This window comes from Camelus ferus, chromosome 18, assembly GCF_009834535.1.
Source record: "Camelus ferus isolate YT-003-E chromosome 18, BCGSAC_Cfer_1.0, whole genome shotgun sequence".
Classification (NCBI taxonomy): Eukaryota; Metazoa; Chordata; class Mammalia; order Artiodactyla; family Camelidae; genus Camelus; species Camelus ferus.
The window spans coordinates 26,412,540-26,484,628 of NC_045713.1; the positions used below are offsets into that span (position 1 = coordinate 26,412,540).

The 72,089-nt window shown below is 40.9% G+C and overlaps 1 protein-coding gene across 1 annotated transcript; it reads right to left on the reverse strand.

Annotated features, from left to right (window-relative positions):
• Nucleotides 1–7,219: 7,219 nt before the first annotated feature.
• On the reverse strand, nt 7,220–55,974 carry LOC106731034 (ryanodine receptor 2-like). The gene is given in 15 exon segments (XM_032460762.1): nt 7,220–7,350; nt 8,627–8,716; nt 21,776–21,847; nt 32,858–32,962; nt 34,486–34,814; nt 35,243–35,329; nt 35,874–36,066; nt 39,512–39,753; nt 41,208–41,301; nt 41,304–41,340; nt 41,653–41,771; nt 47,692–47,787; nt 52,809–52,952; nt 53,056–53,150; nt 54,760–55,974. Coding segments are annotated over 10 exon segments (1,395 nt in total). The 5' UTR covers nt 55,113–55,974; the 3' UTR covers nt 7,220–7,350; nt 8,627–8,716; nt 21,776–21,847; nt 32,858–32,962; nt 34,486–34,814; nt 35,243–35,307.
• Nucleotides 55,975–72,089: the final 16,115 nt, after the last annotated feature.

Below are 72,089 nucleotides of genomic sequence, written 5' to 3' on the forward strand. Positions count from 1 at the left end.
TTTTTGCTATCAAGTAATGTCATGGAAATTATATATCTGTGACAAAGACAAAATTCTAAACTGTCAAAACTTTGCTGCATTGTGCTAAAATTATATAAATTCAACACAGAAAAACTGGCTACTACTTACTGATTAGAAGCCCACTTTGCTGTTGTTCAGCACATTATAGTAATTTTTAGGGTGTTAGTAGGTACCTCATTTATAATAACCAAAACACAAGTACAAAAACATAGCCAAAAAATTCATCAGGATCAGTGAAGAGCACCTAAGTTCCTGTACAATGACCTCTCCTGACATTTAGCAGCACAAAATCACAACGGTTTCTTTCACTTCCTACTAGAAGCCCTTGAAAATAAAGACAAAGTTGGGATCACTATTAAAGTGGATAAACAGTAATTATGCAGGTCAATGTAATTACTGTTTAACAGATACAGCTATCATTCAACATTTTTTAAAACATGGGGTCCACGGAAAAACAAATTATCAATTATACTCAAGAACTTACGTTCATCTTGATGTGTTCTCTCTGGAAGCTTGCTTTGCAGTCTCTAGGAGGTGAAAGGAACACTTCATATCTCTCATCCATCAATATCTGAATTAACATATTTTAAAGATAAAACCCAAGAAACAACAAAGTTATTAAGAGTGATCTGTCATTTAGATGAGACTTGCTCTGTATACAGAAAGCATCACTAGTTGCACTGGAACAGATTCAAAGTACCAAATTGTGCCCCACTTTCGCTTCCGTTGTGCCACCACAGTCAATCATGACATTCTTTAGGCAAAGCAATGAAGATTAGGATTGATCCAAACTTACAGTAAGGGAATAAAATTCATACTGGGTTATGAGAAAGAGGGATGGGTGGGAATAAAAAGGACATGACAGGTCTATCACGACACATAGTGCACAGCCTTGGGTGTGGCCTCTCCTCAACACGCAGCTGCAGGATCCCCTACTCTGCTGAATTCTGGATTCTTACACCCCCTTAAATGATGTTCCAAAGGCTTCTTAATACAAGCTGAAGCTGATCTTCATCTACCCCTTCTACCCAAATCTGCTCCTTTCCCTGAGGTTCCTCACAGGCTCATGTTAACCTGAAGTTCAGAGTCATCATTAATCCCCTCTCCTTCACCCCATACCACATTCAAATGATCAGTAAATTCTCAAATCCACCTCCTCTCACTCCACGACCACTGCCACGCCCAGCTCACGTCCTCACTGGTCACACCTGTACTACTGCAGTACCCCCCAAGTGCTCTCTGCTTCCGGTGTTCCCTCCTCCTTCTCCACCCTCCCCTCATAGATCCTCCTAGGGTCCACAGAGCAGTCTTTATGAAACATAGTATCACATCAGCTCGTTTAAAAACCTTCAGTTGATCCTGTGTGAAATCATTACCAGTCCTAATTCTTTATAGCATGTCTTACAAAATCTTTCCAAATCTGGACCTAACTTCTGTCTCTAGCCTCACCTGCCTATACGTGGACAGTTGTGCCCCCGTAGGGCTGCCGGTTCCTCTCCTACAAGCTCGTATTTCTTCACATCCCTGTGCCTTTGCAAATGGCCATCTCACTCCCTGAGAAGACCTCCCGCTTCTCCACTCCCTATCCACGCCACGAGTACTTTTACTTACCCTTTAAAATTAGGTTCATGATGTCATCTACACATAAATTACAAGGGAAAAAAGAGATGTTGGGGTAATGCAGAGACTAAAAGAGGGTAAGAGCCTACACAAATGCTCTGTGGAATAGTGTTCCTGGCCTGTTTCACAATCATACGGCTAGGAAAAAACAAGAAGCCAATAGGAACCATTTTTTTAAATTAAAACTAGGACACCCCTAATCTATTCCTAGCTAGGTGACAGTGTTTAAACACTGATACGTAACACTTCACACCCACGACGATGGCTACCATCAAGAAAACAGGAAACAACATGTGTTGGTGAGGATGTGGAGAAGCTGAAACCCTGGTGCACTGCCGGTGAGAATGTAAAGTGATGCAGCCATTATGCAAAATGGTACGGTGGTCCCTGAGACAATTAAAAATAGAATTACCATTTAACCCAGCAATATCATTTCTCAGTATGTATCCCGAAAAATTGAAAGTAAGGACTCAAAAAGTATTTGCACACTCATGTTCGTAGCAGCATTATTCACACGAGTCAGAAGGTGGGAGCAACCCAAGTGTCCACGGATGGATGAATGCAAAAACTAAATGTGGTGTATACATAAAATGGAGTGTTACTTAGCTTTAAAAAATGAATGAAATTCTGTTATGTGCCACAACACGGATAAATCTTGAAGATCTTATGGTTTAAGTGCAATAAGCTAGAAACAAAGAGGACAAATACTGGGGAGGGTATAGCCCAGTGGTAGAGCGTACGCCTAGTGTACACAAGGTCCTGGGTTCAATCTCCAGGACCTTCTCTAAAAATAAACAAACCTAATTACCTATCACCACCAAAAAAAAAAAAAAAAAAGACAAATACAAATACTGTTCAATTCCTCTTACATGAAGTATCTAGAGTAATCAAATGCATAGAGTCTAAAGTAGAATGGTGGTTGCCAGGGGCAGGGAAGAATGGGAGTAATTACCTAATGAGTTTGGGAAGTTCAAAAAGATCTGGAGATGAAAGGTGGTGATGGGTGCAGAACAATGTGAATGTACTTAATGCCACTGAAATGGTAATAAATTTTGTTATTTTACAACAATTGAAAAGAAAAAAATTTTTGAAAAACTGATAGGACAAACTGTTGGCGAGAATGCGGAGCAACCACAACTCTCATACATCACTGATGGAACGTGAAATGCCACAATCACTTTGGGAAAATGCCTGCTAATTGCTTACAAAACTGAACCGATGCCTACCCTGCGATATCCCAGCCCCACTCCTTGGCAGTGACTGCAGGGGAAGGAGAGCATTTCCGTACAAGCGTGGTCACAGCAACTGTACTCGGAATAATCAGAAGCTGGAACTAGCCCGGGTGTCAGTCACCAGGAGAACGGCGAAGCGGTGCTGTCTTCCTACAGTTCAACAGTGCGCAGCAGTAACAGGCACAAGGACTGACACGTGCAGTGACAGAGATAAGCCTCAAAACCATTACGCTGAGTGAAAGGAGAATTCTACTAGAGTAGCTACTGAATGATTCCACTAATATGAATGAATAAAACAGGCAAAACTCATCCACAATGGGAAAAAACCCCGAAGTGTGGTTATCTCTGGGGGATGAAGTGGGGACTGACTGTGAAGGGACTTCCTGGGTTGAAGGTGATGTTCTCTATTTTGTTGGGGACTAGGGTTACACAGATGTATGCATTTGTTAAAACTCAATAAATGCCACAATTAAAACTTGTGCATTGCATATGTTTATTTTACCTCAAAAAAATGCCACAAAGAAAGCAACTCTAGTTAATGACACATGTGATACAAATACTTACAGATAAAATGTACCCTGTCTGCAACTTACTTTGAGACATAAGAAATTAAGATGGAATGATGAAAACTTACAGTTTCATACATCAAATAAAAAAAGATGGGACTGATAAAATGGATAGGGGGCTAGACAGAAACATGACAAAGCACACAGAGTAAAATCTTACCTCTAGCATTAAAAAAGGCACCATGAATATCTTTTCAAATAGGCAGTGACTTCTTGAAGCTGATACTTCTGAGTAATCTAGGAAAAAGGAAATGACAAACCTTCACAGATCTTTTTCATGGAGTCAGAAGATTCTATTAAGAATGAAAAAAAAAACCCTGGATAATAAAAAATGAATTCAAACCCTAGAAGTATGTTACTTTACAGTATAACATGCAAATATTTGACTTTCTAGTCTTGGAGTGGCCCATTTGGGACTCTAACTGAACCAAGGTCATTCATTTTTTTCTTTTTATTTTAAAAGTTGTTTGTGAACCTGAATTATGCATATCCACGACACAAAAGGTAACATGAACATGTAAACAATAATATACACCAGAAATTGACAAGTGTAACTACACACAAAATATTTAGAACAAAATGACAATGAAACCACTACACATTCGCTTGTGGGATCTCAATAAAAATTCATAAACTAAGTTTCTAGGGAGTAAATGAGAAGTAGCAATTAAGCTACGATAAAACAAAGAAAAGTAGTACAGAAGAGAATGTCACAGAATCAACAGAGAAACAACAGAGGTTCTTAAAAATCCCCAGTTAGTCTTTGGAAAGACTAATAAAGTAGAATAATACTTTACTAAGGAAAAAGAGAAGCACAAATAACACATTAACAGGTTAACAGATCAAAGAAGAAAAATATGTGATTATCTCAATAAATAAGAGAAAAATATCATTTGATAAAATGCAGCACAGCACCCATTCCTGACAAAAATAAAAACAATATAAAACACTCTAACCCAAACTGGGAATGGAACTTTTGTAATTTAATAAAAAAAAAAAAAAGCTATTAAAATCCTACAATAAAAGCCGTATTTAATATAAAATGGTAGACACATTCACTTTTAAATCAGGAACGACAGTGCACACTGTCATTGCCTCTTTTCAATAAAACCCCAGAGCTCCTAGACCTCTGACAGGAGACTGAAAAAGCGTAAGATTGGAAAGGAAAAAAACTACCATGGTTCTCACAAAATATTACGGTCATAATAAAAATCTAGACACTATTTGAATAAAAAATACTTCAGCCTCATTGCTAGATATAAAATAACATGCTAAACTTAGTAACATGCACCAAAAGTAATCAGTAAAAAATGTCATTTCAAAAAATTTTCTTTAGAATGTTAACAAGAAGTGTAAGCATCTGGGAACAAATTTAAGAAAATATGCAAGAGACAAGTAAGATGTTATATAAAGTGACAAAGCCTCACCAAAGAGCACAAAGGGCATTTTTAAAAGGCAACCATGGTCCTGGATGTGAAAATAATACCATTAAATGTCAATTCTCCTGGAATGAATCTATAAATTCAATGCATTTTTTCATCAAAATCCTAGAAAATGTATTATTTATAAAGGTATGTGACAATGTGATTCCTAAACTGGTATGAAACAGTAAGAGGCCAAGAACAGCCAAAGGGTTTCAAAGAAAAAGAATGCCAAGAGAAGAATTTTCTTTCAACTAGTAAATCTTATTCTAAAGCTGTTTTCATTAAAATCTGTGGTATTAGTATAAGGAAAGAAAAATAACCAAAAAAGAACAGAATCCTCAGAAACATCTACGTATATTTGGGAGTTTGGTGTATGGCATTAAAAATAAGGGAAGAAAAGACAAAATGACACATGGATCATCAGTCATCCACATGGAAAAAATATATAAATCCCTCTCTTGGTCTGTTTACAAAAATAAATTCCAGATAAACTGTAAAAAGCCAAACTAAAACTCATATAAGAGGATATCCTTTATGCCATTAAAGTAGGAATGGAAATAAAAGTCACACACCCAAAAACTTAACTTTAAAGGAAAATACTGATAATTAAAATGGAAATCACTGAAAACGGATTTAAAAAATATGCCACAACAGCATGGAAGGAGGCACCTCCAACATAAAAGAGCACTTAGCATCAGAAACCCAGAAATAACAGGAACTTCGAGAAATCAGTACAAAGGGCAAATCCTCACTAGGAAAATGGGCCAGTGATGTGAACAGATAGTTCAGGGACAAGAAAACCCAAAGTGTCATTGAACACATGGAAAGAGACGAAGTGTCACGAGTGATCAATGAGAACCATCAGAACTGGCAGAAATTAAGAGTCTAAAACAACAAGGCTACGTGTCATGCGCCATCAAATAAAAAAAGACATAAGACGTCTAAATATTAGGAACATGCAAAGATGTGGAAAAACAGCAAACTAAAAACATGGATGAGGAGAATGGAAACAAGTAAGGAATCAACTTGGCAAAAACCAGTGGAATTAAGCTACTCTACTGTCTAAAGAATCCCACTTCCAGGGATATTAAGGCACATTACATAGAGAAACCTCACCTGAGTACCTAGGAGATATGCACAAAGATGTCCCATGGAGCAGTTTGTAACGGCCAAGGACTGCAGACAATCGGAACGTCCACGAATAGGGAAATACATGAACTGTGGCGGGTCAGTCAGTAGACTGCTTTTATTTATTTATTTACTTTTTTTTATTGAAGTATAGTCAGTGTGCAATGTTGTGGTCAGTCAATAGACTACTGTATAAAGGTTAAAATGAATGAACTAGATCCATACATATAAAGATAGATAAAAGTTAATAAAAAAACAATTTGCATTTAGATACATACAGTATATCATTATACAAATTTTTAAAATATATAAAACTGTACCTTGTGTTCCTTAGGTAAATGCACATATAGGAAAAATAAAAAACATGGATGGGAAGGAGAAACTGTCCATCTTCACGTGGGTGATAAGCTCAGGGGGACATAACAGGTAATGGGTGCTTTATTTCTAAAACAAACAACGAAACAACAAAGATAGAAGCCAGTACAGCAGAGTGTTCACATTTATAAAATTGGGTTGGTGGGTATACATGTATCTGATGTTCTGTACATTTCTATACATTTGAAATAGTTCATAATTAAAAATGTTTAAGTGTGTGGGCAGTTCAGGAGGTGGATGTGGAAAACGCAGGTTACCGTTTCATGAGTACTGACAGCAGAGAAAAGGAGACCTGATGGAGGCTAAAAACAAATTTTAAACAGGGAATGTGCTACCTCTTCTCCTAGACTAGAGTTCACGTGTATATGCATAAACACACAGGTACGCGCGTGTGTGTGCGCACACATTCATTTTCATTTGGAAACAGAAGAATACAAGGAAAAGAGGATCCAGGCAATGCCTGCGCTAAGGCTCCTGGCTGCCATTCAGCCTGTAGGTCCCAGCACAGCAGGACCATGTAACATCAGTGCCTGCAAGTTAGAGTGTGTTTTGTTCTTAGTATTTTTATGGTATTCCTTTTCCTAATTTATCAAGTTGGCTATAATGGCTGTGAACCTTGACTGATAACAATAATGGACACGTGCTGTTTCAGATTTTACTGGAATAAACACAAGAAATTTATCACAGCAATGGAGCCCATGCACCATGGAGTCAGACTGGGTTTTAATCTCAGGTGCTAGCACATACCAGGTATAAACTTAAGCAGATAATTTGTGTCTCCCTTTGCTCATTTATACAATGGTGAATGATTAAGGGAAGTTGACTCTTGCCTCCTCTACACCACTGGTCTCACCTGAATGCTTTCTTCCAGGCGGCAGCATCTCTATAACCCGGTTGGGGCTGAACAGACACAACAGCTCAGTGAACGGCTCTGCGACACACGGAGACGTTTGCAGCAATTCTTGATTTACAAGGACATCTTCTCTAAAACAAAAAGCATTATGTAATCACATCTATAATTAAAGCTACAGGTAAAAAGTACGTTACCAAGACTGCTTTTTTGGCCGGGTAAAACTGCAAATTACATCAGAGACCTTCTAAATCACGGTATTTCTCATTTAAGTGGAAAAACAATCTTCAGTAACAATATTCAGTGGCGGCGCCTCTAAGGCATACTCACACTACAGGGTTAACTTTCTATAAATTGAATCTAATGCTATAGTTCCCTTGCGTAAAACACTTAGTAATTCTCCAGCACACATAGGATTCAGTATATTATTTCTTAGCTTTACATATTAAATTGCTCACTGTAAGCCCCCAAACCCTATCTTCCAGTCTCTATACTTCTAACTCCTCCCCCCGACATAGTTATAGCTTCATCTTCTGCTATCGCCCCCACGTCATCCTCTGAAAATGCATGACGCTTTGTGCCTTTAAGTCTCTGCACACCCAGGACCCTTTATCTAGAACTCCTGCCCAATTCTCTGCCTAGACAACTGATACCAATTATTTAGGCCCAGTTCGCGCTTATCTAGGAACTCCTGTCTGACTCTCTGACACAGTCTATCCCTCTCTCCTCTTGTTCCTGCAGCACTTTTTTACTATGTCTGGTGTAGAGCTTTTAACACTGTACTGTGCTTATACAAGTGCTTCTCTGCTCTGTATGGAAAAATTAAAGAAAACATTGTACACTTATCTGTGCCCCCCAGAGCCCACCATACTGTGGTGGTGGGGCACAGTATTGGGAAAATGAAGCGTGTCAGTGAATGAACTCCGTATCTCTCTTACGTCAGCTGCCTCCCACTCACTGCTGTGGATTTCATCTTGTGCACGTGACTCCTACTATTATTACTGCCATGTGGGGACCCTGGGTTGTGCTACGTGTCCCTGTCACTGTCCTGTTCCCTATCTCTACCACTCAGTGGCCATAAACTCTACCACTCAGTGGCCATAATGGTAGTGAGCAAAGCACTCTCCCAGCAATGCCGTGGTGGTGACGAGTGGAATACTAGCTGCATGATACATACAGTACTTCCAACTGAGCATCTCAGTATTCAACATTAATACAGCTATATTCCAATTAAGATTTTCCAAGAAAAATTCTAGTCATCATTAACACAATGTGAGGATGACAAAAGTCTGAATAAATTACATGAAACCCAAAGAGAATACCATTGCAGCTACTACAGCAGAAGATAAGGGGGGTGGGGCGGGGGGGGGCCTCTGTGGTTATGATGTCTAGGGTGAGTGCAAAATTTACCTGAAGTTTTTTAAGGACTGTTTCAAGCTGTTTATAAAAGTGAGTAGCAACCAGCTCTGCAGCTTTACCAGGCTTCAGGGACACAAGTTCCTGGAATGAAAGGCAAAGATAAAATGATCTTTAACATTAAATTTAAATAGAATTTCCACAGATTTTGTGAAGCATGATCACCTCCTTCAAAATTTTCATGGGCTTCTACACTGCCTTTCAGGAGACCTCAACACAGGGCCTCAATTTTAATTAAAGGCATACTGCAAATAAGCAAAATTTTAAAAAAGTACCATGTGGAAAACCTGATTTTGATATAAAAGGTAATTCAGAATCCTTAGAAAATGAAAGCACTAAACATTCAGGACTTAGGTGACGACACCTACAGGATGAAAAGGAAAAAACACCTCCCCAAACTCCCCTCAGGGAATTTCATCCTTGATCTTAGAGCCGAAACTTTAAAGAAATGAAAAAAAGGAATATAGCTGCGATTCCTCTGGCTAATAATTCTGAAATTTTACTTTTGATGCCTGGTGGATTTTGAAATCAGAAGTATCTTAAGAAAGGAACTTAAGGTCATAACTCTAAGAGGTTGACCGCTCTTAGGCAAGGCCTATTTCTGTTGAATCTAAGACCTCCAATCTGCCCTCTCCTTGAACCTTCCTCAGTACCACTGGCTCTTCTTTTCTTCTTGAAACTCTCTTGGTGCTTCGTTTCTGTGACCCTGTTACACCTTTTCAATTGCATGTTCTATTGCTAAAATGCAAAGATTGGCTACAGATCAACATATTATATTGCCAAGTAAAAATAAGTTATTATGACTGCAAAACTTATGATATATCTAGTAATTTTATGATAGTATTTGTAGATGAATAATAATTAGCTGATAAAAATAACTAGTTTATACCATTTTATACATCTCAAAACAGAGAAGGTAGTATCACAAAAAAGAAAATGTTACTACTGATCTTCAGACATTAAGAAGAAACTATTTATGAATTAATGTTGAGAATTTGAATGGGTAAATTCCTGGAAAAATATAATTTACTAAGCTGATGTAAGAAATGGAAAAGCTGTGCTAATTTTTAACCACTAAAGAAATTGAATAAATAGTCAAAAATCTTCCCATATAGAACACTCTAGGCCCAAATAGCTTCACTCTTAAGTCCTAGCAATCATTTAAGGAAAAACCATTCCCAACATTAAATCCATAAAGAACAGAAAAGAGGGAAACTTCCTCAGCTCACTGTAAAAGGCTAACAAAATTGATACCTAAACCCAACAGAAGATAAGAAAGAAAAGGAAAATCACAGATCAATCTTATCGTGAACACCGATACAAACATCCTAAATAAAAACAAAACACAAAATGTATAAAAAGGATAATATACTAGGATCAAGTTACGGTTATCCAGAGTTCAAGGGTGGTTTAACATCAATAAAATTTATAACGACAACATAATGCCATTTGCAGCAACATGGATGCTCCTGGAGAATGTCATTCTAAGTAAAGTAAGCCAGAAAGAGAAAGAAAAATACCATATGAGATCGCTCATATGTGGAATCTAAAAAACAAAAACAAAAACAAACAAAAACAAAGCATAAATACAGGACAGAAATAGACTCATAGAAAGAGAATACAGACTTGTGGTTGCCAGGGGGGTGGAGGGTGGGAAGGGATAGACTGGGATTTCAAAATTGTAGAATAGATAAACAAGATTACACTGTATAGCACAGGGAAATATACACAAAATGTTATGGTAACTCAGAGAAAAAAATGAGACAATGAGTGTGTATCTGTCCATGAATGACTGAAAAATTATGCCGAACACTGGAATTTGACACATTGTAAAATGATTATAAATCAATAAAAAATGTTTAAAAAATTCATAAGAAAATGTAAGGGAGAAAAGGTAATAAAATTTATTCTTGAGAAAAACTGTTAGCATACTAGAAATAAAAGACTTCCATAAAAACTATTTGGTAAATATTGCACACATGAGAAGTAAAAAATTTTTAATTATTAACAATAGCACTACTGTGCTAAAAAATATACAGTAAATCTAACAATCTAGAAGATGAAAAATCTCTAGAGAAAATTTAAAAACTTTATAGAAAGACAACTGAATAAAGGGTTATGCCAAATGGTCACTAAATAGAAGACTCATGATGTAAAGATGTCAGTTTAAACTGACATTGAATGACAGATTCAGTGCAACCCCTATTAGAATCAGAAGGTTAAAAACGTTTTGGGGTGGAATTAGACAAGTTGATTCTAAAGTGTATTTGGAAGTATCAAAGGTCAAGAATAGTCAATACTCTCTTAAAGACATCAATAAAGTAACAATATTTAGGACAGTGTGGTACTGATGTAGAGACGAAGATCAATCAAACAGAAGAGGGCCCAGAAAAACAGACCAAGCATGTAGACCCTTGCTACACTCATGGTAAGGCCACACTGCTGAGCATGGGGAAAGGCAACCTTTCAAAATAACTGCTGCTGGGAGAGCTAGGCATCCATGTTTTTTAAATTAGATGACTCTCCACCTCAAACCATATACAAAAACTGCTTTCAGATGGATGTAAGATTTAAAGATGGGAAAAAAAAGAAAACTTCTAGATAATAATATAGGAGTACTTTTCCTTTGATATGGAAAGAAAAAATTATTTTGACTACTTGAGAAAAAAAGTTTTTATTAAAAAGAACCATAGGAAAAAGCCAGAGGATATTTACAACAGGTGTCACTGACAAAAAGACTTAACATACAGCTACATAAAGAACTCCTACAGATCAGTTAAGACAAGAGACATTCCACCAGAAAAATGGGCAGAAGACTTGAACAAGCACAGAAAGGAAATTTAAATGGCCAACAAATATAACAAAGCTACCAATCTCATGAATAATTAAGAATACGTAAACTTAAAATATAATGAAATATTACACATACACTAGATTGACAAAATTTTAAAATCCAGCAAGAATACAGAGCTAATGGCAAGGGGAGGAGGGTTGCCCTGGGGAAGTCTTTGGATTTGCCCCAGGCTTCCCTGTCTCCCCAACACCTGGCTTGTGGGCACCCTTTGCTGTCCCCGGTGGCAGGACATGTATTTCCCAGTTTACTTACTGGAGGTTGGTGAGATGGGGTCAGCTGGTACTGGTCAGGTGACCCCCCGCCCCCCCGCCCACCTGGGGCAGCAGAGGCCACCCCCAAGCCAGGCCACAAGGGAGACTGGAGCAAATAGGCCAGCTTCTCCAAGGCAGGCCCCCTCCCCCAGCTGCCCCCTGCTCCCTGACTACACCACACCCACCTCCTGGGAGCTGGCTGACCTGGGGACCTGCCTAGAGTGAACCTGGGGTAGCAGAGGCCGCTCCCAGGCCAGGCCAGGCCAGACCACAGGGAGATGGGAGCAAATGACTGGCTTGGAAGGGGCAGGCCCCTCCTCCCGTCGCTGCTGCCTCCGCTGCTACCATCCTCCCAGCCCCCTGACTGCAATGAGCCCATGGTATTACCAAAGTGGGTCCAGAGGGAACATATCTCAACATAGTAAAAGCTATTTGTAACAAACCTATAGCCAGCATAATACTCTACGGTGAAAAGCTGAAAGCCTTTCCACTAAAATCTGGAACAAGACAAAGATGCTCACTCTCAACAGCTCTATTCAATACAGTATCGAAAGTCCTAGTACAGCAATTAGACAACAAAAAGAAAGAAAAGGGATCCAAGTTGGAAGAAAAGAGGTAAAATTGTCATTCTATGCGGATGACATGGTACTATACACAGAAAACCCTAAAGGCTCCGCACGAAAACTGTAAGAGCTAGTGAAAGAATTCAGCAAGGTAGCAGGACACAGCATCAACATACAGAAATGAGTGGCATTTCTTTACACGAAAGTAATAATCCCTTTTAAAACTGCACCCAAAAACATAAAATACTTAGGAATAAACCTGACCAAGGAAGTGAAAGACATATGCAAAGACCTACAAAACACTGACTAAGGAAATTAGAAAGGACTTAAAAGAAATGGAAATATATCCCATGTTCTTGCATTGGAAGAATTAATATTGCTAAAATGGCCATACTACCCAAAGCAATCTACAGATTTAATCAGATTCCTATCAAATTACCCAGGACATTTTTCACAGAATTAGAACAAATCATCCTAAAATTTATACGGAATAATAAAAGATTCAGAATTACCAAAGCATTACGGAAGAAAAAGAATGAAGCTGGAGGAATAACCCTCCCAGACTGCACACAATACTACAGAGCTACAATCAAAACAGCATGCTATTGATACAAAAACAGACATATGGATCAATGGAACCGAATGGAGAGCCCAAAAGTAAACCCACAAACTTCTGGTCAGCTAATCTTTGACAAAGGAGGCAAGAATGCACAATGGAGTAAAGACAGTCTCTTCAACAAATGGTGTAGGGAAAACTGGACAGCTGCATGCAAATCAATGAAGTCAGACTACTCCCTCACACCATACACAAATATAAATTCAAAAATAGCTAAAAGACTTAAACATATAGACAAGATACTATAAACCTCTTAGAAAAAAACATAGGCAAAACATTACCTGATATATATCTCAGCAACATTCTCCTACGGCAGTCTACCCAAGCAATAGAAAAAAAAGAAAAAAGAAAAAATAAGCAAATGGGACCTAACTGAACTTATAAGCTTTTGCATACCAAAGGAAACTATAAGCAAAACAAAAAGACAATCTACGGAATGGGAGAAAATAATTATAAATAATTCAACTAGCAAAGCCTTCATTTCCAGAATATATAAACAGCTCATAAAACTTAATAACAAACAGAAACAGCCCAATCCAAAAATGGGCAGAATACCTAAACGAGCAATTCTCCAAGGAAGAAATACAAATGATCAATAGACACATGAAAAACTGCTTAATATCACTAATTATCATAGAAATGAAAATCAAAACTACAAAACCCCAGTCCGAACAGCCATCATGCAAAAGTTCATGAATGATAAATGCTGGAGAGGGTGTGGAGAAAAGGGAACCCTCTTATACTGCTGCTGGGAATGCAGTTTGGTGTAACCATTATGGAAAACAGTATGGAAATTCCTCAAAACACTAAAAACAGACTTACCCTGTGATCCAACAATCCCACTTCTGGGTATATATCTGGACAGAACTCCAATGCGAAAAGATACCTGCACCCCAGTATTCATAACCCCACTATAATATAACAGCCAAGACATGGAAGCAACCTGAATGAAGCAACAGATGACTGGATAAAGAAGTCGTGGTATATTTTTATACAATAGAATACACTCTGCCATAAAAAAGGATAAAATCATGCCATTTGCAGCAACATGAATGGACCCAGAGATCATTATTCTAAATGAAGTGAGCCAGAAAGAGAAAGAAAACTATCAAATGATATCACTTATATGTGCAATCTAAAAAAAAAAACAACAAAAAAAAAACCACTATGAACTCATCTACAAAACAGGAACAGACTTCCAGACTTAGTAAACAACCTAATGGTTACCAGGAAAATGGGGTGGGAAGGAAGATTTAAAAATGTTTGTCACTATATGTAAAACAAGATTTTTTTTTTTTAATTTCTTCTGTATAGCACAGAAACCTATGTTCAATACCTGGTAATAACCTAAAATGGAAAAGCCGCTACAGCCACCAACTGAGGAAGAAAGAGAAGAAAGGAGAGGTAGTTATCCTGGGCTAGAGCCCAGTCCTGGGAAAGACTCATGCACCCCAATGTTCACAGCAGCACTATTTACGATAGCCAAGATATGGAAACAACCCAACTGTCCATCAACAGATGACTGGATAAGGAACATGTACATATACACAACGGAACACTACTCAAACACACAAGAAGAATAAAACAATGCCACATGCAGTAATACGGATGGATCCGAAGACTGTCATTCTAAGTGAAGTGGGCCAGAATGAGAAGAAAAAAAAATGCCATATGACATCACTCATATGAGGAATCTAAACAATACTAACAGCAATAATAAGGCCACAAATGGACTTAATTATCATTTTGACTTCTTGAACATGTGTAAGCACATCTGACTGTCCATGATTAGATCACCACATTCTGTTGATTCTTACTTTGTAGTTGGCTTCATTCCTTTATTAACTGTGTTTAAGTTTAAAAATCTAACCTCTTCTAACAATGATAAATAGTACATGAGGTAAACTAAAAGTTAGTGCAGTATAGTGTATGTACGTATCTACATGCAATATAATGTGTATGTGTAGTTGAACTGTAGTAATTCTACCTAATAAAACTGGAAAAGGAGGGGGGAAAAAAACAGACATACAGATCAATGGAACAGAATAGAGAGCCCAGAATTAAACCCACAAACTTCTGGTCAATCTTCGACGAAGAACTTGCAGTGAGTAAAGACACTCTCTTCAGCAAAAGATGTAGCAAAAATTGGACAGCTGCATGTAAATCAATGAAGTCAGGCTACTCCCTCAGACCATACACAGAAATAAATTCAAAGTGGCTTAAAGACTTAAACATGCAGACAAGACACTATAAATCTCTTAGAAGAAAACCAACGGCAAAACATTACCTGGCATAACCTCTCAGCCATGTTCTCCTAGGGCAGTCTACCCAAGCAACAGAAATAAAAGCAGAAATAAAGAAGCAAACGGGACCTAATTGAACTCACAAGGTTTTTGCACAGCAAAGGAAACCATAAGCAAAACAAAATGACAACCTACGGAATGGAAGAAAACATCTGTAAATGATTCGGCTGACAAAAGGCTTAATTTCCAGAATATATTAAAAGCTCATGAAACTTAATAACAAAAAACAAACAACTCAATCCAAAAATGGGCAGAAAACCTAAACAAGCATTTCTCCAATGAAGACCACAAATGGCCAACAGGCACACGAAAACATGCTCGAGTATCGCTAATTATCACAGAAATGCAGATCGAAACTACAAAACCCCAGTCAGAATGGCCCTCACTCAAAAGTTCATGAATGATAAATACTGGAGAGGGTGTGGAGAAAACGGAACCCTCTTACACTGCTGGTAGGAATGTAGTCTGGTGCAGCCATTATGGAAAACAGGATAGAAATCCCTCAAAAAACTAAAAATAGACTTCCCCTATGATCCAGCAATCCCACTTCTGGGTATGTATTCAGAGGGAACTCCAATGCAAAAAGATAACCTACGCCCCAGTATATAACAGCACCATTATACAGATTAGCTAAGACGTGGAAGCAACTGAAATGAAGCAATAGGTGACTGAATAAAGAAGTTCTGGTATTATTTATACAATGGAATAATACTCTGCCATAAAAAAGGTAAAATAATGCCATTTGCAGCAGTATGGATGAACCTAGAGACTGTCATTCTAAGAGAAATGAGCCAGAAAGAGAAAAATGCCATATGATATCACTAATACGCACCATCTTAAACAAAAAAGAAGACACTGTGAACTACTTTGCAAAAGAGAAAAAGATTCAGAGTTGATAAACAATCTTACGGTTACAAGGGAAAGGGGGTGGGAAGGGATAAATTTGGGAGATTGAGATTTACAAATGTTAGCCACTATATAAAAACGGATTTTTTTTTAAGTTTCTTCTGTATACCACACAAGCCTACGTTCAATACCCTGGTGATAACCTAAAATGGAAAAGTCGCTACAGCCACCAACTGAGGAAGCAAGAGAAAAAAGGAGAGTCAGTTATCCTGGACTAGAGAGCCCAGTCCTGGGAAAGTCCTTGCCAGCCGCTGAGGATGCCCACTGACCGCACTGCGCCCTCCCCCAGGAGCAGGCTGACACGAAGACATGCTTCCTATGTGAATTTTGGGCAGCAAAGGCCGCCCCAGAACAGGCCCCTGGGGAGACAGGAGTAAGTCCCACCCCCTCCCATCAGACCGCAGCACCCCTCCCCGCCACCGCCCCCTAACCGCACCTCTCCTGCCTCCTGGGAACCCACTGACTTGGAAACAAGTGTCCTGCGAAACTCGGGCAGCAGCGAGAGGGGCGCTGCCCCTGGCGAACTAATCGATTTGCCCTTATCTCCCCCCGCGGCATGGCCTGAGGACGGCCTCTGCTGCCCAAGGCACTTCCCGAGGTCAGCCTGCCCCTGGGAGGCGGGCGCGGTGTGGTCAGAGGCAGCGGCAGCAGCGGCAGGTTTAGGGGTCCGCCTCTGCGAGCCTGTGGAATGCTTCAAACTCCCCAGCGGCCTGTCCTGGCCTTAACCTCTGCTGCCCCATGTTCGCAGGACTCAAGTTTCAGATCAGCCTGATCCTGGAAGACGGAGGCTGTGCTTGTGAAGTCAGGGGGCAGGGGCGGCGGCGGTGGCAGGATTGAGGCTGCCTATGCTAGCGCGGGGATTTGCTCCCATTTCCCGCTGTCACTGCCGCCGCCCCCGCACCCTGGCAGCACCTCCTCCTCTCCCAGGGACAGAAATGACCTGCAACATAGGCCCTGCAAATCTGAACACCAAAAGCTGTCCCCAGGACAGGACGCAGGAGAGATGGGAGCAAATTCACAGCTCCCAAGGGTAGACCCCTCTCCCCGCCGCCGCCACCGCACCCTGACCGCACCCGCCTCCTGGGAACAGGCCATGGCCTGAGGGCCAGTCGGACTTGCTCCCTGGCTGTCAGGTGCCCTCCCACCTCCTGGGGTGGCGGTATCCGCTATTCCCCGGGTATAAGCGGCAAAGAGGCGCCCGTACTAATGAGCGGGAAGGAGAAGTGGGCACCACGAACCACGCAGTGGCCCACGACCCACCTCAGGGTCCTAACGGGTCGCGAGGCCCGGGCCTCACCTACGCACCGCTAGCCGCGAGCGCAGCCCAGGCTTCACCCGCCGGCTCCCGACCTGCGCGCCCCCACCAAGCGCCCCCTTAACGGCTCGGCGGCGGCAGCAAGCGGCGGCCCAGACCCCAGGCCGCGTTCCTCCTCCAGGAGCTGGTCCGGGAGCACTCGGCTCCCGCCCGGCTTTCACACGCTCCGGGCGGGTCCGGTCGGCGAGTCTGTGTGTCCACGCGCATGCGCGCCCCTCCTCTTCCCGCACGCAGCGCGGACGCTCGGGCTGGAACCCCCTGCTGTTCGGGAGGTGGGGACTGGTGCCGGGCTGGGAGCAAGGGCCTGGCATTGGGGCAGGGGGCCCATCCCTTTACCCGCCCCACCGGGTCTCCATCCTTAACACCCCCATCCCGTCACCTATCCGTCCTGGCACCCAACCTAAACCGCGACCAGCTCCGGGCCAGGCCACACCCCCTATCCCCACTCCCCCTGCTCGCCTTCCCTCCCATACCCCGTGACCGGCCCCCCCCCCCTTACAGCCAAGCCCCCAAGTCTCCCACCGGACCCCCGAAATGGGACTTCCTCTCACACCGATGTCACCGCCCCAACACTTTAGCACGCTAGTAACCTATGGCCCCCACGCCACAAGCCCACCCCTCATGCCTCACTGCAGGAGCCCCAACATCCCAAGATGGTCCCCCTCACCCCTCAGCCAGGTCAATTCCACTCTGAGCGGCCCCTCACCCCTCAGCGTGTCCCCCCTCCCCGTGGGATCCCCCTCACTCCCAGTGCATCCCTATCCCAGGTGACCCCTTCACCCAATACCCTGCGTATAGGGCATGGAGGTCTGCGCTCTGGTCTCCTTGGCGACTGCCTCCAGCGGGGATCAGGCCTGTAGTGCTGCTGCACAGCTAGTGTTGGAGGCTACAGGGTGTGTTGGGTGAGGCTGGAGCCGGTCACAATACCTGCCCCTGCACCCTGACCCCTGCTCTCTGCTCTGTGCCTCCTCTGAGCCAGCGGGTCAGGGTGGTCCTACGCTGCCCACCACTGGCCTGTGGGCCATGATTCGTTGATGGCCCTGATGTTGATCAGGACCCCTAGGACGGAGACATTGGGCACGTGGACCTGCAGGAGTGAGGGTGGTGTGGAGGGTGCAGCTGAACCTGGGGACAGATAGCAGGTGGGTGGGCTATGTTCATGGCCTGGGCTCAATCCTGGTGGGTTCAGGGACCCTGTTTATTCACGCCAGGGAAGAGGGATGGGAGCTTCGAAAGTGTCCAAGCCAAGGCCAGGGAGCAAAGCAGGCAGCTGCACTAGCCAGGCCACCTTGGAACCCTCCACAACGCTGGTCTTTGCCTACAGAGAGACTGACCATTCACCCGCCAATGAGACGTCGCCTCCACCTCCCCCCATGTACTTTACAGGCAATTGAAGGGACTTTGATAGGTAATTATAATAGATCAGGTCCACAGTCATGGTGAACCTGGCAGGGCTCCTGCGTGAACCCCAGCCTGGGGCAGAGGAGGACCCACTCAGAAATACCCTCTTACCTCTCACCAAGGCACTGTAGTAGAAAAGAAAACATCTGACTCCGTATTAGATCTGTTCCTTTCATTTTAACAGTCTGTCCTGTTTTCTAGGCTCAGTCTTGCCAGCTCTGCACCTTGTGTAAAACAATGTTGCCTTTAGCCTGAAATACACAGGAGAGCCTATTCTCAAGGCTCTGACCTTTTAAGGATATTTACACTTTTGCACTCCTATAAAGATAACAAGTTGCAAAATAGAAAATAACCTTTGTTTTGTTGGAGGTTTTACAGGGGCACGGGGACCTGACCCATGTGGACAGCTGCAAAGGATTCCAAGAACATGAAAAGTCCTACACCAAGAAGTTTGCAACAGCCAACCACATCCCCTCCCCCTTTTACTAGAAAAGGAGTCTGAAGTCTGACTTGGGGAAGATGGTTCTCCAGGACCTAAGTCTGCCATTAACTTGGTCTGCAGCTGTCCACATTGGTCAGGTCATGCTGGCCCTGTAAAACCTCTAACAAAATAAATATTATTTTCTATTTTTCAAATGGTTGTCTTTATGTTAGTGCAAAAGGGTTAAATTCCTTAAAGGTCAGAGCCTTGAGAATAGGCTCTCCTGTCTATTTCAGGCTAAAGGCAACATTGTTTTACAAAAGGTGCAGAGCTGGCAAGACTAAGCCTAGAAAACAAGGCAGTGTTTAAGCCAAAAGAGCATATTTAATATGGAGTCAGATTTCTTATTTTCTATTACAGTATATTCTATTTTTATGGTTTAAGTTTACAATTATAAAGTTCAGCCTTTTTCCATTTTAAGTTGTGCAATTCAAGAGCATTAAGTGCATTTATAATGCAGTGAGACCAACACCACTGTCTGGTTTCAGACTATTTCCTTCCTCAAAGTAAAAGCTTGTATCCAAAGCACAACACATGACCTCCCTCCCCCAGCCCAAGACAAGGCTTAATCCCCATTCTCTTTCTGTCTCTCCACCTATCCTGGAGATTCCCTATCAAAGAAATCATATAAAAGGTGGCTTTTTGTGTCTGCCTACATATCTGAAGCAGGAACTGGTGAATTATTTTTTACATGAATTCGCATTTTTGTATTTTGAGAGGAAAATCCAGATGGATTAAAGATGAGATGCACAAAATGAAGCCCTTTTAGTAACTATAGTAACTCTGTGCATAATCTTGGGGTAGGCACTGCTGTTCTAAGTGTGAAGCCACAGCCAGAAGGGAGATGCTTAGCTCTTCCTATGGCAAAACAAAACCAAAAGCAATGTTAGAGGCCACGGGGAGGTAGGCACCATGCAGTTAGAGGACGGCTACAGGGACGGGTGCTGCCCTCCCTCAGCAGGTGGACTAGCTCCCATCTGTCCTAGGGCCTGTTCTGGGGGCGGCCTCTGCTGCCCCAGGTTCACAGGATGCATGTCTTCATGTCAGCCTGCTCCTGGGAGGAGGGTGCAGTGCACTGAGGGGGCAGCATCAGCGGCAGTCAAGGACTTTCCCAGGACTGGGCTCTAGCCCAGGATAACTACCTCTCCTTTCTTTTCTTGCTTCCTCAGTTGGTGGTTGTAGCAGCTTTTCCATTACAGGTTACTACCAGATACTGAACATATGTTTCTGTGCTATACAGAAGAAGCATTTTTTTTATCTACTTTTATATATAGTGGTTAACATTTGTAAATGTTAGCCACCACATATAAAAACTCCCAAATTTATCCCTTCCCACCTCCTTTCCCTGGTGACCATACAACCATACAATTGTTTACTAAGTCTGCAAGTCTCTTTCTGTTTTGTAGATGAGTTCCTAGTGTCTTTTTTTCTAAGATTGCACATATCAGTGGTATCATACAGTATTTTTCTTTATCTTTCTGGCTCACTTCACTTACAATGACGATCTCTATGTCCATCCATGTTGCTGCAAATGGCATTATTTTATCCCTTTTTATGGCAGAGTAGTATTCCATTGTAGAAATACGCCACATCTTCTTTATCCAGTCATCTGTTGCTTCTATAGGTTGCTTCCATGTCTTGACTGTTGTATATAGTGGTGCTATGAATACTGGGATGCAGGTATCTTTTTGCACTGGAGTTTCCTACTGATATATATCCAGAAGTGGGATTGCTGGATCATAGGGTAAGTCTATTTTTAGTTTTCTAATGAATTTCCATACTATTTTCCATAATGGCTACACCAAACTACATACCCCCAACAGTGTAGGAGAGTTCCCTTTTCTCCACACCCTCTCCAGCATTTATCATTCATGAACTTTTGAGTGATGGCCATTCTGACTGGTGTGGGCTGATACCTCATTGTACTTTTGATCTGCATTTCTCTGATAATTAGTGATATTGAACATTTTTTCATGTGCCTATTGGCCATTTATAGTCTTCATTAGAGAAATGCTTGTTTAGGTTTTCTGCCCATTTTTGGACTGGGTTTTTTTTTTGTTATGAAATTTTATGAGCTGTTTATATTTTCTGCAAATTAAGCCTTTGTCAGTCAAATCATTTACAGATATTTTCTCCCATTCCATAGGGTGTCATTTTACTTTGCTTATTGTTTCCTTTGCTGTGCAAAAGCTCGTAAGTTCAGTTAGGTCCCATTTGTGCAGTTTATTTGTGCTTTTATTTCTATTGCTTGGGTAGACTGCCCTAGGAAAACATGGCTGAGGTGTATGTCAGGTAATGTTTTGCCTATGTTTTCTTCTAAAAGGTTTATAGTGTCTTGTCTACATGTTTAAGTCTTTAAGCTGGCCATCAGCATGGCCATTTTACACAAAAGCACAAGAGCAGCAGAAGCACTTTGCACCCTCAGAGCATGGGATGCACCAAGCTCTACTTACGCAACCCTCAGTGTCTCCAGCCTCCACAGGGAACGTGCGTGAACAGATACAGCACCAACTTCGTAGTGAACACTTCCGTTAAAAAAAAACAAAACAAAACAAACAAAACGTTAACTTTTCATTCTTGGACTCTATTTATTCAAGCCAATTAAAGAGAGGAACAAATGGGAAGTCTTTGGATAAACAGAAAAAGCTATACTTTTTGGTAGGAGAGAATATAACTGGAAATAAAAATAGCAAAATAACAACAACAGTGATCTGAATACACATTTGATTTAAACACATCCTCTCCTCTTTTACTCCCTCTAATCCCGTTCATTCCCTCTCCCTCCCCCTGGCCTTCTCTCTCTCCCCTCTCCTCTCCCTCCCTGCCTCCCCCCTCCCTCACTCTCTTTCTTTCCCTCTCCCCTCCCTCCAGTGAACACATTCACCTTACCCATCTAATTTCAGTCCACAGAAGCACTCAGCTATGAGTTCAGGTATAGTTTAATATATTATATTTCAACACATGCATATGGTTATTTGAAGTTCTAAATTCTATTCCAGATATTTAAAATATTTAGAAGAAATGTAAGAACCCATTAATTTTAATGTTTTAATATAATAATCTGCTAAATGGTGAGACAGAAAAATATAAATATCAACAGAACAGTCTCACACAAAGAGAAACTTCTCTGGATGTGCATCACACAGACCCAAGTTCCAAAGCTCTCATTACAACAGGCTGTTAATATGTCAGACATGATGCTAAGTAATGTACATACTTTACTCAAACTGGTCTCTGTACCAATCCCTTAAGGTTGCTTTAAGGAAACCAAAGCTTGCTATGCATGTACCGCTTACTTCCCGAGGACCCACTGCCTCCCTCTCCACTGGGCCTCACACTTCATCCTCTTCACAGGGCTTTTACAGAACAAAACTTTCTCATTTTGATGAGATCCAGTTTATCAATGTTTTCCTTTCATGGACATGTTTTTTATGTCAAGTTTTGAAACTGTGATCTCAAAGAGTTTTTCTAAATGTTCTATAGTTTTATGTTTTACATTTACACAAATGACCCATCTGAATTAGGGTTTGTATAAAGTGTGAGGCTTAGGCTGCGGTTCTTTTGATCTTTTCTTTTTGTTCTTTTTTCCCCCTGTGGGCATCCATTTGCTCCATAAGAATGTCTTTTAAGTCTGGGGGAAAAAAATCTCTTATCTTCTTTTTCAGTCAGAGGCAATCTCTCTCTCCCTTGTGTCCAAGATACGAAGCATAACCACCTCCTTGGATTTACTCTTTAGAGAATAAAAGTCTGGAAGGGAAGGGCCTTGTAGACAACTTAAGCTTTCTGCCAAGTCTCACACCTCCCCTGAGAAGAAAAAAGCAAAGGGAATGCTAGCTGCTTAAACTGGGGGAAATAATAGGAAAAATACTGAGAGAAAAACATAAATTAACCTAACAAAAATTACCCCACAGGCAGAAGTTTGCATATTGGCAACTAAGTGCATTTTCTATGAAGAATCTATTACATACATCAGATTGTCAAAGATACCCCAAACCACACCACCAGTTTTTTTGTTTTAAAACCACCGTCTTCAAGACAGAGATTCCTGCTATCAGAGTAGGGATTCTCCCCTGTAGAGAGACTTGAGGTCAAGGTGCTTCCAGCAGAGCAGGCTCTCAGCCAAGGATGTGGGACTTATAGGCCTCAAAACAGTGTTCTGTGCACTCAGGTTGGTATGCTGGTTTAGTTGAGTTTTCTTTACCTCTTGACTTGCCAGCCAATAATAATCTTTCAGTAGTTCACCAAAATAATACAAATGGGGCCCTCAAACTCTGCTGAGTTAACCAGAATGGTTCTCAATGCAGGCATCCCACTGCTCTCCTTAAACAACCTACAATGAAGTGCATGACTTTCTTCCCTCCATTTACTCCTTTCACAAGGACAAAACAGTGAGCATCTGGGTGCAGATTCCCACATACATGTCACTATAAAAGGGGTACAAGAATGAATGACACAGTCCTGGCTGAAAACTACACAGAGGAGATGAATGCACCACCAGCAAGAATAATGGATGGCAGTGCGTGACACCACTACTCTGGGGCAGCTGGGGACATTCTACTACCAACATGTCCTAACTGAGTAAGTCCAGCCCCCATATATTGAGGATCCACCCATGAATCCTCTGAGAAACAGGAAAATCACACACACATTCACACACAATTTCCATTCAGAGCTGATACAGAAGGGCAGTTTCAAAGCAATTATTGGGACAAGAAGCTTGTTTGACTAACTTATAGGCTAACAGAAGCATCACCTCAAAATCTAAGGTCAACAAAGAGTCCTCCTTGACTGATCTTCCTCAAAGGACAGAATAGTTAAGGTATGTTTTCTACAAGCTAATTTTTAAAAAGACTGTGACTGGCCTCTCCCAAATTAACACTCACTTCTTCCTGGACATAGTGCTGTTGAGATCTTAACAGACCGAGTTCCTTACAGACAGAGGCTGGCTCTCATTCACTTTTTCATAGCCAGCACACACCAAAATGCCTAGGACACACAAGCTCTCAATAAACATGAAAGGAACTGAGTTAAAGCGATTGATAAGTAGACCCAGGATTAAAAAGGTTATTGCAGAGAGAAATTTTAAGTGCTTCAGTTTACATATTTCTGCAGTAGAATTTCTGCTTGGACACCAGTCTTCTATGTTAAGTACCAATGGGGGCATTTGGCTGAGCAGCTGGGCCACAGGCAGGCGCTAAAGCAAGCTGTCAGGAATCTCTTCATAGTAACAGAGAAATGCAGAAGTACATGTCTGAACAGCATGTACAGAAGCACCCCCTATTTACTCAGGGCTGAGTCTGTGATATTTCTACTTAAGTTGCTGCACAAGGGGAAACAGGTATGTTCTGAGATGACACGTCTGCATAAAATGTAAATGAACCATCATGGGTTGAAACAATCAAATCCTCATACTCCATTCTAAAAGAATCGTATAAATCGGACTAGAGCAGAAAAACAACAAAGCACATTGTTACTTTTACTTTCCACTCCACACAGAATATAACACAATCACAAAGGCATTTGGAAATTAAAAAGAAGAGGAAGCTTTTCTTTTCTTTTTTTTCTGAAAGATACTGCTTACTTCTAAAGTTAATAAACTAAACGTGGACCAGTGAAAATGGTCTTACACTTTCATGAAGAAAATAATCGAGAGATTTCTTTTTTCCCTTCACCACTGATTTTTAACCTATTATCTCTTTCAGTTCACTCTAAGCGCATCAAACACTTCAATTGTTTTTTTCATTTTCACTGAAATCCAATGGCTCCAATTTCTGTGACTATTTTTAATCCTTTGCCTTCAAAGCTATATTTTTGAAAACAACACATTCTAGCCCAGTCATTTCTTGAGTGTGAAGCTCTAGACTAAGTCATGCTGCTAAGTGATGACAGACAGAAGCAAGGCCACCGTGCTCTCTGCAATCAGCAGGGAGGCTGAGTTTGGGAGAGAGACTGAATCTCTCTCCAGGGAGAAGAGGCAAAGAGGAGAAAACAAACAGCTCTCCTTCCTAGACCTACTCTTGCAAAACTGTTCAGCAAAGCTAGCCTAGTCCCAAGACCCAGGCTAAAAAGGTATACACAGGACCTGAAGGGGGAGAGAGGGAAGAAAAGCTCTTGTAAGATAACCTGACCATTTTGGAGCACAGCAGAGAGTTTTACAAGCTTGCTCCGAGGCAGTGACTGTGGGCATACCAGCCCTGCAAGGACATCAGTCATCCAAACGTGAACACAGACATACCCCATGCACCACCTTCTCAGCCAGACTGAGACATGGAATTCATTGTATTAACCCCTCTTGCGCCTTATCAATTATTTACAACTCAGGCTCATTAAATCATCACATTAAAGGGGCATGAAGGCAAAAGCACTGTCATGCTTCCATACGGCATGGCTCTGCCTGCTGAGTCACATTCTGGAACGCAAGCGCAGCGTTTACTTCCAGACATCATTAGGAGCAATGACCTAACGGTCCTGCACTTGGAAGTAACAGGACAGAGCAAGCATACACCGAGACAAGACGGAAACAGGACAGCCTCCCTCACACTCAAGCGCCTGTGCTCTCTCTCTGTGTCTGTCTCTAACACACAGGAACCACGAACGCTGACCCATAGCTCTCATCATCACCTACTGTATTTGACCTATGCATGCATGATCTGTGTGTGCATTTATAAACAAGCATATTTATGTCTGTATTGTCACATATCCCCACTAGGATGTAAACTTCTTGAGAAAAGAGACTTTGTATCATTTCAGATACTACATTAACCCCAGCACCCAGAACATGATACTCATCCCACAAACTGTTATTGAATGAATAAAACTACTTATGAGCTATGTGGTAAAACCTGTTTTAACAGACAAATAATGCTTTTCGAAAAATGTTCCCCTAATACTGGTTTCCAAATCAGAGATCCCAAATAATAATTCTGAATAATATTTCCCTAACTTATTTTAATTAGTAAATAAATATTAACAAATATTTTTAAAATATTCCCTTTTAAAATGCATTAATTTAAAAGTATAACAAACTTCATGCAGATAGTGCATCCTTAATCCATTAGTAAGTCTGTGTGCACATGAAGGAAATGCCTTTGTTGGTATTTTATTACATTCCCATAAAAATGGACAAAAGTAATAGGATACAATCCAGAGACAGAATCTAGAACAGAAAATACTCCCAATATAAAAGATTTCAGGGTTGAAAGAAAATTGGTAATCAAACTGTAAGCCTCCAGAATGAAATCACATCTTTAAAGCAATAATTTAAAAACTATGTTGCATCTGACAAATCTGCCAACTACCAAAACCTCTCTCCTTAATTTATTCTGTCTCACTATTGAAGAGTGTAAGAACTAAGAAAGCATAATCCTGCAGTTAATGCTCAGCACACTTCTCCCTCTCACCTGACTGCTCACAACTTCTGCAGACCACATTCTCACTCCTTCTGGTGTTGTGTACACAAGCTGTATACTGGTAGTTTTAGAGCCATACCTCATTCTGGAAGAATCTCAAGAAATTTAAAATAAAACAACAGCAATGCTTTATTTCACGAACATGTCAGAATTCAATCCATAAAAGCAACATGAGCAGGATGTGTGGGGGAAGAATATACTTAGTTTAACTTCGGTAGGCTCTCTCTCCAATTGAATGGGACACTATACACTCTTCATCCTGGGAGTTTGACTAATACTCTCATAAGAATGCACTGGAAATCACCTACGCATACACATCTAAGTGGGAAGGGGAAGTTAAAGATCACTCCATCACTCCACTGGTACCTCGAATTACAGGACCCATCAATGAACTGCATTTTCAATTGCTACAATTATAATTACATATATCCAAAAACTGTCAATGGAATGAGGCATGAGCAGATTGACAAATCCATTTAGGAATATTTATGACCAAAATGCTCCTAAATTACTCAGAAGTAACTGTCACTTCTGGCCATGTCCTTAATCAATTCCACTACTTCTTATAACCAACCTGATCTGACTTTAGTTATTTCACTATAGTAACAATGTAACTGAGGACAGTCACATCATAATTACAGCAAAGAACTATGAGACAGAAGAAATGTTAACGTATTTCCCTGGAACTTCTGCAGCTTTCAAATCACTGTCCAAAAGTCAAATTATTTTTACTCCTTTTTCAAAAATGAATGTATTTTTAGGTTATCATAATGTGTCTCTCTCCAGGACAGATTCATATCAATGAAAGAAAGGCTGCCTCCTGGCTGTCCTGTCATTCCCTTGCCTTCCCCTTGCTCTCTAAGGCTCTGAAATGTCTTAGGGTGAGAACAGATGGAGATGAAGACATTTCTACACAGTGATATTAACAAGTCTTGAAAGAATAGTGTTCTATACATATAAAATTTAAGGAACTATTTCTATCATTATATGCAAATGATTGCTCCATCTCACAATGTAACAGATGTAAACAACTGTTCTTTCTTCAGTAGCATCCCTCAGGCTCCTGCTGCCTGTTTCTGACTCATGTTCTTCCTCAAGTCATGATCTGACAACCATTTAAATCTAATTCCACCCGTCGAACACGCCATACAAGGGGCACGAACCAGGATGTTCTTACTGACATGACTACCTGAAAGAGCAACGGTATGCTGACCTGAACACATTCTGAGACTAATTTGACAGACAAACTATCAACATTAAATCAGAAATTATATTGGGGATGGAGCAGTCTTCAATATGCATGCAATGGGAGAGTAGACCCAGAATATTAAAGTGTATTTGAAATTTCCCCTAGTTTTCTCTGTAATAATAACCAGCTACCTAAAGAATTAGCAGGAAACCTGATCTCAAGTGTCATGTTTAATAAAACACCTACTTAACATACAGAATGCCCAGGAGAGGTGGAAACCTGCAGTCAGTGCCAGTGAGCTCAGTCGAGGAGATATGGGATCTATCTGATGCCGAATATTCTCACTTGAAAATGAAAACATCCAACTATTCAAAAACCATGCTCATCCGTTCCTAGCACATAGAGCTTACTTAGCAAGCATGAGTAGCCCCTCCCCACCTCACTCAGTTCAACAGAGGAGAGAATTTCTTTGATATAGTTCAGCCTCTCTTCCTCCCAAGTCTATGCTTCACCACACTTCCACCCACATGCCCACGGTCCCTCAGATTTTTCCATATCTGACTAAATGCTGCTCTTCTATCCAAATAGCAATGATGAAACAACAATAAATTTGTTGATCCCTTAATTGCATCCAGTACTTTACGTGCATTTTTGTATTGAATCTTCACAACAATCCCATGAAGCAGCAGCTAATATCTAAGCTGCATTTTACAGAGGAGAAAAATGTTTAAAGAAATTAAGTCCCCTGCACAAGTCACACAACCCATAAGTGGCAGAGGTGATGACCCAACCCAAGTCTGTCTAGTTCTAGAGCCTAGTCCCTTCATTACAAACGCCTAGAGTTTCTGTAGAAAGAGTAGAAAGGCTCAAAGAATCACTTGGTTGAAGTGTTTCATTTAACAAATCACAGAACAAAGACCCAAAAGCCTATGACAAGGCCTCTTTTGATCCTAAGTCTCTCAGAACACCTTATACATTTAACACATCCACACCCTGATCCTCCTTTGGGTTCCACAGCTGACGTCCCTGGTTCTCCATTTAACTACCACTCTGGATCTCCTGTGACTCTTCCTTGCCTGCCCATGTCCTAAATACCAGCTTTCCCAAGGTCCCTTCCTCAGTCTCCTCCCTGGTTGGTCTATTCCAAGGCTCTGCGGCTGTTATCAACTGAGACACACATGCCCCTAAGCACAGCTCCTCCCTCTCTATCCAGGGCTGCCATTACTTCAACCCTTCCCCTGTGCACTTGTGATTTATATCCAATCCACACTGTGTCTAAGTTTAAGACTCAAAAATTTCAATTCCTGCTTGATGTCCCAGAGACCTTCTGTTCTCACCAGTGTCCAAAATTTAACTCAGTCCTTGGTACCAAATTTGTACATCTACAATCTTGGAACACCATCCCTCTTCCCCTTAAATGTGACACATTGTCTCCCAGGCTGTATCTAGTCATTCCTAAGCCAGTGCACCTGCCTGAAATGTCTCTGGGCCAGGCAATCCTATTTCAATGGCTACTCCCCAGGGTAAGCTTCTCATTCTGTCTCACATGGATGACCACATCGGCCTTCTCCCAGCTGGTTTCCCTGATCCAAAATCTCCACCTCTTGTCTAAGCTCCTCTGGTTCATTAGAACTTGTCTTTTCAAAGAGATCTGATCACTTTACCCCCATCCCCACACTCCTAGCTAACCACCTCAGAGTAGAAGGCAGCCCATGGGAAAGGAACAACAGCCGCTTCAAAAGCCGACCAAGCCACGCCCTCCTGTCCAGTCCCCAACCCTCTTCCATCCTGCCCCTTGTCCCTCTGGAATAATGCCATTCCCAGAGCACACTGCAGTCCCTCTCAGTCTCCTGTCTACCCTGCCATTTTGAATTAACTCCTCAAACCTCCAACCTCCGAGCCAGCCCCACCCAAACCCCACACGCTCACTCTCTCAGCAACTTACGGCACTGGCTTAATCCTTACTTTCTCAATGAGGCTCATACTGCCCACCTGCCCAATGTGGCAACACAATGTAAGACCAAGGGGACAGGGACTGGCTTCTTCTGCTCTTTGATGATGTGTCCCCAGCACCTAGAACACACCTGGCACGTGGCAGCCGCACGACCAACGCTTTGTAAATTGAAATGAGTTCTAGGTAAGAAGGTGTAGGAATGACTTAATTTTGACATGTAGTAATTTATACGTGTTTAGAGCCAAACACGTTGGAGACCTCAACTGGCATCAGAACAGACTGGCAGAAACTCTTTGAGGTGGTTCCAGCTGTTCATCTCACCTGCTGGACATGACTTCCTGCTCTCACAAATCACTCCACTGCCTTAACGAAGTCAGTTAACATGAGACAGGCATTTTTTCATATTCGTCCTTGAAAATGTGTATCAGCGATCAGAATAAACTGAATTCAAGATTTTTAGGAATGAATTAATGAGAAGGATGCTCCTCACCCCTGCACTAGTGATTAGCTTTCTACCTTCTTGGAGACCTGAAGTGCACTGGCAGTGCTGCCACGCTGGCACCTGGAAGGCAGTCACATGCTGTCAGGGAACAAATCACCCCATGGGGATAATTACCAGGTTTTATAAATGCCACACAAAAAGTATGCAAACACCCGCATGATTTTTTTAAAGTCTTCAGGAGTCACCAAGTTAAAAACAAGGTATCTATTTTTCTCTTTTTGGTGATCATTACAAACAAACAGGACTTACATAAAAGCTTACAGTTGTTTTTTCCTTATTTGAGTACCTAACTTTGGAAATGAAATCTAGGGTTATAAAATTTAATCCTGATTCTAAACATAAAAGTAAACATGACTGTGTCCAAGCCCTGAGGTCACTCACTCTGCATTCATGTAACTGTCCCTCCCCCTCGTATTCTCTAAACCCATGAGTAACTGACACCACACCCTCCAGTGTGGGTGTCCAAGCTAAAGCCAGAAATCTGTCCAGGTTTCCTTCCCTTTCTTACCACATCCCATACTTAAGCTTCAAACATCTCCTGCAGTCCCGTCTCTCCATCCCCACGGTTGGCACACCGTGGGGAAACTCACCTGGGCCACCTGAGTCCTCTCCCTGACCCTTTTTCTGTCCCCAGGCTCGCTGCTCTTCCACACTAACTGCAGAGCTCAGATCAAAATATTTAGCACTTCCTGGAAGCCTTCTCTGATTTTACCAGGACAGAGGTAAATATTCCTCCTTCACTGTCAGCATCCTGACACCCTTAAGGCACACAAAGCCCAATGTTGCTTTACTCTCAGCCTTGGAGCAGGTAAAGGATAACTGGCAGCAACTGTGGGAAAGACGGCTCTGAGGCACCGCACTCTCAGTATCTGGAAACTCAAGGGTGCTTTGAACACAGCAGGTCTGGTATTGAGATGAACTGACTTTTACCGGGAGAACAGATAATAATGAGACCTCCTATCTTCCTCCCTTTTAAAGAAGAAGCATAACTAAGAGTTCACCATGGAACGTAATCTATGAGGTAACCTTAGACGCTGGCAGAGAGACCACCTTCCTGTGTGTAATCCCACCAGACAGCTCCTGTTACTATACGGGGTTTCTGAAGGGCTTTTGTTTGTGTGAGATCTTTTTAAATCTTCCTAGCTTGCCAGTTACCCTTCCTCTCATCTTGAAATGTATGATGAATCCTGCCCATCATCTTTCCCTCATCTTGAATGTTTTAGTAAATGTTGTCTGTCACTCCTCCCCTTATAACATCTCTCCTCTTACTGACTTTAACTGATGGTTCAATCTTGTATTTAGCATTTCTTCCTTTCCTTGATTTCTGAAAGTCAATGAATGTAGCACAAAACTGGGTACTTCATAGGTATTTCCTGATTTGACTCTGTCTAACCATTACTGAGATAATGACAGGATCCCACTCTCTGATGAGGCATCAGCAAGTCTTACAGTGAGAATTGGGTCTAGACTAGACGCTAGAAAGCCTGGCCCCAGCCCCACACAGTTACTGACCAGCAGCCCAGGCATCTCACAGCTGAGGACCCTCAGCCCTGTCATCACTAGTAAACTGCAGTAACAGCACAGCCCATTGTGCTGTTGTGAACAGTTAACCTATGCCTGTGAGTGAGGATACATGTAAAAGGCAAAGCTCTCAATAAACGTAGTAATATACTAATTAGTATAAAGTATCATAGCACATTACCATTAACACTAGTAATAAATGTCATTATTCAAAGCTCAGTGCAGTAAACTATGACTGGGGTGAATACACTCACTTCTACATACAGTCAAATATAAGAGGGTGTTACAACCTTTGGGATACACAGACTAACAACATTTTTAAAAACTGAAAGCATTGCCGACTAACAACATTTTTAAAAACTGAAAGCATTGCCACAGTCCTGCTTAAAAAAAGGTATATGATACACTGTGATTACATGGGAAGTCATCTTGGTTTTAGTTCATCTAAATTCTAGTGAGAAACTGTAAACTAAGTTCTCTAAAATACAGTCACTTGGAAATACACACAATCATTATTCCTCAGCTGACCCTCCACTCAGGAGGCCAACTGCGAGCCTCTGCCCAGAGGACGGACACCCGGAACTGAGAGAAGGGAAACGTCAGTGGGGGAAGCACACTGACTTCTTCCCATTTTCACTTTTCACTTTCAATTTCAAAGACTTTTTTCCTAAGTGCCTTAGAAGCCAATGCCTATTGTCTCTATATGGGAACCTTGATTTTAAAATGTAACTTTCAGCCTGAAGAGCGATAGCTTTTCAATTGTCTAGGCCACAAAGCCATCCTTCAATGAACCCACCAATGTCATTCCCTCTTGTAGAGAAGAACCGCACGAGCACTAATGTGTAGGGAAAAATCAATCTGACCCATTCCTGTCACCACACAGCACGATGAGGGGGAAAAAGGTATGTTTTCAGAAAGATGCATTAACAGAATCTGAAAGTAAATTATACAGTTATGTACCGGGCCATACTGCCAGCCGAGTTCAATCTTATTCATGACCCAGAGTTCGTGGATATTCTCCACCAGTTTTTCTCTTATCCTCTCTAGATGCGGAGGCAACACGATCTAAAATTTAAGAGAGAAAGAAAACACATCAGAAACAAATGTAATAAAACAGGGTGCTAACTGTCCTCACTGTGAATTGAACAAAATAAAGCCATCTCATCAACCATTAAAATGTAATTGTGTAACTAGGCTCCAACCCATCTACTCTCAGCTTGGATGGCTGGGTACGGAAACATTTGTTAGGTAAATTCAGGGCATTTACGAGCAAAAGTCAGAGAGCAAGAAAAGAGTACTGGTGAGGACAGCGCTCTTTCCTGAAGAAAGAGGTCGAACAGATGAGCACACACCATTCACTAGAGAACTCACCCCCACATTCCTGAGCCAGCCCGGCCAGCATCCACAACCAGAGCGCAGACGGCTCAGTGCCCAGAGATAAGCCATCAGCTCTCTGAGCCTATAAATACCTGACGGCAGTGCTTTGCATTTTCCCTTAGCTGTGTCACTTTGGTGGTTTCCAAATATAAGCCTCGGGGGCTGGGGGAATCTGCACATGTTCTCCTCATAGAGAACACAAAGCGGTTTTCGAGGAGAGCGGTTGGTTGTGCACATCTGGGATGTCCCCCCACAACTAGTCCTCCCCACGTAGAGCCCACAACTGCCCACAACGCCCTTGGACGGCAGGGCTTCCACCAGAGCAGGCCAGCACTGCCACCTGCCCTCCAGACAGCAGAGGTTATCCAGGTCTCTGGAACCCTAAATGTGCTAGTTATGCTGCAGAACCCCACTGTCCACCTAGCCCATTTCTGTCCTCCAATCGCATTCACTGCTCAACCGTGGTGGCACCACACCCATCCTGCCATGTCCCACCAACCAACACCACAAACTGAATTTCAGCCACCAAGAAAGCTCATCTGCTTGTTTTACTTCATACTATAAACAGCCAGCATGGAGAGACCAGAAATATGGTTTAAGGAACTTAAGAACTGAGGCTTCTGAGGCTCAGTATTAATTCTGCTTCAGACTTTGGAAGCAATGCCTTTGATCTTTAAAAACGAATGGACACACTATGAATATCTAACCAACCTGACTACAGTTACTTCACCACCAAAATAAACCAATACTGAATTCACTGTCAATGTTACGGCTATCTCCAAATCTATGCAAGAGGAAAGCAAGAATAATGGCTAACATTGCGTGGGTGCCAATTTGCGAAGCACTGTGCCGGTGTGCTATTTACCGACCGCGTCAACCCCAGTCAACATAATGAGTAATTCTCTCAGGTCCCACAGCAGACATCTGGTCTGGAGCCCATGATCTCAACCTCTACCCAAGATAAAAGTCAGCGAAGTCACTTCAGCACACTAAGTGTATCTAGATGGGAGAAGAAACTGAAAACTCCACCACTACCCTGTGTGAAAAACACTCTGAAATTAGTACGCATCACCTCAGGCTGTGGCCCATTTAGATGTTATAAAACCAATTTAGTGGCCTGAAACCACACTTAGAAAATAAAACAGAACAGACTAGCAGGTGGGTAAGCAGACGTGGTAAAGAGGAGCACTATTTTGTGAAACGTGTCTTACTTGTAAACTGCATTACTGCGAAATGCATCCCTGCGGGTCTCGGCCAACAGCCTGCAGCCCGCTTCTCAGGAGGACCTCAATGCAGCTGCTGCCACCCTGGCTGATCCGGGTACTGGCTGGTATCCACAGGGATCAGGGTGAAGGCGGCTTGTGTCAGCGAGACCGTGGAGCCCAGCAGGTCCCGTGTGTAAGTTCTCTCTTGCTTATACTCTCGGCTGTGTTCCGCTTTCAACTTTTCTTTTGGCAGAAAGGCTTCATAACACAGAGCATAGCCAGGCGGGGGGAGGAATTTAAATTCTCCATGTCTCCCCCCAAGCAGGAAGCGTACCCTAAAAAAAATGCACATCGAGGAGGGCAGTTATATCTCTGGTGTACAGGAAAGTTTCCTAATCAACAAAATATAAGGAATAAATTACTAATACAAAGTTAACATTACCTGATGCCCCATTTTTTTGGCCTAAGTAACATTATTGTCAGTACTTTAGTTTTACAAGCCTCTAATCATAAAAGTAAAACCTGATTAAATTAATGGCTCAGCAAAAACCTACCACTCTCTGGAGAAATAACAAAAGCACATGCATCATATTCCTATGGGAACGAAATACCTGTCTGTAGTGTTTGGTCATTTAATGTCCTGAGATGCCCAAATAATCAACAGAGAAAGAACAGACATGATCTAAGTATCTATGAACTTATAAGTACGGAGCTGGATGAGATTTGATTAAAAAAAAAACAAAAAAACAAAAAAGTCACTTACCGGTGTCCAGTTTCCCAGTGAAATCCCTTAAAGGGGATTGAATGATACTTCCATCTGCTGAACTGTTATTTTAATTTCTCTTTCCACCTGGTAGTGGCAAAAAAAGTGAAGGGTTAGAAGAAACCATGCTGGCCCAGCTGAGAACCAGAGCCGAGTTACAAGTGGAACAGGTAGACGGTGACATGTGAAGAAGCCAAAAAACATGCAGTTTCTGTCGAAATGAGGGGGTCTGGAGTAGGGTGGCATAATACCATGAAGAGGAAAGAAAAATTAATGAAAATAAACATGAGAAAATAACTGGTTCTTTGATACAACCTTGCTGAATTATCCTGATAAAACAAAAAAGTGGACTTATATGGACTTGGAATATGTCAGGACACCGGACACGGAGAGTTAGCTGACTGAGTACGTGTAAATGGCTGGATACGTGTACAAAGCATTCAGCCTCCTGAGAGTCCCCTCTTGGGTGACTCTCACCTCCATCCTTCAAGGAACAGACAAAATGCCCAGCAGACAGATGCCCAGGAGTGAGACAGGAGGTGGGTGGAGCAGGGGTGGTGGCAGTGCCAAGTCCACTGTGAACGTACGAGATGTGAGAAGGCAAACAGACCAAAAATACAGAAATACTAACTTTATTCCTGCGGAGAAACCGACGACTGGAAAGAAGAGTCTGTCAATGTTGAAATTCTCTAACATTCCTTGAACAGGTTGTCCGTTAATTCGAAATGAGATGCTTGGGGCACTTAGATCTAAACAGCAACTGATGACGTCCTCAGTTCTCAGCAGATGCTGGTTTGGTGAGCTGACAGTGCGAGCAATACACCCTATGGAGAGAGACATTAAGGAGGGTCATGCGTTCTTATCTCAGAGAATCACCTTCAGAGCCAAAGTCCCAGATCTGAATAGGTAGTGACTGGACCAGAATAAATCCTGAATGCACAGTAATGGTTTATGTTACATCCTTTGTCAAAACAGTGCTGCTTTTTCCAGAAGCCATGCAGCTATCTTTGTTGTAAAATGAACCTCTGACGTGTAGAGGTCTGTGCATGCAGGAGAATGCTGGTTGAAGAAGATACCACTTTAGAGCTGATGATAATATAATGTCAGGGGAAGTCCCTAGGGAAGGACTTGAAGCGAAATGGTAACTTTATCACCCACTACTTGTATGACCATCAGCAAATTACTTAACCTCTATAAACCTTGATTTCTTATAAACCAAATAGCAACACCTTGTAGAGCTGTTACAATGATTAAATTAATGGTTTAAAAGAAGAGAATCAGACATAGCAGGTATTTATCTCAGACCCTTTTTTAAAGATTAAGTCCCCTTTACTTTATAAAATACAAATGTAAAAAGATAATGAAAGCAGAAAATGTGATCATTTGCACATTTACTGAGAGACCACACATGTCAACTGATTTGTTATTTTATGATTTCTTTCACACAGGATCTTGGCTTCTTAAGTAGGACACAGAAGGACACCAGCGAGGCATGAAAATGATACCTGATACATGTCATACCTTGTCCTGTCATACCTGTGACCTACACCCATGCTTGGCTATGTCAGAACTCCTGTCCTGGTTAGTTCCACGGGCACACTGGAAGACCAGACGGTAAGGTTCTCCCAAACACACATGCCCACAAATGCAAACATACAAAATTTCTCAGTTTGAGCTGGACAAAAATAGATTTGATTACACAGGCTTTGCATTTTTATAGCACCTTTAAAAAATTTCTAGTATGCCAAGATTTTCATCAATAGCATATTTGAAATACCAATAGTGGAGCACAGCCACTTTTTAAAATGTGTACACTTTTTATTTTATCAATATTCAAATCTGCAAGTAATAAATTCATTACCAAGTGATTCTTCGAGAATTCCCTGAATATAATAAAGGCAGCTTGTTTAAAAAAAAATACCAAAAAATCATGCAAAAGCAATACAACTCACAGATAAAGGTCTATATCCCTGTTTGTCACAAGATCTGTAGCTGATAAAAATGTTTTTAAAAAAGATTTTTCACACTTTTGGCCCTTACAAACATGGCATGTGGATGCCCCAAATTCAATTCTCATTCACAGAGGAGAAACAAAGCAACACTGGGCAGAGACGAAGTTGGGAAGAATAAGTGAAGAAGAGCTCAAAATGTTTGCTGACGAGCCCAATGCTGGTCCCTCTGGAACATACCTGCTCTCCAATCACAAAGAGTTAAATGGCAGAGAATGTGCCCTAGCCCAGAAATCACAGATATCTGGTATTTTAAATTCTACTTCAACTATTAAAAAGAAAAAGAATAGGAGAATGAACCCAAGAAGATTGTGCGAATTCCAATTAATTCTACCATGGTCAGCCAGTCAAAAGCCAATTAATTTAGATGTCTTTATTGATCAAGAATCTAAAATCTGCAAAAGATCCCAGTGGCTGGAGGGAACACAGATTTTAGCTACAGGCAAGAGAGTGTGTATATTTCCTTGCCATTTGAAAAAACAGACATTTTCTCGTGATATAAAGTTTCAAGATGACTTTCTCCTGAAACTCCCCATCCGATTCTCCTTTCTGTGGTAAGTGCACAGATTCACCAAACAGTTTTGTTGTTCTCGCTGTTCTACTAACAAATCCCTTGTCCTGAAAGGCATATTGCATACAGTTCCACTCCATAAGCCCTGGGCTCTTTCTCTGTGTTGATGTAAAAAGTTTCAAACTAAATGCTAAAATGAGAATGGTGACGCAGTGCTATGTGGCTAAAACAATTAGAAGCAATCAGCACTGTTTTATCAGAGTAATGTTTTGTTTTGTTTTCTTTTCCACCTAATCTCTCTGTAAGGGGAAAACAAGTGAACATACCTCATTCATTCACTCCATTTTGTGTGGGGTGATACTCAAAAGTAGAGAGAGAGGATAATAATTAAAATGCATCATGAGAAAAAACAGACATTAACCCTACTTTTTGTTGGTCAGGTCTTCTGAAGTTCCAAAATTTTCTTACTAACCAATAAAGGCAAAGAGCCCTAAGAAAATTTTGGAATGGACACTGTGACTCTCCTGTGACCAGCACAGCACACCTGTGTGTAAAACATGCTACCCTAAGACCTGAGCTCCAACCAGTGCCCCACAGGTGACATGAAATATCCAAAATGTACCTGCATCTCTTCCAGGCTACTGAGCTACTGGCACTGAACAATGAACAAAGGAAAAATTTAGTAGGTATTACTGTTAGATACAACTAACTGGAGTGCTTTTATTTATAAACTCAGTAGCTCAAACTCTTAGGTTTAATTTAGTTTTAAAATTTATTTTCATAATTTATAAGACCTATAAAGCAATAATAAATGAATGTCACCTGATTTGCCCATAATAGGCAAGGTTCAGCATTCTGGAATGCAAGGAACCTCTCTGTATTTTCTATATGCTAAATGTGTCATAAATGTGTTATAAACATCAGGTTCATTCTAATGCAGCTCTGTGAATAGAGCACATGTCTGCAGAATCCAGATGAATTCCAGTATCTACATAATCAACAGCCACACTTTAAAATAGAGCCAATCAAAACCCACCTTTTAATAAATCAGAAAAGAGTATTATTTTTATTTTTATATATTACTCATTTTAAATGTGTGCTCAACCATCAAAGCTTAGTGTTGGTAGCTAGTGAAATGAACTATACATTTTTTTTTTAATGGAGGGACTGGGAATTAAGCCCACGACCTCATGCATGCTAAGCATGAGTTCTACTACTGAGCTCCACCTTCCCCCCATACATTTATTTTTAAACAGTTCCACACTTGTGAAACAAAGCATCATCTGATTACGAACTGACTCCTCACAATACACTTTACAAATTACCAATTCTTGACATTATATTATCTACCAGGAGGTGGAACTAAGTCTATTCATTCCAATTATTTTCCAGGATTTGTTTTTGATTCCTTTTTATATCGAAAGTTAAGCTTCGTACATATGAATTAAAGTAAGTAGTAAATGCTTATGTTTTTCCGGTTGATTCACGGATCAGAACACTACTTCTGAAACATACCGCTCATCGGCAATCAAACTCAAGTCTTCTGGAAATGTACTATAATTGTATGAGGTTTCTTTCTCCCCTAGTGAAATTCTGCTTTTCACTCCACCCTCTCACTCATCACGTCAGTGTTAGATTTCTGAATCACAAATGCATCTGATACAAGCAACATCAAGCACTTTCAGGACTGGAAGGTGAGGGCGTAAGATTACCTTCCAGAACACTGTAAAAGAAGCCAGATACACTTACCTGACCAGAGGTGAAGGCCATCAAATCCACAGGAAAAGAGATCATCTCCAACACCATTGCCTCCCCACTCTTCGCCCCCTCCAGGGTAGGGGGAGCAGCCTTCTGTGGAAGCCCAGCCCATGCACAGATGAGTGGCTTCAGCGGTTACGAACGGCTTGGTGTGGTTGACCATCAACTCATAGTACCACTTCTTATACTGGGCAGACCCTTCACTGACACCCAGAAAAATATTGGGCCTCATGCTTTAAAGAGATGGGAACAGCATGTGAGAAAGTCCAAATAAATCTTTCATCATTTTAATCTACATTGTGCTATTCTGAACAGGAGTCCTGCTTTGCAAAGATACAAGTAAAATGTGTGTTTCCTTAAGTAAAACAAATTATTGAAACGATCACCGAGGCAGGATGCATGACAGCCAGACTTACAGGCAACGTTCAGGGAGTGGTGTCTGCTTTCTGGATTACTTAGCGACATCACTCAAGGATCTGATACTATTTTTTCTTAATTGCACTTCTGCTTCTTTTAAACATTAATCATGGTTAAGGTGAGGCACTCAGGACGGCAGAGCAGACCCTGAGAATCAATGCAGTTATTGTCAATCAAGGACACAGAGGCACCTTCTAAGCTAAACTTTGTGTCCCACAGGGTAGAAGGCTGAAGAAAGCCATATTCTCAGTGACAAAACCAAGGTGATCAGTAACCTTTGTTGTTCTCTATGACTTGCTGTGAAAAGAAGGATTTCTAAAGAAGGATTTCTAGCTAGTTATATTTAATTGCATTTTATGAAGGGACTTTGAGTTAATATCAAGAATGTGTGAAGGTCTCAGGAAATAAAGCTCATAAATAGCAGGTCTATTATACAAGGAACCACGAAGGAAATCAAATCAATCCTGTTTAAAAAACACATCATAAAAATATACACCAAACCGTACATTTTTGTTTGAAACAGAGTGAAGTAGGAAGTATTTCCTGAACAGCTGCCAAACACTGTATATCAAAGTTATCACTATCACACACAACATTTTCTTAATCATAAGCTGCATTCTATGCTGATGATCTTGTTCCCAGAAGGCACTGTGACATGGTGGTGAAGAGCTCCATCTTCAGAGTTAGACATGAGTTTCGTTTCCAGTTCCACACCGTAATCTGTTAAGTATGGCTCCCAGTAACAGTCTGTGCAGACACAGTGTAGAATGCTTGTCAAGCCCTGAGCACTGTGGCTGGCATGTGTACTCAACAAATGTCTGACACCTGGAAGGTAGACCTACCTGAAAATAGTTCCACTGCTTACTTGTGGAATTTATTATATTGTGGATATTTGAATTCAAGACCTTTATTATACGTAGCAGGCACTTCGTCATTGGCACTGAAGCATTTTCAGTTACATTCTAAGCAGGTGTAAAATGTAAGTCTACACAAGTGTACCCCTGTACGACGGTCAGTCTGCTCCTGAAGAGAACAGTGGTACCTCAGCTACACAAGAATGTGAAGGAGAGCTCTTAGACATTTTTTGGTAACACATGTGCATTTCGCTTTGTTCATCTATTTGGTAGAAAAATTCTTATACCATTCACTGGGGAAATACGTAAAAGACACTAATAAAACAAAATAGACCATAAGAAGTTTCTGCTACAAAGCTGGAACATACATTGTTTGTTACGTTACCAATCTGGTGATGTCATCTATCTGAACCGACCTGCTGACATGGTTCACGAGGCGGGTCTGCAACAGCAGGTCTCTTCCTGGCAGGAGATTGTCACAGATGAGATGCTGGTTAGAATGGACTGCTACCCATGGCAAACACAGAGAGAGCGTAAGACATCAAGGACCTGAAAAGAGAAACTGCTTTCAGGTAAAACTCCCACAGACACAAACAATCCCCTCCAGGTACCGCTGGCCCAGTCATTTCACACACAGCAGCAGCGCCCACTGCGTTCATGCCTCTCCTTCACACACAGATCGGGGACCGCTCGTCCTCCCACTGATGACATGAACAGACACGAAGCAGTGTGACCTGACTGAAGTTAAAAGGTAGATAACACTCCCCCAAAATTTGACACCCCTTTTAAAAATGATTTTTTTCAAAAATATTTTTTAAATTATTCCGGAATTCATTTCTGGCCATAAAATAGTTCCCTTACCTTGTGATTTCTTCCATGCTTGTCTAAAAGTGAGATAATGGATTTAATATGCCCTTCTTTAATAATATTTAGAGCTTCTGGACTTTCTACTAACACACAGTGTACAAATTCAAGAATACCTAAAGAAGAAAAGAAAAAGAGGGGAAGAATATAATTAAGCACCTACAACAGTGTCTTTCCTCTTCTTTATGCATTTGTTCAGGTGTTGAGTGAACATAGTACAATTCTCACACGCTCGATGCATTTGTCGTAGGACACTGTGATAGGGCTGGTGGTGTTTGGCAGGCAGGGCTGATGATCAGAGATGATGGTATGAATGAGGACAAGGCAAAGACACAGTTCAGCTGAGTGAGCAGGTAATTCTGCAGGTAGACATATGAAAGAAAGCAGCAATTAAGTGGGGCCTTAGAGAACTCTTTCGTGATTTTCTCCAGACAGCAAAGTAGGGTGCTAAAGTGCTGAGCGAAGTCTTGAATGGCAGGCACACCTGATGTGCCTGGGGTCCAGACCAAATATGGGCTGGGACAGGTGGCATAGGGCCACTTATGAAGCTTCTGGACACCGAAAGTCTAACCCTGCAACAATGCATCCCAACCCATGGAGATCACGACATTCTCCTGGAGGGTTATAGTAGGAAATGTTTCTTGGTTTGCAGAACAAAAGAAATACACAAAACAACACAAAAATAAGTAGAAATATACAATATATGAAACTGAGTAAGAATGGTGATATTCCTAGGTATCAGCTATCAGAGAAGATAAAATGGAACAGATCCTTTTTTAAAGTTTAAAAAAGAGATTAGAAAATAAATCTCATTATCTGAATTTTTAGTGTGAACTTGGAAAGCTAAATGGGTACGTGTGTATTTTTTCAGAGCAAGCCTGCCTTGTCAGCAATGAGAATGGAGTTCATGTGTATCAATTAAACGTAACATTCATAAAACACAATGTCTGTCGGAGAGTGCTGTATTGAGAAGGGGCCCAGAGGAACCTTGCAGAAAGGTTTACACCTTCCAAACGGAGCTCACTTTCTTAGCAGGTAAGTGTAAAGCGCTCAGGCTTACAGACGGCAGAGCACAGAGGTAATTCGCTTCAGCTGTCACAGTCCACGCTTCATCCAGACCCCACCCCGTTACAAGACAAGAGCTGTTAATGTTACTTTCTTAACCAATGACTTAATTCTTTGAAATACAAATGTATAAAGGTAAGTTTCTGGTGTGGTTCGAAATATGTTGCTGTGTTTCAACAATTTGTGTCCATTAAAAATTAAAGATAGCAGATAATGATAATAATACTAGAGACTGATGGGTAAGTTAAAGATGACTTTTATATAAAGGTAAGGAAACTATTTCTGCTATGATTAAGAAGTTAAGCAATAAAATAGACTCATTCATTCCAAGCTAATAAACTAAAATAACAGAAAGGGAAAAGCATTTTCACAGACAACATCCTATGTTATCCTGATGTGGGATTTCTGTTTGTTTTCTCCCCGAACTTATCACTACAGAACACACGGACACCTGTATTTATAATTAAAGCTGTACTGTGCGTACATGCCCGCTCGCTCACGTATCTTCTAGCCACTAAAAGTATGACCCTGCAACACTGCATCCTAACCAGTAGAGATCATTACACACTCTCCTGGAGTTCACAGTAGAAAATGTTTCTTAGCAAAACAAGAGGAATCTAGGAATGGTGCTTTTGCATTAAAAAGTCAGAGCTGAGTGGTTGCAGCAGCAAAGCCCTCTGGTCCACAGGGCCTAAGATATTTATTATCTGGCCTTTTACAGGAAACGTTTGCCAATCTCTGCTATAACATATAATCATTACCAAGAAAACAGGTAGAAGATCAAGAAAAATACATTCTTTTTGTAAATAAACATTCATAAATAAATATTCATTAACCTCAATGAATTAGGAAAAATTAAAAATTAGACTTTTGGAAAGAACAATGGAGACTGTAAATTGTTAATAATGGCAATACAAAAATATATCTCTTGATTTTTCTCATATTCAGCCTATTGCAATAGAAGGCTTTCAGAGTTTGGGGTTTAACATTAAAACTTTTTTTCAATGGGACCAGGTCAGATCCAACAAATAAACACTTAGTTGAAAAGAACTCTAATTCTGACAATAAAAAGTCAGAGAAAACTATTTTTAATTTTAGCTGTTGGAATAAACTGCTTTTATTTTTTATAGTAAGAAATTCCTAAAGGAAAACAAATTGGAAATGCCCAAAGAGTCATTTTCAAACAATAAAGACTTGCTAGATCTACCACATTGTGTGTATATTTAAATTATCCTGATGTATGCTCAAAACCTTAGGTGAAAAGTGAGACAGAGAAAGTGTTTAACATTATAAGGGCAACAGCTGATTAGAGATGATTTGAAAATTAAATTATAAATTCACTAAGACCTTGAAATTGCAACAGTACGTAACACTTATGGTCAGATTCTCAAAGAAAAAAGTTTAAGCTTGCATTTTTAAAGCTTGGCTAAAACCATCCTAAGGAAACACCCAGTCTTCAGAAATACATCAACTCAATCAACGGTTCTTGCTCATACAACTCTTTTGTCTTTTCAGTTAAATTTGGCCCAGACATAGTCCACATGAAGTCTGGGACAATGTCTAACTTCCCCTTTTCCCTCCCAAGAAATCCACAGTGGCTGCTCTTCTAAACTGGTCAGAGAATCTAAAAAGGCCTCATGCAGTGGTGATATATACAGTCGACTTCAGATGATGCAGAATGTGGAAAGGAAACCCAGCTGCCCATTCTGAGGCTCTCTGTCATGTAGTGAACCAGCAGCTGGCGGGGTGCAGACACTGCCGGGCCCTGCTGTAACTCCCATTCCCGCCCCTGGCAAGGGTCACTGCAGACTCCCGACCACCAGCTCCTGCATCCCTTTGCTTCAGGATTTGCTCTGCCCACAGTGGCAGCTGGAGGAGTCCTAGAATGAAAGCCCCTGGGAGCAGCACCACCCCAACGACAGAAGGGAAGTTGGTTACAAACACTTCCGACTCCCTCACCCTGCAGGTGGGATGTCACTAAGGCACGTGTTCTCTACAGAATTTCCCCCAATAAAATAGCTCCAGACACTGTGGGGTAACTTATAAACATACCCTGTCTGGACCCTTCCTCCTCCACCTTGTCTCATGTCCACTCAGGTCCTGAATCAGCCCACCCTTCTACTTCTGGTGGACCCCAAGGTGAGGTGAGCTGCCTAATCAGCACACCCCTCTGCTGACTGTCTTCACGCCCTCGTTGATCTCTCCCTAAGTCTGCAGGGCTTTATTTTGAGCTGTGCCCACTGCCCTTTTCCAAGGGCACTGAGAGTCTGTAGAGCCCCCCTCTGCTCTGCTGCTCAGACACATCCAAGCTACTCACACAGCTGGGGGACTGAGCAGAGGAGGGTGTGGTCCACAGCCTCAGATCAGACAGATCAGATGATGCCTATGGAAGCGCTAAGTAAACAGTGAAGCACGACTGAAATACATTTTCACTTTTACTGTGTGTGTGCATTATAGATGCCTATCATTACTGATACTGTCTCTTTTAAGAACTAAACAACATTCTACTTCCTCTAGGATAAAAAGCCATTCACAAAAAGCATAAATGTAACTACAGTAAAGAAAACTGTTCGGTGAAAAATACTTTAAATACTTAAAAACTAGGAGGCTACAAGGTACAGTGGACATATTTCAAGCCTGACACGAGGGAGCTGGTTTTCGTCTTGGCTACGGAAGTTAATTCTAGCATCTCAAAGCGGTGATTTCAATGTTCTACGCCTCGATTTATTCCTCTGTCAGTGAGAACGTTAGTTTAAGCATCCTCTAAGGGTCCTTTCTACTCAGAATTTCACTCTGCTTCCTCCAAGCACAGGGCTGCTAATTGAGGTAGAAATGCCTGGGCGGCAGCTGGATGGAGACAGGATGACAGCAGGTAGCGATTTGCAGCCAGTGGAATTGTGCTTCTGACTAAACTCTGGACTCTGAGTGGCTGAGCCTGAAGAACACTCAGCTCTACTCTTTCCTTCTCTCTCTCCTCTTCTCCTTTTGTTACGGAAAAGACGGGCCAGTCAAGAAACAAGCACCACTCGGAGGGTCAGAGTACTCAGATGTATTACGCCAGCCGGCTCAGAGGGGCTTCTGCTCCGAAGCTCTGAGCACCTCCAAGATGTGCACATGAGGTTTTACAGGGTAAAGTACAAGCTTGGGGTATTCGGCCAATAGGCATGGAACAGCTTTAGCAGCATTATCATCACAAAAGTGGGGGCGGGGAGGCAGCAAACCAACATTCCAAAGCCAGATATGTATCTTTGAAAACCCAGCTGCCTAGCAAAAAACATGAACAGCAAACCAACACTAATTAACTTAGATATACAAGTTGGTCCAGCAGAACTCAGATCAGTATTCCAATACTTAGATTTGTGAGGTATCTTGTTAGCCCGGCCCAGCCTCTCCTTCACATTCCTAGACTTGTGAGTTATCTTGTTAGACCAGCCGTTTTTCCTTCACACTTTAAGCATTTTTGCTGTGCTTTTTTTTTTAAGTGAAGCAGCTGATTTGTCCAGCGTTTGTCCATTCTGAAGGCTGCTCTTTTCCTCTCTCTTTCTAGATACTTCCTGGGCCAGGGAAAGGGACCAGCATACTTTTTTTATATCTACTGGAGCTTGCCAACAATTCTAGATGCTTTGACCCAAGAACTGATCCATTTTTGCATCTCTACCGTCATCCTGCTAGCACTAATCTGATCACTTCCTTCCAATAGCTACTCAGTTTTTCCTTATTCAGTGCATTATATATTGATTCAGTTGTCTCAGTCACACTGTGATGCCCTAAGAATCCTCATCTCTTAATTCCTGAGCTTTTTTATCTCAACAATCTCCTTTTCTCCTCTTGCCTCCCAACAACCCAGCAATGCCTTAGAACTCATTGTTACTCAAATTTCTCTTAACTTTAGGTTCCTAACATCTTAAACTCTGAAATTTCGCTGTGACTTAAAAGTAAACTCCTTTGACCACAACCATCTGTTCTTCTTTCCATCTTCATTTGATTCCAACAAATCTGCCCCTAACTGGGTCTTTTTGTGAAAATAATGGAATTATTTCTGTACTGACAGGTATTTTCTGAAGTGAATTCAAACACTCATTACTGCACTCATTCAGCAAATGCCATGAAGCACCTACTAGGTGCCGGATGGTATGGCATGTCCAGAGACTACGAAGATGAATAAAACCAGACCCCTACCTTCAAGGAATTCATTACCAGTGCAGGAGACGGAAAGGAAAAGTAAGCAACTGAAAAGACATCAGTGCTGTGGAAGTGCGCTGTGGAATGTTATGCAGACAGATGGGGGAGCAACTAATAAAGCCTGGGGCACCCCCGAGGCACCTGCAGAGCCCCAGAGCTCAGGCAGGCTTGGTAGTCACCTGCACGTCCCTACAACGCCGGCATAAAGTAATACTGCTTGTTAGACACAGACGCATCAGACCTGTTGCCTTTAGATATTTCGTAACGATGTTTATTAGTATTTACTAAACCCCTTCAAAATAAACTACTGTGCTATATATGATTTGGAAAGATAAATTTTTTTTCCAAAATCAGGCGAAGTAATCATTTGAACACAAGTTAAAAATGGGAATTTCAAATCAATCCTTTAAAAAAAAAATTCCATTTACTTAAACTAAAACTAAAACTAAAACAAAAGCAAAAACATTTCACCCAGACCAATCCTTTCATTTGTATAGTGCATTCATACTGCATTCAGAGTAACTGATTTGAAAAAGAATGGGAATTCTGACCTGGTAGTGGATTTCAGGACTTCATTCTTTTTTAAATGCAAATGAAGAGGATATGGTCAGATTGCTAGAAACACCTCAGGAAAGTGCCAATGATTTTATCAGTCAATAAACTTTTTAACCTATTAAAGGGAAAACATTCATACTGCACTAAATCTGTTTGTTTTTATGTCTGAAAGGACACAAAACAGAAGAAAACAGAAATAATATATCATAATAAGGAGGTAACTGGAAAACATACCGGAAGAAGCTTCCAGTCTTTCCAATTGGCTGATCAACCAGTCGAGGGAGCCAGAAAACTGAGCACAGTTTTTACGATTTCCTCTAATTAGAGCCGCTGCAAAAGGAAAAAAGCAGATTTCAGTTCCATAACTTTCTAGTTCAAAATGCAAGGTAAGCTAGTAGTAGCTGGAAAGTGTTGGTTCAAAAACAAAATACCTTTACTTTATACCTGAAACATTTATACAAATACACACATACATACATACACACAATTGAGACATTTAAAAAAAAGAATTGGTATTCATTACTGAGAACTGAAAAAATATTGCTTATTAGAAGGAATGTGCTTTGAGAAAGCTACACTCCATACTGGGAAGAAATACTGACGGGCAGTGGGAGCCAGGGCAGTGGGAGCCAGTGCACTGGGGATTTCCTCACTTGGGTCGTCACACGGCTTTTAATCAGCTGGGAGACTAAATTATTTAATTTCCCTAGAGCTCAATTTTCTCACCTGTGTAATGAAGAAGTTAAGGGAACACCACTTCTCCTGAACATGCAGCATAAAATACTACTAGGTATGACTAGTAACTATAACAGACATATAAAGAGATGTAATTAAATGTTACAGGGGAAAGAGGCTGGGAGGGCCAGTGACTAACAAGTGTGAAAACCTTTTCCCCTTGTATCTCTTTTTTCCATGTAGAAATTCACAATGCACACTAAAGACTCTAAGAAGTAACTCCTGTAGTCAAGCCACCTCCTTTAAACTTTGCTTAACCTAGTGTTTCCTGCACTTCTTTGACCAAAGAACCCATCTTACGTGAAATTCCTATGTGACCCTTCTGATCTTTCAATCCAACTAATACACTACAGTTAAAACTTGTTTCTAAATCATTCCATTCTTTCAAAGCAAATGTGATATCTTACATAAATTCTACTTGTACATCCACAAGATTGTCCAGAAACAATATAATTGTTTATAAAAGGCTGGTGAGATTTTATATAATATGATGCTTAATGTGAAAAAGCTGTTGCTGTAAGAAAAATCGCCATTTAAAATCTGCTGGTGCTAGGGAGCAGTTTGAAAACCTGAGATTTGAGAATACCCCGTTTATCTCGTTAACAGCAAAACAGAAGAGACCCAATAGCTACGGAGTTCAATCAGGCTTAAAGACTCCTTTCACATTTCCTCCTTCCTCCCCAAAAAGTTGTTATCTGACCTGAGAGGAAGAAAAGAAATAACGACAGAAAGGACAGGAAGGTTTCGGTTCTTATAACAGCGTAAGAAAAGCTCTTTGGTAAACAGAGTCCCTGCAACATCTGTACAAATATTAAAAGATGATGCACTGAATTACTTTGGCTCTCCAGCAGCCCCCAACAAAAGCCAGACAGACAGACAGACAGACAGACAGACAGACAGACAGACACACACACACACACACACACACGTCAAGGATGAGGCGTAGTGGAGGAATGAGGAGTCCTATATGCTCAGCGGGATTTCTAATTTTAACATGTAAGTATCTGTTCCTGACTTAGAACAACAGCAACTGGGGTAAAGTACATGATGTTTTGGTATCTTCACTGAATTTCATTTGTTTAAAATTTAACCCATTCCTTTAACTTTACCTTTTTATTTTAAAATGCAAGATATTAAATATTTTCTAGAGGTCAAATGTTAGAGAAAAGGTAATTCTTGAAGGAAACTAATAATGCACAAATAAGCTGTTTTAATAAACCATGGAATATTTAAGAAAACCACACAGTAGGTCACAAAGAAAACACTAAATTTACCACAAACAGAAATGGTACCTAGGCTATGCTTTCTGACAACAAAGTAATGAAACTTGAGATTAGTAAGAAAAGCAGAAACAAAAATAAAACTTGAGCACATAAACATTTAAAATCTCTCCTAATTAATTTTTTAGTGAATGAGGGAATCAACATCACATTTACAGAATACCTAGAAAATATAAAAAAATAGGAATGCTGCCTTACACAAACAATGGTAGATGGTCAAAACTGTAGTCAGAGAAAAATTAACACTTTGAGTGCTAAGCAAAAGGGTGAGAAATGTTAACTAAACATCCTTTCAAACTACAGGGGAAAATATAAAAAATAAGTAGAATTGGAAAAAATAAATAGCAATAAAAGTAGAAATTAATACACTGGAAATGGTAGAAGTGATCTATGTAGTAAGATGAAATAGTAGGACTGATCAACATAGTCAAGGACTCTGTTTAAATATGAGCTAAGAACCAACGATTTTAACCAAGAAGAGAAAAAGAACAAAATTAAGAGAAAAAGGAATTACAAACAGTGCCACTTTATATATCTCTATACTGGATTTTTGAACGTTTAGGAAAAAGGATGGTCTCCAAATATGTATTTTTTCACCCAGAATTAACCCCAAGGAGAAAATCTGAACAGAATAACAAACCATGGGTGGTACTGAGAAGTATCTCAAAGACCAAACACTTTTTTCTGTTTAAGAAAGAAGTCATTTCTATACTAAAGTGTTCCAAAGTAAAGAAACTAAGAAAACCTCCCTACTTATTTTACAGACTGTATACCTTTGATGTCAATGCCTAACAGAGACAGTGTGCATATAAGAAAACCAGAGGGAACGCTCACCTATGAATACAGATCCAGAAATCTTATACAAGGATGGTATTGACAAATCATTCAGCAGTGAGCTGGCAGCATTAACTCAAGTGAGGGTTCATTATTCCAGTAAGACAGAAATCCATTAGGAAATCTGTTAATAAGTCAAAGATGAAACATGATTATCTCGACAAACTTTAAAAATGTATGTATTTTTTACCAAAAAATTTTAACTCAGTAAAACAGAATGCCTTGTGAACATTATGAATGTATGTGTGCACGTGCAGAGGATATCTTACAGATAAATGGGGTATGTGACTTATAATTCAGCAAGTTAGTCATGAAGAAATCAGTTAAGCAATTTTCTCAAGTATTAGAAGAGTATAGAGAGAAATACACGGGAGCTCATCACGACGCCATTTATCACAGCAAACTACTGGGAACATCGTGCGTGTGGGCTGAGTAACTGATGGCACATCCCTGCAGCAGGGTGGTGCACATTCACTGAAACCTGGGGAGGGTCTGCAGTTACGGCCAAGGAACGATGCCCAATACAGAGGTCAGTGTAACAAATACTACAAAGGAATACTGAGGATATGGCCCCATTTTTGTGAAGTAAATGTATATACTCCACGTAAGTATACGCACAGAATGAAGAAACTGTGTTTTTGGAGTATTTCTTAAGATAACGAGAGCTGACTTTTTGAGAAATGTGTCCTGAGAAATGCCTGGGATAGAAACACACCCTCAAGAACTTTGATAAGGATGAGACGGCTCTCCCTGAGCCAAAAGGGGAAATTTTCTTCTTCAGAAACGGGGAGCTGAGGGGAGTAAGGAGGAAAGAGGGGCATGCTCGGTGATACGACTGTGCACACAGACCACCTGAAGCCACATAAATTCTGTAAAATAAGTAAATCAATCACAAATGCTCAGTAAGAACCTGTGAAGAGGTGACATTTTGCGGCCAAGATATTATGTAACCTCAGAGGAACAACAGACAATCACAAAGAAGCATGAAAGCAGGAAACAGTGTAACCGAACAACTCCCCAAAATGTACAGACACCAAGGGAAAGGCTGAAGCCTGTCCCTGTCCATGACACTGGAACTTGGACAGAGCTAACTAAAGCCTTAGGGGATCAGGCCACGACTGATGTCTTAGCAGGACAGGGATCTGCACAGGCACGCACGATGCTAGTGTATGTGTGTGCATGTGGGCGTGTGAAACAGTTTGCATGTATTTAATGTTATATTTAAATTCAAAGAAACATTTTTCAAGGTTATACACTAAAAAGAGTGGTTACATTTAAAAATTGTTTCTACCTTCTTTTTTATTATCTAAATTTTTATAATGAAGATGTATTAATTTTAAAGTTAAATAATAAGGGGGGATGGGTACAGCTCAGTGGTAGAGCGCGTGCTCCTTAGTAGCATGCGCGAGATCCTGAGTTCAATCCCCAGTACCACAACTAAAATAAATACATAAATAAACCTAATTACCCCACCCCCTCAAAATTAAATACTACAGCTACTTTCTTTTTAAAAAGAGAAAGGAAAAGCAGCTTCAGTACCTACAGCGGCAGTTGCTCTCAGACTTCTCAACATGCCAGTGGCAACTTCAGGTGGTGCTTCAAGGTTCATAAACAAATTCAAGACAAATGTTGTTTCCTCAATGCCCGACAAGAATGCCATACCCTAAAATACTCTGTAATTGCTGGCTAATTGGCCTTGAAGAGTTAGCAAGACCTTACACTCGCCATTCTATTTTTCTTCACTTTAAGAAATATTAATGTAAATGCATTAGGCACTAGGGTTGGCACTGTAAACATGAGCTTGAATAAAATGTGAATATAATACTATGCTTTGCAGGTCTTCTTCTAGCCTATTTTAAGCTCATTTAGATCTGACACTTTTTATTACACCTTTGCACACTGTCTGAAAATCGAAGGCATGTTATTTCTTAATGAATAAATAGTATCCAGTCTCTTACGGAACAAGAAGATCAGTGGTTAGGTGCAGTCCAACTTCAAGACGACAAAAACATTTTGAATTAAGCTCTTACAAAGGAAGTGCTAGTTCACTGAACCAACATTCTATAATGTTAAATAACTCATTAAATCTTTAAACTTTTATCCAGTCAGAATACAAAATGCAAGTCATGTGGCAGTTAACCAAAAAATTATTATTGTTTAAAAAATATTCTGCACTTATCAGCATCATAACATCCCTGTGTCTCATGCTCTTGTGGCTTCAACTCTGACTTAATAAAGCCTCACTTATATTCCTTCTCTGGTCTCTTAAGTTTCTAGAGTCCAGGGACTCAGGTCAGTAACACTTTGGGTGGATTGGCTGGCATGATTACATTGGCCAACAATGGCATGAGTGTTTTCCCATGGGTCCTGAGGAGAGAGCATCTCTGTAGGGTCAGCCATCTCTCCTTCTCCTTTTATGGGCCACCCATACATGTCCCTTAGCTGTTTTCTACTGGAGTTTCTGCCTTTCTTACAGGTCTATAAAGGATCCTAGAAAGTCACCCGTGTGAGCAGCTGCAGCTTCCTGAACAGCTGGCTGAGACAAGAGCTGCCTGAGCTGGTCCTGGAGAGAAAGCAGTGCGTGGCCCGCCTTCAGGATGCACAGCGTCAGCTGCTGGCCCCTCAGCACGTCCAGCTCTCCTTGTCCTGGAGGAGAAAGCCTCAGCAGGAAGGGCACAGGCTGCTTGGGCTCTCCCCTCAGCACAGCTCCGGCCTTGGGGAGGGTGCTGCCCAGAGGGACACATCTCACCTTGCCAAAGCCTGGCAGTGATGAAGGGATCGCCCTTTCCCGGGCTATGGGTGAGCATCCTCCTCCACCTTGAGGTCTCCCCTTCCACGTGCTGCCTCGAGTTGGGGCGAGAATGTAACGGTTTAACAAAGGGTCATATTAGCTACTGCCAAGTATAATCAAGAGTTTCCCAAGTTGCTGAAATTTCCATTCAGATACATGTCATAAAAAACAGACTTTCACCTTTTCTTGCCAAGACTCCTACAACAAAATTTTGTGAAATACTCACGACTTACAGTTCTCTAACATAAGTATAATGGCACCCACTAGAACCGCCAACAAGCCTGAGCCAGGCCACACCCCCAGCAGAACTCCCTCTGCTCGCTGAACCCAACCCAGTCACTACCTCCACACCCCACGCCCTGATCCGGTACTGGATCGATGGGACCCCACAAGACAAGGCTCCTCCTCACACATAAGTTACCACCAGCAGACTGCACCCCACTACCTACTAAGCTACAGCCCCCACAAACCAACCTGTCCCCGCCTACCTCACCTGAGATTCCCTCAACCTTAACATTAGAATTGCCCCTAACCGCTTAGCCGGGTCAAATCACTCCCAGCGATTCCTCACCCCTCAGCCTGTGCCCACTCACCACGGGATCCCCCCACACCCGGAGTGCAACCTTACCCCAGCTCAACCCCTCACCCCTCAACCAGCGGGGGCAGGATGCTCTGGGCTCCCATCACCATGGCGACAGCCAGCCAGCCAGCCAGGGATCCCGGGCAGAGTGCTGGCACACAGCCCTGTGTCCCAGGCTCCTGGGCCCGGGCGGGGCTTGGAGGCACTTCCAATTCTCGCCCGGGCGCCCTGCCCCCACCCCTACGCCACCCCACTTCTCCCCGCCACACACCCAGAGCCTCGTCTGAGCTGATGGGTCAGGGTGGTACCAGGGTGCCCACCACTCGCCAGTGGGCCTTGGGTGGTTCATGGTGCTGCCGGCAGGGAGGGGGCAGCCCCGCCCAGAATGGACAGCAGGCAGCAGCAGACGCAGAGGCGGGGAGGGGGGCTGCCCGGGGAGAGCCACTCAACTTCCTCCCAACTCCCCCGATGCCTGGCCTGGGGGGCAGCCTCTGCTGCCCTGGCTTCCTGGAAACAATCTCTCCCTGTCAGCCTGCTCCTGGGAGGTAGGCGGGGTGTGGGGGGGGGGGGGGGCGAAGCAGCAGCAGCAGCAATGGCAGCATTTGGTCTACCCCATGCTAGAGCGGGGATTTGCTCCCATTTCCCGCTGTCGCTGCCGCCGCTCCTGCACCCTGACAGCACCTCCTCGTCTCCCAGGGGCAGAAATGACCTGCAACATAGGCCCTGCAAATCTGAACACCAAAAGCTGCCCCCAGGACAGGACGCAGGAGAGATGGGAGCAAATTCACAGGCTCCCAAGGGCAGACCCCTCTCCCGCCGCCGCCGCCCCCCCCCCGCACCCTGACCGCACCGCACACGCCTCCTGGGAACAGGCCATGGCCTGAGGGCCAGTCGTACGTGCTCCCTGGCCGTCCCGTGCCCTCCCACCTCCTGGGGCGGCGGTATACGCTATCCCCCGGGTATAAGCGGCAAAGAAGAGGCGCCCGTACTAATGAGCGGGAAGGAGAAGCGGGCACCACGAAACACGCGGTGGCCCACGAACCACCTCAGGGTCCTAACGGGTCGCGAGGCCCGGGCCTCACCTACGCACCGCTAGACGCGAGCGCAGCCCAGGCTTCAACCGCCGGCTCCCGACCTGCGCGCCCCCACCAAGCGCCCCCTTAACGGCTCGGCGGCGGCAGCGGGCGGCGGCCCAGACCCCAGGCCGCGTTCCTCCTCCAGGAGCTGGTCCGGGAGCACTCGGCTCCCGCCCGGCTTTCACACGCTCCGGGCGGGTCCGGTAGGCGACTTTGTGCGTACACGCGCATGCGCGCCCCTCCTCCTCCCGCACGCAGCGCGGACGCTCGGGCTGGAACCCCCTGCTGTTCGGGAGGTGGGGACTGGTGCCGAGCTGGGGGCTGGGGGCAAGGGCCTGGCAGTGGGGCGGGGGGCCCATCCCTTTACCCGCCCCACCGGGTCTCCATCCTTAACACCCCCATCCCGTCACCTACCCGTCCTGGCACCCAACCTAAACCGCGACCAGCTCCGGGCCAGGCCACACCCCCTAGACCCTCTCCCCCTGCTCGCCTTCCCTCCCATACCCCGTGACCGCCCCCCCCCCACGTACAGCCAAGCCCCCAAGCCTCCCAACGGACCCCCGAAATGGGACTTCCTCTCACACCGAGGTCCCCGCAACGACACTCCACCACGCTAGTACCCTATGGCCCCCACGCCACAAGCTCACCCCTCATGCCTCACTGCAGGACCCCCAGCATCCCAAGATGGTCCCCCTCACCCCTCAGCCGGGTCAATTCCACTCCCAGCGATTCCTCACCCCTCACAGCCTGTGCCCACTCACCACGCGATCCCCCCACACCCGGAGTGCAACCTTACCCCAGCTCAACCCCTCACCCCTCAACCAGCGGGGGCAGGATGCTCTGGGCTCCCATCACCATGGCGACAGCCAGCCAGCCAGCCAGCCAGGGATCCCGGGCAGAGTGCTGGCACACAGCCCTGTGTCCCAGGCTCCTGGGCCCGGGCGGGGCTTGGAGGCACTTCCAATTCTCGCCCGGGCGCCCTGCCCCCACCCCTACGCCACCCCACTTCTCCCCCCCACACACCCAGAGCCTCGTCTGAGCTGATGAGTCAGGGTGGTACCAGGGTGCCCACCACTCGCCAGTGGGCCTTGGGTGGTTCATGGTGCTGCCGGCAGGGAGGGGGCAGCCCCGCCCAGAATGGACAGCAGGCAGCAGCAGACGCAGAGGCGGGGAGGGGGGCTGCCCGGGGAGAGCCACTCAACTTCCTCCCAACTCCCCCGATGCCTGGCCTGGTTATAGGCTTAAAGAGGTTCAGCAAGGTAGTCAAGGCTGTACAGCATACAGGAAAGCAAGCCTGGACCCAGACCTACTGACCAAGTTCAGCCTCTCACCCATCTGCTATGTACAGAGAGTAGTTTTCTTAACACTCTCACGTTTATTACTTCACGTGCTTTGATTGCTATTGACAGTAGAATTCTTTCCATGAAGTTTTAATGTGTGATTGCTATACACAAAAGATTATTTTATGTATTTGTCTTGTATCCAGCCACTTAAAGTGTTTTCCTTTATTTTATTTCATAGAGTGCTATGTCAGCCAAGATTTCCAGAACAATGTTAGACAGCATATTCTTGGAGAGTTTTTGTTTGTTTGGTTTTAGTTTTGTCAAGAATGGCTTCAGTGTTTGACAATTAAGTACGAGGTTGGCTATGGGTTTGACATAGGTATTTTCTTTACCACTGAAGAAATACTCATAAGTGCTTAGTTTTAATTAGGAATTGGTGTTGAGTTTATTAAAAACCTGTTTCAGCACCTATTAAGATGATCACAATTTTTCTCATTTTTCTCATTTGACCTATTAATGTGATGAAGCACACTAATAAAAATGATATTAAGTTATCATTAAATTCGTATTTATACTTTTCCTATACTCTTCCTACACTTTTCAATTCTATTAACCAGGCTTTTCACATCAATAATCAGGATGAAGACTGATGATTTTTTCCTGTGTTTTTTGGGGGGTACTGGTATTGAGCCTATGCTTAGGTTTTTGCTCTGGAACATTTTACAAATTTTGGGAATTATCTCCTTCTTAAAAGGAATGATCAGTTATATCCTTCTTCCAGACACTGAACTATCATGTAGTCACTAAAATTAATTTGATGAAAAATTTAAATAACACAGATGATACTTGCTGTGAAAATACATTTTAAAAATCTGGATATAAAAAGATCTCAACTATATAAAGAAATTAAAGAACAGAAAATACTGAATTTTTTTTTTAAGTCTCCAAGTTATCTCTCATTGGTGTAATCATGAAGTTTTTTTTCCTCTGTAATTTCCAAATCTTATAGAATGAACATATACTGTTTTTATAACTTAATAAAGCTTTTAAAAGAATGGAATGTTTATATATTTTTACATATTTTATACATACATGTATGTATATATACGTATGTATGACAGTGAGTAAATTGTGCCCAACAGGAACCCAATGGATAAATGGATAACTGGGTGAAAGAAGGAGATGACACAGAAAAACAAAGAGGACACCTACTTAAGAAAGAAAGAAGTTAGTGGAGAACTGACAGTGGAACTCCCAGGCAGTTATTCTTATACTGTTTTGCAATAAGGTACTTTAATTCTCCAACAAATAAACTGTTTAAAATAAAATTTCTATTTTTGAATACAACTATTTCCAATTTACTCTTAATACCTCTCTCCTCCTAAAACTAGTCTAGCAAAAGTAAGATACTACAAAGAGAAGTGATAAAATAATAAAACCGAAGAAGTTTACAGGTCATCTAAGCTAATCTTCATTTTATGAATGAGAAAACTAAACAGGGTAGAAAGATATTTTGAAAACACATTAGGCTCATTAAAGCCATCAATGAAATGGTATCAACAATATTTTCCGAGCATGTTTGCACACACAGATCAGCATGACCTCATGAGAGATGAACTCAAAACTGTGCACTCACCATGCTGCTGTAGGAATGGCACAGCAATATGGCATGTCTGTACAGGAGCGTTCGGTGGCCACCACTTTGAGCAGTCTGCACAGAGCAGAGAAAGTGTCAACAAGGAAAAAAAACACAAAAGAATATATTTCACTAAGTAGATAATACTCTCTCCGGTTCTCACATATATGTTTAATGGGAAAAAATAAAGTAAGGGCTATTGCCAATGAGCAAAGTGCTGTAGGAAGGATGCTTAAATGGTGGCAACGCCACTACAAAAACCTTTCCTGAGGGGCGAGCAGTTGACCCCATTCTTGAAGAGTGAACTTGAGTTCAGTAAATACTTAACCATAATCGGTAGTTATTTACTCACAGTCATTTATTGCCTGTATTTCCCATCACACTGTGCTCTGCACTGAGCAGGGACTAATGGTACCCAAGGTGCCTACAAAATGCCTGGCACACAGTAAGGACTAAATAAGTATTTCTTCAATGAATGAGTCTTCTTAAAACATAAAATTCATCAAATCATCTCCAGGCTTAAAAACCTTTCATACTTTCCAATGATTTATAGTAAAAAGTCCAAATTCCTTTATGTGACATAGAGGAATGCTTACGAAGCACCTGGAGAGCTTGTGAAAACACAGAACACTGAGCCTACCCAGTGATTCCGATCCAGTAGGCATGGGGTAAATACACAGACGTTTCATTTCAAAAATTTCCCAGATGATGCAGGTGCTGCTTTTCCAGGGGCCACACGGAGCAGTACAAGCACTATAGATTTCCTCACTACTCAAATGCTAATTCATGCCACAAATTTAGTTTTACTAGAATTTTTGTAAAAGCATTCAAATAATCCACACTAAATTAATTTTGTTACTTAAGAAAGCACTGTTAACACAGTGAATGTAATTTCTGTCACAGGGGCTGCAGTCCTTTTCCTCTAACTTGTCATTTTAAATAATATTATGATTAGCTCTGATTCAGGAAAAATAAAATGAGTAATTTCCACTTTAGGGCAGGTCATATAACTTGTTCATTCAACAAACATTTATGAAAAGAATTGTGTATGTGGGATGCATCCAAAGCGGTACCTTGGTTCTTTTTTTGTGCTCTGTGTTATGGTCAATCACATCAATTTTTTTTTTCTCTTTAAATCTGTCCTAGCCCTTGCTTTAATTTAAGTGAACAAATATTTATGGACCTCCTCCCATGTAGGGAACTGCCAGTACTTTATGACGACGGCTAGCCTCTGCTGGGGTTATTCCTTCAAGACTGTATATGACACTCTGCCTGAAGGTGGACTATGGTATTCCCCCCAGAGTAATTTCAATGAGAAAAAGTCCACCACTGCTGGGTCATACATTACAAGCAGCAGTAGTAACTCAGCACTCTGAAACAGGGTCGACCTCCCCTCTGGCCACCCAAGCCAGAACCTACAAGCTCACAGTGCTGTAACTGTAACCACAGTACGCTCTGGGGATCCAGCCAGGACCAACCAGGTAAGAACCAATCAAGCTAATGGGGCAACAAAATCGAGGAACACTTTGGAAAAAAAATCTAGGTGTTTTTTGAAGCTAACATGTTAATTTAATTGTTCCCTGGGATCTAAACCACAGGCAAAGTAAGCGATGCTTCTCAATTGCACCAATTAAAGGAAGAATTAGGTAATTAAATTTTATGTAACAAATAAACCTTGTGTTCACACTAATGCCACCTATACTTTAATCCTGCTAATTCTCCAGTGAACAATACAGAAAAGAAACACTTTTCTCCACTCATTTGAAACCCATATTTATTGGGTATTTACTGTCTGAGAGGTACAGTATCTGATGTCAAGGGTATTATGCACAATGAGCTCACAGTTTGTTTTCCTCTGCCTTCAAAATGAGAGTTTTCTCTAATTATTCATCCCTTCAACAATTACATACTGAATCCCATGTGATTTCCTTCAAAAGATCTGCACACAAACAACAAAGAAAATAGAAGTTTAAGAACTAATTCTGTTATTTCTTAACACCTCCAACTACATGATGGATTACCAGGTCTTTTTAGCAAAAGTATTACGTGGAACTTACATGTCCTTGACATGCATTTCCAAGTCTGACTTGGGCCCTATCTGTTTCCGAAAATGCAACGATCCATCCTGCACACCCCAGATTCCTGCTATAATGAGTGGAGCCTGTGGTATGGTTGGTGAGCTGTCACCAGCCCTTCACCGCCCCTCTGCAGATCCTGAAGTCAGCATCTGCTAGACCACTGCAGTATAGATGGAGGGGGCTGACCCTAAGGGGGTGTGGCTCTCTCAGGGGAAAAGAAAACAAAACAAAAAAACAATAATGACTACCATTTCCAAAGTACTCCCTCTAAATATTTCTGGTGTTGGAGAGCCAAGACTCATTTAATAAAAGGTAACCTGGACTTTTTGAAAACATCAGTTCGTAAGTTTTTTCAGTTCTGTGCATAGGCTTGGTCCCATTACCCCTGAGATAACTAACAGGGTGACTATTAAACAATAGTGTTAAAAAAAAAAATCAAACTCGAAAACTATAAGTGGTAAAAAAAAAATTCCAGAGTACAAACAAAATCCAAACAACAATGCTTTATGTATTCTAAACAAATCACGTATCAAATTTCCCACAAATTATTTTAATACCAACTTGGTATTATTAGGCATTCCTAAGCCTTGAGCTTTCGAGGACCATGCCAAAAATGTACAATTAGGGGACCCATATTGTAAGCAAAAGCTTTGATGTAAATACTTTTACATTTACATTGATTTAGAGCAATATGCAGTCACAAGGCATAATTTATTCATCTGTTATCCTTCTCTATGGGGAAACAGAAATACTGGATCACTGTAGTTACATTTGAGGTATTACTGTTATAAGCTTAAAATGTAACAGCAGAAAAGCGTAATACATAAAACCAGGGTAGTAATGACTAAGAGCAACTAAATAGGTTTATACACACAAACATCACTGGCTCTGTTTGTTGTTTTGGGGTTTTTTTCCCGTTTTTAAAATATGTTTGTACTATGTATTGGCTTATTAACATGCTCCTAGTGTCACTGCTATTTAGAACCATTTAATTTACTACCTATATAACATCTAAATATTTTAAGGATTTCTGTTTTACTAATCTTTTTTTTCCATACAAAAATGCTATGCTAATCAATGTAGGGCATTTCTCATAATTCCAGGCCCTTATTAAGCAAAAGGTTTGTCTTCTTTTTTTAAATAAAAATATCAGACTCTATGGGGTAACTTTTCTATATCCCTTGACCATTATAACATAACACATCATTTCAGAAGAAAAACAATGTAATCTAAAAAACAGAATTTAGTGCCCAGGTAATACTAAACTACACTGCCAAAGTTTAAAACAATAGACAACAACAAGAAGAAATCTGCCTTGGAGAACTTCTTTCAAAACTCAGATATTTAAGCAGAGAAGCATTTAAGTTTACCTTCAAATACTAATAGTAATAGTTGGGTAATGAGTTGTTTCAGGAAGAAAAACAAAAATCTCTATGCGTAAGCCTTCGCATCATCTGGTGACTTTCAAAGGTAAACGTGAACAGCACGGGATGGACAGGAGCAGCACAGACCAGCTGAGCCTGAAATCTGGTCCACCTGGGGGGGGGGGGGGGGCCTGGCAGCAGGAGCTACTGAAACAGCCCTGCCACCTTGAATAGTGCATCACATAAGAGATCCGCAGGATGGTTATAACAGTTAATGACAAATCTGGCTTCTGTGCAAAATAAATGTGTCTGCCAAGCCAGCTGAACACTGTCAAGAGAGTCTCTTGGCACCGGATGGCTAACTGGTGATGGTGTCCTAACCAAAATTCCCCTGATGGAACAGACCAGACCTGCAACAGGACTAACGAATCCTCATTCAGTGAAAACCAGCAGAAAAGGGTTCCTGAGCAAGGAAGCATCTAGCTGGTTCTGGAAGGCTAAACAGGGTGTGTCCAGGTACAAAACCCAAAGCAAATAAAATTTGTGAAAAGTGACAGCTGAATAAAATTTAGCATCTTTTTCCTTTTAAGTGGTTTAAATGACTGTAGTTTAGTACACATAGTCAAATTCTAACCTTTCCAGGTGATCCAGTGCAGGCATGAAAATAAGTAACTGGGATCCTGGCCTTGCAGTTAGAAGAAATCAGAGCCTAATTAAATTATTTTAGGTATCCCACCTAGTTTAAACTGACTGGACATTTTTCTGTTTGCATTGAGTCTTAGATGAATCCACTCTCACAAAAGAGCTTGAGGTGCATGATTCAGGCAACCAGCCATTTCCCCGCTCTCCAAGGAAAAGGACACAGGGAATTGAACAAGGGATCTGGACAGGGGTGAGGTGATAAAATGAGTACAGTAAATGCAGACTTAGCAAGAAAAACTGCTAATTAAAAAAAAAACCAATTTCATTAGTTATTTATTAATATTTGCAAAGAGAGAACATATTCATGTTCATAACATTTTCCCAACCAAAACCCTTGTTTCATGATATGTCTAACTGAGCAGTTAATGTCCTCTCTTCCCAATGTCATAACAGTATTTTCTACTGAAAAATAATAGCTGGAGTTATTTGAAATTCTGGAAGATGTTTTGGGTCCTTGTTGATCAAGGACTTCAAGTAAGTGCTCTGCTCTGTCACCTCAACTGCCAAATTCTTAATGTTAATGAACAGATCGGTTTGTCAGTACAATGCCCCTGGTTCAGGGTTCTGTCAAATATGAATGTAACTCAAGACTGACATGGATACTTTATTTCCTTTTCTTCTAAGCAACCTTTTAAATGTACATCCAAATTTTGATTTAACATTTTTCAGAGTTTGTATCTTTAGAAATGTTAAACTATATTAAGCCTTTATTAAATGAGAAATGTGGCAGTTATATGATAATAAACAAAGAATTTCCACTTCATGTCTCAAATAATGACATTCCACTCTTCCTCTCCTCCCCTCCTCCAGCGACATGACTGTGTTTTACTCTTCTCTCTTAAGTTTATCTCCTCTTAAAACCTTCGCATTTTTCTAATTTGGTTGAGAAATAAAGAGATCGAATTATCTTCACTTCTCCTGGAGAAAGTAATTCAATAGTAACTTCTTGGTGCCTGTTCTGATTGCCCAGTGTGTGAATTTCCTTATTCATGCAGGAGTGCACAAACACTAACCAGCCAGTATAGCCCCCACAGTGATCATTCAAAATGGAGAGCTATAGAAAAAAAATCTGTTTCAATGGGAGAAACTCCTATCGTTAGCTAAGTAAGACTTAATATGTCACAATATGACCCAAAGATGTCAAACATCATTTGTTGACAAATCTAAAGTTCAAGAGTGTGATTTAATTTTTTAAAACTTTAAAATGTGAAGGAAAGTGCCATGAATTCAAAAATTAAACAAATATGAGTAACCAAACTTGAAACAAAACAAAGCATTACATACATAGCAGATGATCCAATGCCTTACCTTCATCATGAATTTCTGTGGGGCATAAGGAAAAGAGAGAAAATATTGAACATAACATTATTTCAAGACATTTTAAAATATCTTATTTGTAAAGACTCCATTGTTCTAAATGGAGTTATATGAACAATAAATAAAGAAAAAACAGTGTTGTCACAAGACTTAATATCAACTACATGCTAGAGAAAAGCTGTAGCAAGCAAAACTTTTCTTTAAAATGTTTTACGTCAGTTCTTTCTTTTTCTGTGAAAACATACTACTCAACTTTAATGCATGATTCAATTTATAACATACCTAAGGACCAAAAAAAGGTATAATCTTAAAATTATACTCTGAAAATGCTTCAAAATTTTTTCATTTCATCTGTTGCATAAAAATGCAGTAACAGCAATCTAACTAATTTAAGTAAAAATAGTGGATTAGAAACAGGTAAGGTAGGTCATCAGTTAATATGCTTGTGAAAAGCTGCCCATATTTCATGCAAAATGACGAAAAGCAATTCCTTAGACACTACAGTTTTTGATATGTGAATTTCAAAGAAAAAAAAACCACAAAAACTCTTTTTCTCTTCAAATGACTCAGCCACTTCTCACGATTTACATTATAATAGCTCTTTTCCTTCTTTCACAAAACATAGTATGTATATATATTCCTTCCTTTTTCTTTAGACCCATAAAATTTCTTTGACTTCTTATTCCCAGGAGAGGTACAGAGATTGAAAAAGAGCAAAGAATGAAAAATGGATATTGTATTTCCAAACTTAGGGCTAAATCTTGTTGTTAGGAGTATGTAAGTCCCATGAAGAAAAAACATACATATCCAGATTAGTTTTAAAGAAAACAGCAAGGGAAAGTTTTCTAACAAAGATGTTAAATACCACACTTTTCCCCTGAAACAGACATACATAGTAGTATATTTCTAAATAGCAATTTTATTGTGATTGATTTTTTTCATTTTGAAATTATAATTTTAAGGAAAAATTGTAAAGAATCATTTCATTCTCAGGTTAGAAATATAGGCTGAATAGTTACAATCTTGTAAATAATATCAGTGTTAAATGATATTAGGGAACTTATTTTCCATGTTGAAACTGACCAATCACATTCCTACCTGTGATCCCCAGTGATATCTATACACTTCAGTTAGTGATATCTAACTGAAGAATTAGGAAAAATCATTTTAAGCCTTAATTTAAAAAAAAAACCCAAATATCCAAAATTTTGCTACAGAATATGGTTTATAACAGATACTTTCTTCATGAGATTTGTGAGTTTTTATTGATACAGATATTGGAGATTTTTCTTTCAGAAGTCTTCTCAGCCTGATTTTGTCAGTTACCTAGGCTGAAAACTTTAGAATTGCACTAAATAGAAAAAAAAATGGTCAGTCTAGTTCCTGAGGTCTGCTATTCATATTTTTTAGCTATGTGTGACTGTAGAAAGAGCAAATTACAGAGGAGAGTGATCTGTATATAAGATAAAACAGAGTGAATACTGTAAATTAGCCAAAGCTAAAATACCCATCTATAGAATGACAAAGAGGAGCAGATGTAACAGACACACATTATTTTCAAAAGATAAAAGAACATAAAGATTATTTGTGGCATTAAAGACATTAACTTTTCGTACAAATCATCTATTGGTCCATTTGGCTTATTACAATATGAGATATTCAAAGGGGATCATTCAAGGGCAAAAAAGCAAGCAAAATACATTAAAATGAAAAGGATAAGTACATTACTTTAATCTCAACATAAACACTGCTTGAGTATGATAAAAAGCAACAGAAAAAGGATAACAATAAAATCCTTTAAAAGTTGATGACATGATAAAAAGGAGAAAAAAAGAAACTCAAGCACAAAGATAAATATTGAAACAAAGAGCCTCAATTTAGGTGTAAAGAATGTAATTTTTATGCTTACAATAAGCTTAATAAAGGAATTAACTATTTAACAGCTAAAATTTCACCAGAAATGGATGATAATAAAGACAGAATCTCTGCATGGTGCTTTCTGTCTTAGAAGAAATTTGGGGACGATAATCAATCTACACAAAAACAAAAAGGGGGAAATTTTAGTTCTTTAGGGTAAAACTGCAAGGGGCATTAATTCAGTATCCAAGGTTTAGTTTAATTACCTCTGAACTGATAGGTCAGATGAAGTTTCAAATGTGAGCAGGAGTTGGAGACATAACCCCCCATTTATGCTACCTTAACATGAAAGCCACAAAGAGAAAGAGCAATCCTTGTGTTATAACTCAAACATAAATGGCCCTGGGAGTTAATGGATGATAAAAAGATGCAGAAGTCTTTGGTCTATAAGCATGATGTCACTTGATCTAGTAGATCTGAAAGACCTAAGGGATTTTCTCAGCATGTGCAAATGATTATGGGTAGAAAAACAAATCAAGTAGCAATATTTTATTCTGAAAATTGTAATCAAATATCATACATCAAGAGAATCCATAATTATATTCAATCTGTAACTGGTACAAAGAAAGAAACAGTGATTCAAGTGATGTAATAAGCTCTACCATAATTATACCTTTCAGTTCAACGTTGAATTTTTTAAACTGTTTTTTCAGCTTCCTGAAATGACTACTGATAACAAAAATTAATACTGCTATAAATGGACATTTCTTAGAAGTTTTGAAAGGATCTTCACTGAAATATCTCCTTAAAAATATATAGATAAAGAATTAGCAACACAGCAACAAAATAAACATTTGGGAGCTATTAAAAAATTATCAAATAGGACATCTGAGAGACTAGGGCAAAATTTTGGCTCAGGAGTCCTTGCATAAAGTTTTCACTGAGAGAATGAAATGTTCTACTCTGCATACCATATATCTATTGAATTTTAGCCTCCTCTGTCATCTTCCTCTCCTCATATCAGGATGTTAGGATTCTCCATAATCCTGCAACTGGTCATCTCCCCTGTGAGTGAGGATACATCTGGAAAACTTCATTATGTTGAGAAAAGAAAAAGTTGTTTCACCACCAGACTTGGGTTCATTCGTGGCTTTTTAAAATTAATGATGTTCCCAACAAATTTTAGAAGGCAAAAGACATTTAGGACGAACAATTTCAAGTTCCAAAAATATACCAGTATATTCTATCTAATAGCATGTGCGGGTATATATATTTGTGAAAAACCTCAACAATTTCTCTTACAATGAAAACATCCTATATAAATACTTAACTTCCTAGGACTTCCCCACTGAAAATATGTGCAACCGCACTGACTGACAGACATGGTGATGACAGGCCCGGGAAGCACGTAAAGGGCCCGGCTTTTAGTCCCTGGAAGAGCAATCACACAGGTGATGACACAGCCCATGGCAGTGCTCCTGCCTCACTCACAACAGGACCATCGCTGCAGCTAGTCACACGTGCGTGCTGGTTTTTATTAAAGAATTCATTATATTTTGGGGTCAGACTGGTAGCAACTGTTGTCTTCGCCAACCTGTCAAAAATTCTGCACAGACAGTGCTTAAGTGGACTGTCTTTTCATGTGCATCTAATGCATTTTACATCTATATATGTATAATTATCCAGTTCTCCTTTAAAAGGGTAAAGGAAAATAAACAATTCTGATGAACTGCTATAAATCCTTGTACTATATCTCTGTGACACATTTATAAATCACTAAGCTGCATAAACACCTAAAATATGAAGTAGAAATGCTATCGAGGGCTTTCGGGCTTTCCCTGCTTGTGCCAAGAGAGCACCACCTACATATAAAAAATTGTCTGTATCAGGATATAGAAGATTCAACATATTTTTTTCAAACCATTTCAAACATGAGTGAATCTTGATAGTATGAAAGCATTTCAGAGACCCTCACATCATAGTAGTTGCAGTTAAAAATGCATTATCAAAACTACTATGGAGTTAGGCATTTGAAAGTATTTTTCATTTTAACAATTACAACAGCATCAACATGTTTCTAAACAGAGTAAGTACATGTATGAGGCATCATTTGGTCTACAGACGATGCTTCATTTACAACAATACGACAATCTTCTCCATCCCTTTACTGTCCCCAGCTCCATCCACAACCTGCAATCCTAGGCCTCCATGTTAGAAACCAATGCAACAAGTTTGGGGTTAAAGGGCTGGAGGTAGAGCTAATCACTTTAAACCAGGATTCACAAACATTATTCTCTCTTGAATATGGACAGCAGCATTTGATTACTCAATGAGCTAATGATTCAACACAAATGTTCAAAGATGCTCACGAGACACTTCAGGGAAGGTGGAGGAGCAGAGAGGGAGAGAGAGATTTACTGAGACTGACTGACTTTTGATGAAGTTTCCAGAATTATTCTATGAGAGAATTTACAAAGAAGCGAATCTAACTTTCATAAAGATTTAAGTTTTATAAGGCTTCTAAAACTCTTGATCTGGGGTTGTTTCATGTGTTCTGTCAACAAGCAAATATAACAAGATGTTAAATAGGACACCAGACTCCGAACAAAGTGATGGCAAATACTACCATATTCCAGACCACACTGTAAGGCCACCCAAACAGTGACACCCAATGGGTGGGTGAAAATCCAGCTGCTGATCCCAGCTCCCATCTGTCAGAGGAGGCTGCAGAGTGAAGAGATGAGCAGTGTTTCTCACAGAGGCTGTTGGTAGGCTTGGAGTCCTGATTCCCCAAGGCCTGTCCTCAACTCAAGTCTCGAAAAGGTGGCTTCAGGAACAGCTGTGCCCCTGGGAGCTGGGACACAGCAAGAGCCAAGAGACTGACTGTGGCAGCAGGTAATGCTGTGACTGTGAAGCGACTGCCCTGCCAACAGCAAACAGGGCCACCTTAGACAGGGCCAGCCTGGGACTATCCGCAATGCCACCAATGACCAGGGACGAGGAAGTAGTCACCACTGATCTGCTAGAGAAGGTGCATTTGCCTGCAGCAAGAAAGCCCCAAGGTCAGAGATTTCTGGCAATGTAATCTCCACCAATACACCAATACTCCCAAGTGCCCCCAGGAAGAGTCAACGTGAACACCTGACCAGCCCAATGAACCACACTCTCATCAAAGAAGACGTTTCTGACAACTTTCCCCTCCTCATTCCCACGACACCCCAGCATGGTCAGAAGCTGCAGGCAAGGAACAGGGGCTCGAGGACCCTTGTAGGGGGAATGAGATTCGGACTCCCACCCTCCTGCCCTCCCCTCTCAGCCTCCTGCCTGGAGAGGCCTGAGCTACTGAGGACCGTTAACTTGGATTAACATCTAGTACTCCTATTACACAGGTTTGGGCATTTTAATTAATGAAATAAGACTTCTGTGACTTGAAATGACTTGGGGGTGTTTCTCATCATCATCATCTGACTCAGAAAGGTCCTGGAACATGTCCCAATTTAACCCAGGGGCAGGGGAGACTGAGCCCCCAGGGCAGGGGAGACTGAGCCCCCAGAGCAGGCAGGCAGACAGGGGGTTAAATTGCTTCCTGTTACCCTTCAGGTCACAGAAAACAGTAACAAATTCTACCTGTTACAGTAGAATTTCAAATTTCCCATGGCAAGTGCACAAGATTTGACCTACACAGATCTTCAAAGAAAGAAATAGCTCAAATCTAAAATTTACTGAGACCTATACATATAATGATTATCAGTCTTCTAAAATCCAGCAGGATATTTCCATTATATGATATTTAAATGAATGTAATATTTCAGCATCAATATATCTTATCATTAAAATAATAAGAATATTTTAGAACAAGAAAGGCCTAGTCCAAATTCTCATTGTATAAACAAGGAGATGAATGTCCACAAAGAGCTAACATACGTTGCAAAGTCAGTCACTTGCCAGGTTAAACTGCATGATTACTGGCTCAACGTTATCTCTTCACTTTCTCAGGACTAGAGAGCAATCCCTTTGGCAAAAGTTTGCAAATAAACCTAGTAAGAATAAATTTTGAGATGAGAAACTATTATGAAAATGAGAGAGAAAAACCATATAGTGAGGCAGATCAAAAAAGCAACCAAAATACACAGAGGGAAAAATGGGAATACCTACAGATCATGGTAAAAGGACTTTGTTCATTTATGTATTCTATTTCCAAAGGAATTAAAGTGACTTGAGTGGCTGGTTCAAGAAATACTGACCTGGGGATGGCACAGAACACTGGAATGGAAGTGAAGGGGTAAAAAGATGAGACAGGGACTTGTTTTAGGGTGGCTGATCTTGGGGAAAGAGAACAAAAAGACAAGATACATCTTCTTAGAAAGAAATGGGCTTCCATCCCTAAGACAAGAACAATGTGGAGCTTGGATCAGAATTTTCACTACAGTCAAAGAAGATGATAAGAAATTTCAAAAAGAAAGAGTTGAACAAAATTAGTAATAGCTTAGCTATGATGATACAGATGGTGAATTAAAATTCGTCCCAGAAATACAACATAGAAGTTGTAGTTCTCAAAAACCCACACATGGGTGTCATCATCATGCAAATGTTGAATTTAATAAACAAAACTTTCCTTGAATATAAGGAATATATAGGGCTGAAAGGAGTGAAAAAGAGCAAAGAATCGCAAAAAGTCAGGTGGACTTGCAGTTGTTTGGGAAACACGACTGAAAGGCTACTGAAAAGAAAGCAAAATTCTCAAAACAGTGCCAAAAGAGAACTGCATCCCAGCATCAGGAAAAACAATGAAGGTAAAATGAAGCCATCAGTTAAGCAAACCTTAACTGATTCATCATATTAAGTCCCAGAGCAAATAAGAACAAAACAATACAATGAAGGGCCTACTGCTTTGCACACTTGGGGAAAAAGTGGAGACTGGGAACATCAGTATGGGTGAGATTCTAATTTCCATTCACAATTACGAGGTGCTCTGAACTGGAAGGATCTCCCTCTCCCTGCAACTCTATGTTTCCTCGTGATATTTTGTCATTCACCTTTACTTTTTAAGATTGTATGAATATGTGTAACAGCCTTTTTAGAGCATATGGGAAAATATAAGAACTAAGCAGTAGAATTTTAAGATAAAACAGTCAAGATTTTTTTACTAAAAGATACGCACAATATTAGTAATGAAAGTCTTCCTGTTGACCAGAAGCACACCATAATTACAAAGCCAATAATATAAAAATTATAATGCTCCAGGGATAGAGAATATTTCAATAGATACCAAACCAGAAACTTACAAGGGTCTAACTAGAGACTGTTCATTACAACACAGTATTTACTCTGAATACTCATAGTACCAGCCACACTAGGAAGCAAAACAAAGATATTAGAGGCAAACAGCAAACATACACCCATTTAGATCATAGTCTTTTTGTAAATACATAGAAACACATACCCATTTTTCCACATCAACTTTCTGTGGAAAGAAAAAGCCAAAATAAATAACAAGCAAACAAGTAAACACTAGCAAGCTTCAATTACTGTCATTTAAATAAACTGAAATATGGTCCCTGCACCAAAATCCACTCCCAATTCCGCAGGATATGAAACAGTATTCAAACTTTTAATTAATAACATTTCATTTCCTCAGCAAACATACAAAAATTTTCAATTAATTTAATAATCAGAAGTTCAAAGGCATTCAGCTGGATATGCACCAGGTACGTGAAATACAACAGTCTAGTAGGTTCAATAGCAAATGTGAACATTTACCTAATTCTCAAGTCTACAGTACTCTGATTTAGGAAGCACTATTCTCTCAAATCTATTTAATGAAAAAGGTCAACTTAGAAATGCAGCATCTAACTATAAATCTCTGATGAAGTAAAAGCAAATTTTTTCCTAGCCCAACCTTTCTAGCATTATATAAAAGTTCACAATATAACAATATAACAAAAGATGTGCTTGGCCAAACAATTCTGAAACTGCATCAGAACCAAAGTATGTTTTAAGCTGTAATTATTAATGAATGTATGTTAGTTTCATAATCATGTGACTTTAAAAAAAGTGAACATAATTATATCCAAAGTGTAAAACAGAACAGACTGCCTCCTACCATGCCCTAAGATTCCTAGCAAATCAATAGCAATACAAGTTTCAAGATCAAGGGACATACTCTGTCTCAAAGGTAAGTTTCCACCACTGACCTCCCTTGTTTAGCACACATAATTGGCATCCAGCGAAAACTGAGGTTTACTTCAGACTTTTCATGCATTTAAGTTTACTTGCAACTTTTTCCATTAGAAAATTCATTAATCAAGTAAGAAGCCAATGCTACTTGGGAAAAATCTTTGCTGTAACTAAGAATCTCCATTCCTTAGTAAGCAAGCTTCAAGAAGGCAATGTGCACATACATAGTATTTATTTTTAAGTGCTATAAAGTGATACAAAAATATCAGCCTCAATATACAGGTAGGGTTGTGAAATTCAACAGGTTCAACAGATTACTTTTAAGAGAGCTTTTTGGCTTCTTCAGTAATTCATTTATTCCTCAGAAAAATATCTTCTAAGCCTACCTCCAACCTTTGAATTTAAAAACACATTGTTAGGTAAGAAAGAATACTTTACTGAATGGAAAGACCTGGTTTTCACTATAAGTTTTCAAGGCATTTAGCTGTTTTATAAAGTTCAAGTCCTCATCTTAAATATTAACCTATTAGAGTGATGAATCTATTTTTTTAAAACCTGGGGCACAGGGGAGCAATTTAGTCATGTCCAGTATAGTGTAATTATCACTCACTTTTCTACTTTTAAAATGACAAATTCTTATGTTTATTATCTTCCAGGAAAAGTAATTAAAGGACACATGAAATGATTTCCCTTTCATGTTTACCAGGAAAATAGGATATGTGATACTTTTTCAATGATTAATAGACATTCTAATATCCCATTATTATTTTCACATATAGATGTTAAATACACACACACACTTGCATCAGTGCAAAGATAAAGTGTTGTAGGATTTTTCCAGAAGAAAGGGAACTTGTAATTAAGAGTCATGGTCATTAGCATTAGCAACAGAAGCTCTTTAACGATCTATAAATATAGTGAG